The 72,089-nt window shown below is 38.6% G+C and overlaps 1 protein-coding gene across 4 annotated transcripts; it reads right to left on the minus strand.

The window, feature by feature from the left end:
• Window positions 1–19,755: 19,755 nt before the first annotated feature.
• Window positions 19,756–53,935, minus strand: BRPF3 (bromodomain and PHD finger containing 3). 4 transcript variants are annotated; one of them, XM_031964977.1, is made up of 14 exons: window positions 53,753–53,935; window positions 49,177–50,626; window positions 46,988–47,144; window positions 44,095–44,226; window positions 43,004–43,132; window positions 42,221–42,533; window positions 41,162–41,446; window positions 39,225–39,731; window positions 37,468–37,572; window positions 36,746–36,839; window positions 28,523–28,620; window positions 25,841–25,938; window positions 23,185–23,339; window positions 19,756–22,209 (listed from the first exon to the last, which is right to left on the minus strand). In XM_031964977.1, the coding sequence occupies exons 2-14, from the start codon at window positions 50,580–50,582 to the stop codon at window positions 22,026–22,028; spliced, it is 3,663 nt and encodes a 1,220-aa protein (XP_031820837.1). In that variant the 5' UTR covers window positions 50,583–50,626; window positions 53,753–53,935; the 3' UTR covers window positions 19,756–22,025. The 4 variants fall into 4 exon arrangements, with proteins under 4 accessions (XP_031820837.1, XP_031820840.1, XP_031820839.1 ...); XM_031964980.1 differs by lacking the exon at window positions 41,162–41,446 and having other exon boundaries at window positions 39,225–39,728; XM_031964979.1 differs by lacking the exon at window positions 37,468–37,572 and having other exon boundaries at window positions 39,225–39,728.
• Window positions 53,936–72,089: the final 18,154 nt, after the last annotated feature.

Genomic DNA, 72,089 nt, shown 5'->3' on the forward strand with positions numbered 1-72,089 from the left:
GAGCAGGGTGGCAGGTTAAGAATATGACACACCCAGAGAGTCAGGTCAGGGGTGTGTAGCAGGAGAGCTTGATATCTAATAAACCACCCACCACCAAGCCACTGATGCCCTTTGGCTTCTAAAATGCTCTGAACACAGAGCTGGGTGAAAACCTCCAATGACTGCCCTAGGGTGACTTTTGAGGCTTCTTCAATTAGAAAGGCTATAGCAGTCCCACTGCTCTAAGGCACAAGGGCCAGTCTAGGGAAACTGAGTCAAGTTCCTTTGAGAAGTAGGCCACCAGTCTGGGATTAAGTTAAGACCCCCAGGGCCTGGCCTTGCATTTCCTCTACAGACAGAGTGAAAGGCTTTTCTAAATTAGGTAGAGCCAGGGCAGGGGCAGAAGTCAGTTTAGCTTTCAGGGTCTTAAAATATAATGTTCTGGTTTGCTTTCTGGAGGGCCTTTGGACCAGCCTTGGTCTCAGCTGAATAATCCCCAAGAATAGCCAGGGATAAAGTCCAAATTCTTTATTATCTCTTTCACAGTCTGTCTCCTTGCCTGGAGCCTGGGCTAGCTTCCTGGAGGCCCTTCAGAAGGGCCTTGGTCTCAGTAGAGAAATGAAGGAGAGCCATCAGGAGCCTGATCAAAGATGGAATGTTTCTCATGCAGTCCTTGCTGGCTCTTATATAATCTATTATAATTGCATCATCGCAGGTCTCAATCTTGTAGAGCTATATTAAGTACATGTAAAACTAGAAAACCATTATCTTATCAATTCCACTGAAGTAATACCTTGTTGTAGGACTAAATCAATCATACTGAGCCTTTAGTATATCCTGCCCTTTACATTAAAAGCCTTGGCCTGACCAGTGCTTTGAATGGGGGTTAGATTATGGCTCAAATATTTGACAGACTGGCAGACAATGTGGGCTTTGGATAAGGAGACCCTATAGCCCCTCAAGAACAGAACATCAAGAGTTTTTTTGGCTGCTTCTAAAGAAGCTTGTCAGGTGGGGCTGCAGATCAAAATATCATCCATATACTGGATGAGACTGCTGTTAAGCAGCTCCAAATTCCTTAAATCTTTAGCCAATGCTAAAAGTTTGTGCTTAAGAAATTTCTCAATCAGGGGTTGCCATCCCTCCCTTGGATAGTGGTGTTTATGGGGGAATACACTAGGGTCCCGTAGCTTGACTAAGGCTGGGGTGGTGTGAGTGGCTCACCCAGGGATTCCTTGGTCCCAGAAAGAGGAATCTATTTTCTCCCACATTTCAAAGGGAATATGGGAGGGCTTTGAAAGAAGCACAAGAAGGGATAATGTTGTAAAAAATTACCCTGGCATGGGTTCTGTCAATAAAAAGTTATAATTATTTACAAAATAAATAAATTTGGTGAGCGATTAAAAAAAGAAAGAAAGAAAGAAGCACAAAAAAAAAATCACCTGGAGATCTGAGAAGAGAGATTTGGCCCAATTTCACCGTTAAGTCATGCCCGAATAAGGGAGCAGGACAGGAGAGAATAATAAGAAAGGAGTGTTTAAACAACAGGTCACCAAACTGGCAAGGCTAGGAAAAGTCTCAAAACAATTAAGTTTCCCTTCAATCTCCATTATTTTATGGGGGGAAGGGCAGCTGATACCAGAGTATTGAAGTGAGACAGAGAGGTCCCCATAGCAAAAAGAAACTCAATGGTTTTACCAGCCACATCCAAGGATATTCAAGGTTTGGCTGTCATAGTGAAGCAAGAGGGAGCTTGACCAAGCCCCAAACTCCTGCTGGAGCAGGGTATTGGGCTGCTGGGGGGGGGGGGGGGGGGGGGGGGTTGTTTGCAGCTTGTCCCCTGTGGGCAGTGTCTCCTTCAGTGCTCCTACTGGTTGCACTTGGGGCAAGGGGGGGAAGGGGAAGAGAGCAGGGCAGTTTCCTCTGAGGACAATTCCAGCCTGATGGCCCTGTCCATTACACCTGAAGTACAAACTCCTATGGTTCCCAGATATGGCAGCAGCTAAAATTTGGGATTGTTCTCCATTTCTCAATTTGACTCTGCAGTCTTCCTCCCCTGCTGTAGTTTGGTCCCTATTATTAAAGACTCCAAAAACTGTTTCTAACAGCCGAGTTGGAAAAGTTTGAGAGCCTAAAACTGGCTTCTGCAGCTTTCTCCGTATATCTGGGGCAGATTGTTTAATGTTAACATCTCTCCAAGAAAGATCAAATTGGAGGGCATTAAACCCCTCAATAAACTTGGCGGGGTCCTCAGAGTAATGACCAGGTTTTTTTTAATCTGGGAGAGATTTGACATTGAAAATGTCCTGAGTGTGCCTTCCTGAGAGTCAGTTGCTTTTCTCAGCGGGCAGAGGTTATAAGGCTGAATCAGGATCCTGAGGAGGAAAGAAAGGGGTCCCAATCCTTGTATCAGAGGGATTGAGAAGTGGGGGTAGGGAAGTCTTAGGATCTGGTTCAGAAGACAAGGGGGACAGAGTTGAGGAAATATTGTCGGACATAAACACCAGACTTTGATCAGGAGGTGATTCTGAAAGGGATTGACAGGCCTCCTGATAAGGACTGCATGGGGGTGCAGAGGAGAGATCCTGTGTCCCTGCAGGAGTGGAAAGGAGAGAGTTATTAAAAGAGTAGTATCTAATTTTGATTTCCCTCCAGTAAATTTTAGCAGCATCCTGCTAATTTAAATTTAAGTTTTTTGGTTTAGGAATAGAAATAGAGGTGGATTGTTCCATTTTTTGCCACAAATCTTAGATTTTCCAGATTCTATAACACCTCATCCTCTCAGGATTCCCTGAGAGGGAGAGAGGTGATAGAAGTTCCTCTGGTTAAGGGTACTTCTGCTAAAAGATACAGGGATTCCTAGTCTAGGTGTCCCTAGTCTGCTGAGCATAGAGCTCCTGACAGCCCAAAACTTCCCAGGTGTTTGGGTGTCCCAGATATAGAAGAGACAACAGAGGCAAGAGGAAACTTACTTCTGCCAAAATTTCGGAGATCCCTGTAGCGGGCCACCAAATATTGAGGAATGAGAGATAAGGAGTGAGAGATACCCTAACAGTGACGAAGGTTCCCCAAGCTGGTGTTGCAGGTTTTTGCAAAAGAATTTTCAGTCCCAATCTCCAAGCGAGGTTTTTGGTGGGAAAAAAAAGGGGGGAAGGGGGAAGGAGGGTTATTACACTGAGAAACAATTTCCCCAGTGGGTCAGTTCCTGATAAGAATTAGCAAAAGTTTGAGTACAGAATCTTGCCTTTTATTAGCGTTTTATGGTTTGGGGCTAGGGAGGAATTAGAAGCTAATTTTCAAATCAATAAAGGGTGGTGATTGTTTCCTAGACCAAAGTGATTCCCAGATTAATTGGAAGTAGGAGATTCCCATGGGAACCAGGTAGGAGGATAGGGGTCATTTTTAGGAATGTCCCCAGGCCAGGTGGCCCATCCTCCACAAAGATCAGGGAGACACAGTTCTATATATCAGAAGTATTGTCATTATTTTAAAAACTGGAACTAATCTAACATGTCCAGTAAATAAGGGAATAATTTAATTAATTATGTAATGGAGTAACATAATTGAATTAAGTATAATGAGTGTGAGTAATATAAAGAAATTTGGAAACATTTTCAGACTGCAAATCATGCAAAGTAAAACAAGCAAGCAGAAGAACCCAGAGTACATATTTACTCTTTTATGAAAAGAAATGGGAATAAATTGACAGAGTTCTGATGCAACAATATAACATCTTTTCAGTCCTCCCTCTGGGGAGGGAGGGATTAATTGAGAAGATGTTATGCTGTTGAATACTTTGAAATCTATGTATTTAAATAGAATAGTTGGAAAGCAAGTTTTGTTATTTTTGTTTATGCTTTAAATTATAATTTTTTTTAATTTTAAGAAGAAGATAGTTGGTCAAAAAGATTAGGTACAGTATATGTATAGACTGAGCAAACAGCAATTAAAAGGTCATTAGGGACTCTAGGGAAAGGTGTTTCAATAGAAAAATGGAGTAGGAAGCCAGATTGTAAATAGAAAGGAAGTGAAGACAGTTTGGTCTCTTTAGAAGTTTAGTATTTAAGGGAAATTGAGTTATAGGAGTTTGGAAATAATGAAGAGGGAAGTGAGCACAACCAAGAGAATATTGTATACAGTAACAGCAATATTATTTTAAGAACAACCTTGAGAGACAAAGTCATTTTGACTATTATAAATATACAAAGCAGAAATAAAGAACACATGAAAGATGCTATTTGCAATCAGCGATAAAACTGATAAATAGAAGTATGTATAAAATAATTTTACATCTATATACCTATTTGTATCTAATAGCAGGAGGAATTTAAAAAAAGAAAAAACTTTAATTTACATAATAAATTTGTTGTATGTTTGGAGGAAATAGCAAATTGTACGTGGTAGATTTGCAGTTTCATTGCAATCATCTATTTTATTGCATTGTGTAATGGAAATATTTGTTTTATTCCATGAATTGAAAATTTTTTTAAAAATTAAATTGTGAAGGGTCAGTGAGAACAAATAAAAGGGATTTATTTATAGAGGAATATGCTTGTTGGGGAAAAGGAAGTAACCAATAGAGAAGGAAAAATTAATAAAACAAAGAGAGAATGATAACTGAAACAAGGTGTTGGAAAGGAGGTCAAAGACCTCCAAAGAAACCTTAGCAAAGAAAAGAATAACTATCTGAGATGAGACAGGAGAGAAGAGATAAGGATTTATTTATGCTTAGACATGGAATTTCAGTGATGGTATAATTATTGTAGATAATAAGTACCATTTATATCATGCTTTAATTTAAAATTTCCAAAACATTTTAACTATAGCATTTCATTATACACAATTCATTCACACACACATTACATTCACAACAACCCTCCACACATCATATAAGTATTATAATATCTACAGGTGTGGAAATTGAGGATCAGAGAGGAGAAGCAGCTTCCTATATTGACATGACTAGTAATCAGTAGAAATGATCTTTAAACCCAGGTCTTCATGATTCTGCAGACAGCTCTCATTGTGTTCATAGAGAATCTGCTCAGTGACCTAGAAGACTGATTCTGGGTCTTTTAATATTTCATGGATACCAGTCTTGACTTGGGCTACATGACTGATTCACTTCCTTTTCTGTTAACACGTCTTGGATGATGACTTTTACACCACTTCTCACAGACAAATAATCATTGTTAATATTCTACAAACTGTGTATGTCCTCCATGGAACTCTCCATTGTCCTTTGGGTAGCTTGTAGATCAACTTAGATTCTTTGAGATATGTATTGTTCTGAGTTACAGCTATAGGTCATCACCAGGAAAATATATCGTTTTATAAAGATAGACTTTTGTTACAAGAAACATTTTAGGATCATTGAAAGTGCTGACACTTTCCCTCCCCCTTCAAATAAGTCAGTCCAGTATCCTCCTGTTCTGCCCCTCTGAAATGACTTATCTAAATTATATGGTCATGCTTTATGCACTCTGTTTCAACTAAGCTGGCCTATGACTAATGGTTCCTCAAACCCTGTACAATTCCTATCTTCCGACTGCCCACCTTTGCACAAACTTCCCCCTCAGCCTGAATGTACTCCCTACTCATCTTTGCTTCTTAAAATCCCTGGCTCAGGATTTGGCTCAGGGTTTTAACTCAGGAGCTGCCGCCTATAGATAGCCCTTCCCATAGAGCTCTATGAGTGTTCTTTATTTCCTAAAATTTTCTTGTATTTACTTAAATATTCATATCTTTTATGCTACACAGTTAAATATAACTTTGGGACTATTTTATTTTTTGTCTTTGTAACTTTAGCATTTAGCAGAAATGAAGATCAGAAAAGAGATATAAATATAAATATAGATACACACATATCATAAAGGATAACATTTATGTAAAAAAGATAATTTTAGATGTATATGTAATATGTATTTTATATATAGATACAGCTTATTACTAAAATATATGTATTCATACTATATATTTTACATTAGTTTTGTTTGTACAAAAACTTTTCAGTTTGGTATAATCGAAATTTTCTATTTTGTGATCAGTAATGATCTCTAGTTCTGCTTTGGTCATAAAGACCTTCCCCTTCCACAGGTCTGAGAGGTAAACTATCCTATGTTCCTCTAATTTATTAATAATTTCATTCTTTATGCCTAGGTCATGAACCCATTTTGACCTTATCTTGGTGTACGGCATTAAGTATGGATCAATGCCTAGTTTCTGCCATATTAGTTTCCAATTTTCCCAGCAATTTTTATCAAACAGTAAGTTCTTATCCCAAAAGCTGGGATCTTTGGGTTTGTCAAAGACTAGGTTGCTATATTTGTTGACTGTTTTATCCCTTGAACCTAATCTATTCCACTGATCAACTAATCTATTCCTTAGCCAATACCAAATAGTTTTGGTAACTGCTGCTCTATAATATAATTTTAGATCTGGTACAGCTAAGCCACCATCATTTGATTTTTTTTTCATTAATTCCCTTGAAATTCTTGACCTTTTGTTTTTCCATATGAACTTTGTTGTTATTTTTTCTAGGTCATTAAAATAGTTTTTTGGGAGTCTGATTGGTATAGCGCTAAATAAATAGATTAGTTTAGGTAATATTGTCATCTTTATTATATTTGCTCGCCCTATCCAACATACTATATATTTTAAATATATTTATGATACATATGGGGCAGTTGGTTAAATATGAGTCATATGGTCTCAGCAATGTCTATTAAGTTGTAGTTATATATATTGTATTTCATACAACATATATTTAAAATGAATATATATATATATATATATATAGAGAGAGAGAGAGAGAGAGAGAGAGAGAGAGAGAGAGAGAGAGAGAGAGAGATGAGACAGAGATGGAGAGAGGCATTTAGGTGATGCGGTGGATAGAGCATTAGTCTTGGAATCTGCTTCCTAAGCTCAAATAGAGCCTCAGACACTTAATAGCTATGTGACCCTGAACAAGTCATTTCACCCTGTTTGCCTCAGATTACTCATCTTTAAAATGGGCTGGAGAAGAAAATGACAAATCACTACAATATCTGTTAAAACAAATGGGGTCATAGAGTCAGAAACAACAATAACAAAAAACTACCAAACAGCAACAACAATATAAAAGATGTAAATTAAATGCCACAAGCATTTAATTCAGATAGTAAAAGCATGTTCTATATCTATACATAAGAGACACATAGAATGGATGAACTGAAGCCTAACTGAAGTTAACCTTGAGAATGAGGAAAGTTTTCCTCAGCTCATGGATGAGAAAACTATTAATATCTTTCTCTTAATCAGCATTGTGTACTAACATTAGGGGGAACTACTGAGAAGATGATCAAAACCTGGCTTTAAGTTTATCCAGATTCTGCCCAGGCTTCTTGTCCCTCAGCTCTAGCAACTAACTCCTCTTTTATTTCCACTTCTAAATTCACCTACCTATTCACTGCCCAGGGATCTTTGAGCAAGCAGGATTCCATAATGACTGAGCCCAGTGGTCTCTTCATTTCCCTACTATATAAGTTTTTTCTTTCTTTCCCATCATTCGTTAAACATGACTTTTTAAAGATCTACATCTTATTGAATACCCCTTTCCCAATACCAAAATTCTTATGTGGTGATACCACAACATTCTGCAATCAGATATACAACCTTTTAGACATTTAGTTCAGAGAACTTCCATCACATGATGTTCTCAAAGTCAATTGTGGGAGTGACAAATTGGCTCATTCATGCCCACTTTATTTTTTTTTTTAATTTTTAAAGGATTTTATTTTTCCAAAAACATGCAAAAATCATTTTCCACATTCACCTTTGCAAAACCTTGTATTACAATGTTTTCTCCCTCTCTCCCTTTCCTTCTACTCAAGACAATAACCAATCTGATATAGGTTAACCATGTGCAATTCTTCTAAACATATTTTCATATTCGTCAATTCATGCCCACTTTAACTCATATGTGAAATTAAAGTAGATAAAGCTTGTTTTCAGTGTCCCTGATCCTCCCTACTACCTTTCAGAAAAGGGAAGAGACTCAATGTTCACCAGGATCTCCCAAACCAAGAATAATTTTGTTTGTTCCTCTCACCTGTCCCATCAGAACTTTCCGACCTCCTGGATCTTACTAAGTAATTGGACTTGGTTAGGTAAGAAAATTTTACTCCAAAGTATTGATAGATGCTTGTGGGCTCAGTTAAGGGTTATCACACCAATGTTATCAATACCTATCCTTAATTATTACAACTTTTTAAAACTTAGGATGTTAGGATTTAGAAAGCAAAAGGATATTATCCCTTCAATGTAGGAAAGCTGAAACTGAGGCTCAGATTTGGAAGGTAATTGTCTTTCTTCCCTCCCCCCTCCCCCACTTAATAGAATTTTTTCCAATTACATGTAAAAATAGTTTTCAACATTTACTTTTATATTTTGATTTTTTTTCTCCCTCCCTCACTCCTTTTCCCCCATTGTCAAGACTGCAAGCATAAGATTACATTTGTACAATCATGTTAATTATAAGGAAATGTGATTTTCTTAGGGCCATAAAATGAGACTAAATTTTTATGAAGCTGCCTTTCTTGCTAGTTGGAGCGCCCTCATGTGTCACATACTGTAAGACTATTTTAGGTCTTGTAAAGGACATCCTATTACTTCTCATCATTGTATCAATATAGCTCATACTAGAATTTTTTTTTCTTTCCCTCTTACTTTCAAGGCCATGTTCTCCAGAACTGCATTTAGTCCTAAGAACACACTAGCTACTTGTAGAATGATGTTATATTTAACTTGATAATATATTTTTAACAGGTATATTAAATGCTTTCCCCTAAGGAATGACCCTAACAGTAGGACCTGCAGGAGCTATGGCAGATTGAGAAGATATTTTGAATTGGAAGGAGTCTTTCCTGGTATCCTTCAACCCATTCTATGTATAGCCAAAAACTGAAAACAAAGTGAGTGCCCATTAATTGGGAAATGATTAAATAAAAACCTGTTTTGTTTTGTTGCTTTTTTAAATCTAATGGGATGTTATGATACCATGAGAAATTATCAACAAAGAATTCACGAAAATATGGAAATCAAATATGGGAGACCAGGTGGAATAAGGAAAACTACAAGAACAAGATATCAGATTATGATAATATATGTGAGAATATGGAACTAAAAGGTAAGGGAACTCAGATTAATTGCAATTACAAATTTTGGTCCCAGAGAATAGATGAAAACTTTTCTCCTCTCCCTATAGGATGAAGGAGGCAAGGGGATTGCAAGTGTAAAATGTTGCATACAAAGTCAAATTTTGTTTTTATTGGTTAGTTTGCCTATTTTTTTCATGAAGGAAGGGCAAGGAATACATATGTAAAGAAATAATTGTGGAATAAAAAACTAGTAATACTTTTAAAATAACCATACCATGTTCATAGCTGCCATATTTATCTAAACAAAGTCAGTTGGTCAGGGATTTAAAAATGAAAATAAGAGAATGGAAAGGGGTGTTAGGGAATAGCTCTATAGAGAAAACTTGTCTAATCAATCAAAGCCATTTTGACCTATGAAATTGCTTTCAATTGCCTTTTGCCTCTTCCCAAACCCAGAACCAATGACTGAATATAAAGGTCACAATCTTGGAGTGAAGGATACAAGGTAAGAAATCAAGGCCTGAAAGCCTTTGACTGTTCATCCTTAGCAATAATAAGAGTGTGGTATTGGAAGTAGAAATGACACAAGGTTTACCATCACTATGACTTTAAGCTAATCATATTCCACTCCCCCCCTTCCCACCTTGTTTAACTCTATTTTTCTTGTTCAATAAATTATTTATTTAGCACTCCTTTTAAAAAATTGTTTTTTAAGTTCCAAATCCAACATCCATTGAGAAGGCCAACATTAAAGATATAAATTCATGCAAAACATATTTCCTGATTAGACATGTTACCAAAACAGCAACAATAAAAGGCAAAAAACATAGAGAAAGTAGAAAAAAAAAGTATGCTTCAATCTGCACTCAGCACTGATCAGTTCTCTCACTGGAAATAGCATTTGTCATTATGGATACTTTGATATTGTCTTGGATTATTGTATTGTCAAAGTAGCTAAGTTTTTCATAGTTGATCACTGTTGTAATATTGCTGCTATGATGCACAGTATTCTCCTGGTTTTGCTCCTTTTGATTTGCACCAGATAATATAAATTTTCCCAGGTTTTTCTGAAATCATCCTACTCATCATTTCTTATAGCACAATAATATTCCATCACAATGATATACCACAACTAGCTCAGTCATTTCCCCAAGTGATTTCCAATTTCCAATTTTTTGCCATTACAAAAAGAACATCCCATATTTTTCTCAATTCTTCATATTCATAATTTCTCATGACCCGATTAAAAACATTACATTAAAAAACAGGTTTTGGTTAACTGTCACACAGTGATGGGCACCTACTTTGTTTTCAGTTTGGAATTATAGATGGTTTGGATTAAGGAATACCAAGAAAGAATCCTTTCATCTCAAAATATCTTTTCTATCTGCCATAGCTCCTGAAATTCTCATTAGTAAGGCCATTTCTTTGGGATAAATATATTTGAACATATAATATAGGTTCTTTTCCCTTTTTAAAAAATTTCTTTGGGATACAGATCTAGTTAGTGGTATTGGGGCCATTAGTCTTTTGAACATAGCTCCAAACTGTTCCCAAGAGTGGTTGAATTTGTTTACAACTTTACCAACCAATTGTTTCCAATCCAACACCTTTTAACTCAAGAAATTTTTACACAACCCCAGGCATATAAAATAGGTATACAAATTAAATATTTACTGATGAAAAATCACAAATAAAATTTTAAAATAATTGTCATTCATGTTTAACATGTATAGGACTGCTTGCCATCTGGGGGAGAGGGTGGAGAGAGGGAGGGGAAAAGTTGGAACAGAAGTGAGTGCAAGGGATAATGTTGTAAAAAAAATTACCAGGCATGGGCTCTGTCAATAAAAAGTTATAATTATTAAAAATAATAATAAAAATAATTGTCATTATGGATACTTTGGTATTGTTTCAATACCACTATAAATATACTATATTTATAAATATATAAATATTTCTACTATAAATATAAATATAGAAATATATATAACAATAAATAAACTATAAATAAACAACACACAATCTCTAGGTGAAATTATTGTAGCCTGCAGACACTGGCAGTTCAATATAATCCCTCTGTAGGGGGTCAAAAGATAGGGCACCTACTTTCATCTATCTTTTATCAAATTTTTCTTCCAGAAGGGAGTTGAACTATTGACAAGAAAGGCAGCTAGAGGTCACATAAAGGGCCTTTATATAAACACTGCGGGCAAACCATGACCAGCAAACATTCACTGCAAGGAGCTCGGTTCCTTCATTGCTGTCAGTCCAAGCAGAAAAGATAAGTTGCTTACAGAATAGCTAACAAGTGTAAAATACATGTAGGACAAATATAACTAATAGAACGATTACATAATAACATTACAATAGATCAATAGTAGTAGTTTTAGAGGTGCCAGGTCTCAAACCTCAATATCTACCCTAGGGCACCAGTGCATTTTAGAAGCCAAAGGGCATCAGTGTCTTGGCTGTGGGTGGCTGGTTGTAATCAAGCTCTCCTGCTAGACATCCCTGGCCTGACTCTCCAGGTGTGTGACACCCTTAACCTGCCACCCTGCTCCCTGACAACACTCAGGTGACATCATTCCTAATGTGAGGAAGCTTTAGGTTCTGTCTACTTCAGGGAACCTGACTTGAGGGATATCCTCTTGACAACCCAAATGGTGAATGGTTATGGGTCAAGTTTTCTCAAAATGGGGAAAGGCTGGTGATTCTGTGGTGACCCTCAATGACATCCTAGAATCCCCGTGACTTCTGCCCAGAAATCTGAACTCACTGCCCTATCCAGAGCTTTGGAACTAGAGAAGGGAAATGAGAGTGAACATCTACACTAACTCCAAATGTGCTTTTCATATTTTGCCTGCTCATGGGGCCATATGGAGAGAAAGGGGACTTTTGACAGTGAAAAATTCTTTTATTAAATATGCAGGAGAAATTCTACAGCTACTACAAGCTGTCCAAAAACCCAGAGAGGCTTTGGTTGTATTTTGTAAAGGAAGCCAGAAGGGAGATTCACTTCCAGGCCAAGGGGAATGGTTTGCAGCTAAAGCTGCTGCTCATTCACCCCCGACTATGGCACTTTTAACTCCCTGATTCTTACAGGAACAACCCTTTCTCCTTCTGGCTGGTTTAAACCTCCCCTGTAAAAAGAAATGCTTGATTCTGGGCAGTCACTTCACTTGCGAACCCCTAGTGCCACTTGGCATTTCCATTGCCAGGCTCTCCTAATTCCCAGGCCCTCGGAGAATCCTCTGGCCATTGACCTTGGCAGTGTATAATCAACTCTACCCAGCACACCTCCTTCTGAGGTCTTCAGCGGTCTCTGGTCACTGTTTCATACTGTGGTTTATATGCGGTAGGACACTCAAGAACAGCCGTGTGCAAGCCAAAGTCTTTTATTCACATATTCCCATCCTGCCCTGACCTCCTGCTGAGCCCAGGTGAATACCAGGTCTGCAAGAGAGCACGTGCTCATAACCTGCCTCCAGCCTCTCAGCTACTCCCAGGCTAAAGAAACAGAGCTCCTCCTCCCCAGAGTCTACGAAGGGTCTCTGAGGTCACCGTACAGCCAGAGAGGGCAACGTCTCCCATTAGGAAGCTACCTCAATGGGGCTAAGAGTTTCCGCCCATGGTACGGAAGTTACTTCTGGGGCTCTCAAGTTCAACCTCCTGGTGGCACTGACCATGACCTTTGTCCTTGACCCTAACCCTCCCCTCTCCTGAAGCCTGTTCAGAGAAGGGCACATACCCAAGGGAGACTGGTTTCCAGTTGTTTTTGGTCTTAGTTGACCCCTTTACTAAGGGGGTAGAAGCTTTTCCCTGCAGGACTGAGGTATCCAGGCCCTTGCTAAAAGAGATCCTCCCTCTCCTCAGCTTGCCCTGCTCCTTGCAGATAGTCTGGCTTTTACTTCTCAGGCCCCAAGCTATGAACTTCTCCCTGCTCCTTCAGCCTGAAGATCATGGGACACTCCACATCTCCTAGATGGTGCTGCTGCTGCTGCCATTGCCTTCACTTCCCCTCCTGGCCTGAATCCCATTGAACCTAGGGGCAGCTCTCCCACCCTGGCCAGCTGGAAGCAGCTACAGAAAATGAGACCTCTGTCCCTTTGCCCCAAATGAATTCGGGGTGACTGCTTGGGGAGGAGAAATGATGTAAATGGTGCTCCCTTTAACCTTGGGGGGAGGGTCAGAAAGGAATCTTTGGGGGAAAGGTGATTGGGGGTCTCAAACCCTCTGGGAGGGGCACACCCTCCTGTACTTAAGGGAAACTCCCAAAATAAATAATCTCATTCAATTTTAAATTGAATTGAATTGAAAATCAGTCTCTCAGATTCATCTGCAGATTGGCCCTGGCTTGAGCCGAAGATCAAAGACTCCTTCAAACCTCAGAAGGCTAATAAAAGACAACTCTGAACCCCAATCTTTGCTAATGCGCTTCTGGACTTGGCCCACTGGGTTTTTCTCAGTGTAAACCTTTGCACAAGCCCCAATAGGATTTTGCCCACTAAGAAAGCTGTCTTCTCAGTGTGAATAAATTGCCTTTTGCCACAAACTTTGGGTTTTTGAATTCTTTCACAAAGAATCTGTGAGGGGATCTCTAAACCTTCAATTTTCACACCTCATCAAAAGCAGACATCAATGTATGAGTACTGGTCAGGATGGCCTGGGTCTCCAGGAACAATCTAATGAACAGCTTGTACAATTTCTCTATCATAAGTGCCTGCTAGTGGCCATCCCACCCCAAAAGAGAGCCATTCATCTTGACAGAATACTTTCAGCTCATTTTTCTTCTATCTATCTAGATAAAGATATAGATATGTCTATGGGACCTCCAAAAATGTTATGCCAAGATACATAGATGAGTTGAGAAATATTAATTTTTAATCGGAGAATTTATTTAAATCAACTGACCACATGGGATTAATATCTAGAACACATGGTGAGGGACAAAAAGGACATAGGGTTTTTTATAGGGTTGACAGAGACCAGAAAACAAGTTAGCCTGTTTTCTTATCTGACATCTTTGCAACTTGTTAAGGAAATACATCAAAGACAGGGACAGGGAGACAGCATTCTTGCATGAGATTCCTTATACCAAGGAGAGTTCTGATGGAACAAGAGGCAAGGGTCACACAAAGGTGTGCAAAAGGGAGTTTGAGATTGCTGGGTCATTTTTAAATTCTCAAACCCAGTTTTCCTGGGGGTTTGGGGATATGGTCTATAATCCAGGTTTTATCAAAACCAGCTCTGCCACCTAGTCATGGTGTATGATCTTTGTATTTATAGTTCTATAATCACTCTGCTATTGATATTTATTAAGAAATTGACCTGTTTTCTTTCTCTGTTTTTGCTTTGTCTGATTTGGGTATCAAAACTGTGTTTGTGTCATAAAAGGAATTTGGAAGGACTGTTTCTTTACCTATTTAAAAAAAAAAAAAACATTCACATAGCATTGGGATTCATTGTTCCTTAAATATTTGATAGAATACAAACATGAAAATTCATCTGGTCATGAGAATTTTTTCTTGGAGAGATCATTTGTGACTTGTTCAATTTCTTTTTCTAATAAAGGGTTATCTAAGTATTCCATTTCCTCTTATGTTAATCTGGGAGGTTTCTATTTTATAAATATTCATCCATTTCATTTAGTTTTACTTGCATATAACTAGGCAAAATAACTTCAGATTTCTTTCTTTTCTTTAATTTCATCTTCATTCACCATTTTCATTTTTATGTTGGTAATTTGGTTTTCTTTCTTTTTTTAAATTAACCAGTGGTTTGTTTCAGTTTTTTTTTTCCCTTCATAAAAATCAGCTTCTAGTTTTATATATTAGTTCAATAGTTTTCTTAATTTCCATTTTACTAATTTCACTGTTGGGCTGCAGTTGAACCCGAAAAATATATTGGGATTTGGGGCTGGTGTCATGAGGTTATCTCAAAAGAATTTATAGGCCTATCCAAGTCAAGAGGCAAAGATTTCATTATTATGCCATTTATTGGTGGATTAAGTTCTAAAAGGCAGTTAGCCAATAACAAGGGGAAAGACTCAGGCTAAGTCCCCTAGCAGAACTCACTATTAACATGAGGGAAGACACCATAAGATGGGTAGTTTCTAGTGAACCTGTTATGGTGATGCTTAATAAGCAGACCTTAATAAGTTCCCTGAAAGGAGTAAGGTAAGGAATAATAGCTTCTTTTATTGGAGAAAATAACCTCAGGGGCTGACATCTATAACTTAGCCTTTTGATTAGATACAGTAACTGTGAGGTCAGGATAATTTTGTCAATGCAAGGATTCTCTTGACAAGAAATTCAACATTCAACAACTGAAAGTAAGGTCCACTTAAGGACAAGATAATCCTGTCAGTGCTCTTGCTTTACTGGAAGAGATTTGGGAATTCCACTGCAACAAAGACCCACTTAAATTCAACAAAAGTTTTCTCCTATCAATTGCCCCTTCCTTATGATCCACCTACCTACAAAGGACCTGGGATCTTTGGCTTGGGTCTTATGCTCAATGATTGCCTTTGATTTTGGGGACTTTTGTTTTGGTATTTAATTGGGGATTTTAAATTTGCACTTTTTCTAGTTTTTTTTAGTTGTGCTCAATTCATTGATCTGCTCTTTTTTCTTTGATTAACATATGCATTTAGAGATATAAAATTTCCCCTTTAGAAAGCTTTAGAAGCTTCTCATAAATTTTGTCATTTCATTGTTGTCATCTTTAATGAAACTATTGTTTCTATGATGTTTGTTGATCCACTCATAAATTAGAATTAGTTTCAAAATAATTTTTAATCTGTATTTCCATGGCCCTTTATTGAATTTTTATGGTATTAACATTTGAAAAGGGTGTATGTAACATATTTGCTTTTGGAAGATTTTTATGTCCCAATGCAATCAATATTTGAGAAAGTTTAATGTCTACATGAGAAAAAGGTACATACTTTTCTATTCATTCAATTTTCTCCAGGGGTCTACATAGCTAACTTTATTAACAATTCTAGTCATCTCCTTTTTTTATGAGACTTACTTAGTTCTAAGAAAAAGTTGAGGTCCCTCACCAGTATAGTTTCATTTACTTTTCCTTTAGAATTTGAATGCTATGCCATTTTGATGCGGTGTAGTAGCAGAGAATTGAGGTGTGAGAATTGATGTGAGAACCCCCTCTGTTCTGAGTTCAGGTCCAACATGAAAGAATTCATGAACCCGAAATCTGAATGGCCAAAGGAAGTTTTGTTTTTCACTAAGAGGCTCTCTCTTAGCGAGCAAATCTCTTAATGAGGAAATTTGCAAAGAATGTGTTAACAGAAACCTATTTTATGAGCAAATCTGGGGCTCTGAGGGCAATTTGAGCTGATTATCAGACCAAGATCTCCCAAATGAATGAAATCACTTTGAAGGTTTTTTTCCCAGAGTCTCGAATTTCCCAAAAGAGGATCCAGCTACCCCCAAAAAACTAATGGGAGGTGATTTGTCCAAGATCTCCAATTGAATGATGCAACTTATCTTATAAAAGGTTGGTCTGGAAAGTATGCCCCCTCCCAGACTCTCTGGAGTCTGAGATCCTGAATCTTCTTTTACAGGTCTAAGGGGGTACAGTTTCATAGTAATTATTTTACAGATTAAAGGGGACACAGTTTCAGAGTTCACACCTGTCAATTTGGTGCATATACTTAGTCTTGATATTAGTTCATTGTGGTACTAAAAATGAAATATAGTTTTCCAATTTAATTCTTTATATTAGGGTTTTTTTGCTCTTTTGAGATCTTAATTGCTATTCTTGCTTTTTACTTTTTTACTTCAGCTGAAGTATAAGAAATTCTATTTCAGCCTCATTTTCAACTGTGTCTCTTTCAAGTTTTTTTTTTCCTTTTTTAAAAATTGTTTTAATCAGCCAAGATCAGCCTTCTCACTTCTCTCCCCCAACCCCTCCTCATCAATTGAGAACACAAGTAAAACAAAATCCAATTTAACAGATTTCCATATGGACTATCCCATTTATCCCTAATTGTTTTTTTTTTCCCTCCTGAGGCAATTGAGGTTAAACCACTTAGTGCCCAGGGTCACAAAGCTAGGGTTACATGTCAGAGACCAGATTTGAACTCAAGTCCTGACTTCAGGGCTGGTACTCTATCCTGTGCAACCTATCTGTCCCTCCTAATTGTTTTCTGTGTATTCTGAGTTCTTCACTTCTTTATCATTGAATGGGTAGCATGTTTCATCACATCTGGAATCCTAGTTGGTCATTATACTGATTAGAATTCAACACAATAGTATTCCATCACATTTATATACCATAACTTGTTTATCCATTCCCAATTTATAGGCACTCCCTTAGATTCCCATCCTTTGGCACCTCAAAAAGAGGAATATTTCTGTATATCTTTAGTTTGTTTTCCTTAAGACTAACCCTGCCCCCAACTTAGACTCTTCCTCTAATTTCCTCCTCCTTTCTTTCCTTTCCTTCCTTTGTCCGTCTGCATTTTCTTCACAGGCTAATGGTACACTACTTCAAAGTCCAATTCTTTTTGAACAGCAAAATAACTGTTCGGACATGTATACTAATATTGTATTTAATTTATTCTTTAACATATTTAACATGTATGGTCAAACCTTCCATCTGGGGGAGGGGGGGGGGAAGAGGGGAAAAATTGGAACAAAAGGAACAAAAGGTTTGGCAATTGTAGATGCTGTAAAATTACCCATGCATATAACTTGTAAATAAAAAGCTATAATAAATATTTTTTTAAAAATTTTTTTAAATCTAGAAGCTCTGAAATTTAGCTATGTTGTTCCTAGGAGTCTTCATTTGGGCATTTTTTCAGTTTTTGGCTTTGTTTTAAAATTTCTTATCGTGCTTCATGAAATCATTAGCTTCTATTTGGTCCATTCTAATTTTCAGGGAACTTGTTGCTTGGATAAGATTTTATATTTCTTTCACCAAGCTATTAATTCCCTTTTTAATTCTTTCTTCCATAGCTTTCATTTCTGTTATTTTTCCTCAAGCATTCCATTTATAAAAACATTTTAAAAATTCTTTTAAAAACTCTTACTTCAGCTCTTCAAAGAATTCTAATTGTTTTTCCTCAAGCTGGGTTTTTTTTTTTTCCCCTCAGAGGTATTGCTTGTAAATGTTTTGAAGTCATTCTCCTCTATCTGCATTTTTGTCTTGAGCATCCCTGCTACCACAATAGCTCATTACGATAGACTTTTTTTTGGTTTGCCCATTCTTCAAGAGCTCTAAAGTTCTTTTGGAGACAAGGTCTAGGCCAGGTTCTATTACTGCTTTTGAGGGATATTGAGTGTTAAGTATTCTAAAATTTCAGAAAAAGTTGGGGATTGGTAAGCTTTCAGTACTATCAAAGGAGAGCAATTCAGGAAGTCTTGCTGCCCCACTGAAATTAGCTATGTAAGTTTCTGACCTGGGTTTGCCAAGTTCTGCTAAACTCTGTCCCTAATTAACCAGATGGAAAGCTCTGTTAGTTTAACTTGGTAGAATTGTAGACTCATCTTTGATCTGGGATTCTTGGTTATTCCTCTGCAGGTGGGACTAGATAATGAGAGACCCTTCGCTGAGTTTGAAGTCTGAGCCACACCACTCCTGCTACTGGTTTCTGAACTTCCTCCTTTCTTGATATACCATCTAGGTCCTCCCCATTTTCTACTCTTCCATCTTAGCTTTCAGAATGGTGGGACCATTTAATTCATAATTCCAACATTGCTCCAGTGTACCTAATTTTCCCCACTCCCTCCAACATTTGTCATTTCCCTTTGGTCACCTTTGTCAATCTGATCTAGGTGTGAGGTGTAGAGTAGCCTTAATCTGTCTCTAAGACCTAGAGGTGGGATGTCAGAAAAGAAATATTTCCCGAGGAAAATCATAAACTACAAGAAACAAAAGAGTCACTAGAAGCAAATGAGGCTAGGCATCAGCAGATTGATCTTGACTGATATCTTGGGTCATGGAGTAAGGCACAAAGAACCTGTTTCCTGTAGGTTCCTAGGACCAAAGAGGGATGAAGAGCTCTATGGGAAAGAATTACAACTTTTATCAGTCTTTCCTTCTACCTTTTTCCAGAAGCAAGCAACAGGGCTCAATCTGGTTTTATTGTTGCCACCCGGGGAAAGGAACAATGGATAGAGGAACCAGTGATGGAGAAAGTTGTCTAGAAATCTGAATAGATGGAAAACATAGGATCCCTGGGGAGGTCTAAATTCTTTTTTTTTTACTCGGTGTACCTAAGCTTTCATGCTTTTTCCTGGTTGTGAGATCACGAGACAACTTGTCTTTTCCACTGTTAATTGTTTAAAAACCTCTTTCCTTGCTAACTATATGCTCTCCCAACTCTATTTTATATTTTTCACTCCTAGTGTCTATTGTATTTTTGTCATTTTATTTATTGTCACTTTGTCTGCAATCTCTTCTCCTAAATAAACCTACCTTTTGCCAAAGAATGGCCATTGTGAATTTTTCACATGACTGAACTCCAACCTTTGGTGACTACAATCTCATCATTTGGTATTAAATCCCAAACACATCATTTGGAACGGGTAGTTATTCTCCTAAATCACATCATTTGGGTCCATAAATCACATCAGGGTAATGCATCAAATGCAACAAAGCACCACACAGCTATTGCTGTCCATTGAACATTTATTTCTCAGGGAGAAAAAAAGTTTCAGACAGTCATATTATAGTAGGTAAAATTAACTTTTGTCTTCTTTACAAGCATAGATTTTTCTCTTTTTTTAATTACCTCTCTTATACCATCTGATATAAACAATTCTAGAAAGCAAATAAAGTCACTTTCTACAATAAATAGAGCATCGTGTGCTTCTTCACAGCAGACTCGACAGTGACGCACAGGCCCCAGTGCCACAGCAGGATCTGAGCCAATTCCCATTCTAAAATATCATTTTTAAAAAGAGATAGAGACAGAGAGACAGAGAAAGGGGGCAGGGGAGAAAATCCCAAGATCTTAAAACACAGGTTTAGACACAGGTCACAAAATCCACAGCAGATCCACTACCTGGGGGAATGCATTGGCTCCTTTCAATAAAATGGCACTCACTGTGTGAGTTTAAAAGACCCAGCCACACAATTGGGAATTAGGGAGGTGGATTGGGGCAAGGGTGGGGTGGGGGAGGACTTTCAAGAAGAGAAACAATAGGCCTGAATAATTTAGAACAATATCTTACAACTATGTACATCACGTCCTTCCCTATCCACACGGCTCTAAGCATTATATTATTATTTTACAAAAAACCCAACCCCAGCCATCCTTTCAATGGCACAGACCTGTTCCGTTGGTTTACCTTTAAACTCTGGCTCATGTCCCAAATATATAAGTAGTGGTGGGTGGGTATTTTGTTTGTTTATTTCCCTTTTAAAAAGTTGACTGAGTAGAAATGGCAGTGATCTCCCCCAGGATTTCATTTCATCCAAAATTCCCCTATGAAAAATTTAAAACAATTAAAAAGAACGACAGGTTAAAAAGCAACGCAGTGCTTGGTGATCTGAAACCAGGCCCTGTGACTTTGGTGCTAGAGTATAGGAGGGAAACGACTGAGGGTTGGGAATAGAGAACAGATATCAACACTTGTAGTTGACATTCCCAGTTCACAGTTTTTTAGGAGTTGGGGGAGGGGGGGGCGGGGAAGGAGGGAGGGAGACACTGAAAATGAAAGGGTTTTTTGTTTTGTTTTGTTTTGTTTTGTTTTTTTGTTTTTTTGCAGGATTTTATCCTCCCCTTCACTTGAGGATTCTGCTACAGGAATAACGGGGAGGAACAAGGCTGTGAAGATCAGAAGAGGGACAAAAGGTACTGCTGGCACAACTTGAGGGCCCAGCAAGCAGGGACCCTATCCACAATGGAGGATGAAGTTTGTGAAAAGAGAGGAAAGAGGTAATTGGGGAAAGAAGACTATTAGGACAGATACAGCCAGAGAGAAACAAGAAACTTTAAAATGCTAATGACATCCAGTGTCTACCAAGAGAACATTCTTCCCTATCATGCTGTTCTTCAGCCATAAAGTTAGAAAGTGGAGAAGTCTGTCACTGCAGTCTTGTATTAACATTGTGTAACCTTAGTTACCCCGAGAAAAATCCTCACAGGATGCTAAGACACCTGTACACCTAGGGGCCAAAATAATGAAGTCTAACCCAGAGACAATATATCTATTTCCTGATTCTAGGTTTTCCAGGAGATTGAGATTACAAATGTTTTGCTAGCTTCTATCCTGGTCTTCTTGATAGTCTCACCTAGCGACCCTGCTCTTTATAGCAGCCAGATCTATATGGAAACGGACTTTAAAAATAATTTAGTTGGTGAGAATTTCTAACAATTTGGCACAAGAGTAAGCAAAGGAGCAAAAATGTGTGCAAGTGACAGAAGAAAAAGGGAGAAGAGGAAATCTTACAGAACAAGTGATAGCGAGCAGCAAAGGGGATGCACAAGCGGGGCTCAGCAAGATTCTCCATGGGACCCTAGTGTATCTACAGCACCTCTGGGTTCAAGGTCAGTTCCTTGCCCAATCCGAGGTGTCAAATGGGGGTAGTGATGGTAGCAACCCCTTGGGAATTGAGTCCAGGAGCCATCCTCCATAGCAGGTTTATCTCCCCAGCAGGGCCCACATCCCAGCTTCTGTCCCTGCCTCTCACTGGCTCTTCAGTAAAATATTCTCTGAAGGAGCTCAGCTAGGAATTTTTGGCACATGATAGGGCCGACCATGGGAGTCATGCTGTTGTCCACAACAGGACTTTCCCCATGGACTCTTCAGGCTACAGCCCCCTATCCTCCACAGCACCAGGGAGAGGCTGTCTGCCATTCGTCCCATCACAGGGAGGGGAGGGTTCCTCACACCAGGATCAGAGGCAAAGGCAGGCAGGCCACATCCCATTCCTTTACAAGTAGCCAGAAGTGACAAAAGGATGGTGGCCCCGAACCCGGCTTAAGTGGATCATGGCACGGTCATAGGCCACTTGCACAGACTTGCGAATACTTGTCTTGCGGCCCTCCAGCATCTTCAATTTGTCCACGGTATCTTCTACTCCGAGGGGGAGGACTTTGTCCCGAGGAAGCCACTGCCTGCAACCCAAACACAAGACCAGCCCTGTTTATCAGGAAGCCCAGATCATAAATAGGTACCTTGATATATATTACATACATATATATATTTAGCCATTTTTAATTTGGAAGGGCATCACTCTGAATTACCTTTACCAGTGCTCCCATGGCCATCAAAGCTTACTCTTTGAGTCATGTCCCTTTATATTCCTCATATCATTTCTAACTAGAGCCCTAATTCCAGGAAAGCAGAACAGAGAAGTTAAGCTCCACAGAGCCAGTGGGAGAACAAAAGAGAATGAGGTATGGTAAGAGACAGAACTCTGACTAAGATGGAGAACCCTGAAGGCTATCTTAGAAGGTTTTCAAAACCAAATAAAACCAAAGAAAAAACAGCCAGAGTGATGAGCAATGTGTCCACTGGTATGAGGCTGGACACAATAGAACCCAGATTGTTCCCAGGGCCTTTAGTGGATTAGATCTGCGGAGACCCATCTAACTAGGCCTACCCGGCTGAAGAGGCCCATTTTCCCCTAGTTCTGACAAGCAGAGGCATCCCAAGGGCTCGGTCCCTGCAAGCGGGCTCCATAGCACTACAGGAATCAAGTAACTAAAGCAACAAAGGAACTCCAAGAGTCAAAAGATCAGGAAGATGGCACTTCCAGCTAGCACCAAAAACAATCTAAGCTGCTCATACAGAGTCAGTTCATAGCCCCTCTCCTACTCTCCTAGTTACTAAAACAATGTGAATAGGACAGAGACTGACCGCCCAGCTCATTATTACTAGGCCAGTTTCCAAAAGCTAAGAGAAAAGGTCATCTAGGTCCATAAGCAATACCCCATGGGAAGCCTCCAGACTTAATTTCAAACTGTCTTAAGGCACTTAGTTAGCTGATTTAGCAATCTTATCTCTTTGGAAATCAAGTGTCAGGGGGAAAGATGTAGGGAAAATTTACTCGAGAAGAAAGAAACAGAAGGCTATGAATGGCCACTCACCAGGTACGTTTGTTGTCAAAGAAGAGAACAAGGAAGAGTTTCTCTCCAGCCTCCACTTGTTTCTGCTCCCCCAGCTTTAGCACATCTAGGGGCGGGACAGGAATAGGTACACCATTGTGCAGGAGGCCCTCACGGGGCATCTTGGGATCAATAATCTGAAGAAACAAAGAACAAATGCCATCCCAGTAAGAAGAGAAATGGAATCAGCAAGTCTTCTCATATGGATGAGGCTCTTAACTGTTCAACTCCAAAGCTGCCCTTCAAAGAGTCTCAACCTCTGTCTACATACCCACATTTACAGAGGCTTTAAGACTTTATTTGCCCTGTTCCTCATTACCCTAGAGAGGAATTCGGAACAAATTTCCTTTTAGAATGTTCATTAATCTCCCTTGATCTTGGGCACAAGCCTGCTCCCTGAGATGTACATACAGTACAATTTAGGAAATTTGGGAATCTGGGGAAATTTCTTAATGTGGGGGCTCATAACTGAATGAAACTGCTTTTGATGATATGAGGTAAACAAATTGTCCTATTCATTTTTTATATTCATTTGGAAAAAGAGTCAGGAGCAGTCTCTTCTTCTGTCCTTTTTTCCTCTTAAGCTATCACAATTCATTTCAGATGCATTCTGTGAATTGAGACATCTCAGACACATAAAGGTGTTGCAAAGGTGGGTGGCCATGTGGCAGGAGATAAAGGGTTAATGCCACAATAGAGGTTATACTACCATGAGAAATGTATCTCATATAGTTACAACATAATTGCCTACATCTGTGTGTCCCAATTTTTCCTGTTAAGGGTCTCAATTGCTTTGACCTCAACAACCTCAATAATCTTGGCCAGAATAATGTTATGGACAGAAGAAGACATTTGGGGCTCCAAAAATGGATTTTATTTTGCTCAGACAGAAGACCCAGTTTACAAGGCTGAGGATCAGAAGGCTAACAGAAAAAAGGTTATTAATAACAGAGTTAATGCATAAAAATGAGTCTCTGGAAATCCCACCAACATAATATAATGCAAGATCCTCCTGAAGAATAGAGACTTTTTATTTTTGTTTTCATATCCCAAAGAGCCCTGAACATAAGAGATTTCCTTTCCACCTCCCCATCAATCACACTCTTAAAAGCGCTTCACTATAATGATCCTAATCCTAATTCTAGTATCTTCATAGTAATAATCCTTTAGATTTGTTTGGTGTCTTTCCACTTCAAGGCTCTCTCACATGTATTGTGTTTTTTAAATTTACTTTAAAACAGCTCCCCCTCCCCATTTAACAGATGAGCAAGTGGAGACTCAGACAGCTAATGTGAGGCAATGGGTTTGTCATACAGCTAGTTAGTGACAGAACCAGACCTTCCAATCTCTTCCTTTCAAGCTGTTCTCACTCCACTGCTGCCGCCACTTCCTCCTCACTCACTGTTTGGCTTTCACAGACTGAGAACAGCTGCCTATTATTCTCTATACAATAAGCCGATAGGGACTTGAATAACCTGACTGAGAAAAGCTCCAAGAGACTAATATTTTCTTATAAATTGCTCCTCACTCAACTCTGGACTTTTCCCGCTTTCTCTATATTCTTCTTAAGATAAAGACCTGAAAACCGGTAAAGCCTCCCATAAGAGGAAAAGGGCAATAATTACTCAAGAGTTCATTTGGGTGTTCATTCCAAGCCATGCTTTCCAGGCTACAGAGCAATCAACTGAGCCCAACATATGCAGACCCCAAATGACAGGACATAATTAAGATTATTGGTTTATATCAGAAGTCCTCACATATTTTGTCCTCATTCAATATCAGATGAGGTGTGTTCTGCACTCTTTGGTTTGCACACAAAAACCAGCAAGTTATTCTGATGGGACTTAACAGAACTTGAAAATGGTAACTAAGTACATAAGTAAAGAGAAAATCTGCTATTCTTATGTTGTCTTTTCAAGCTTTTAAAGAAGTATTACATTAACTCTTTTTCATCTTCCATGAAGTCATTAGCCTTCAAGCCCATTTTTGAATGTCACAAGTTGTGGAAGCCTTATTTTAAAACCTTCCTTTGGCTCTGAGCTCTGTTCAGCCTTGGACATATCTCACCATCCTCTAACCCTGGATCCCCTAGGAGTCACAGTAGTAACAATAGATACAAAATAATGATTCTGTTACCTGGCACAAATATTCTAAATATTCTTATTCCAGGCTTAGCTCTGTAGTCAGAGGAGTCTGGATTAGAAGTCAATCAAACGATCAACTTTGGTTAAGTGCCTAATATGTACCAGACACTAAGCTAAGTGTTGGTATTAGAGGATTTGATCCTGCCTTGGCCACTCCTGCTTTGAAATATTCAAAGTAGATCTGAAAACACACTTGTTTCTTCATCAGCCCTATTTAATTCCCAGTATTGCTGGTACAGATCAACTCACAACAACTGTTGTGGAGTTTTGAATAGTGAAGAACATGGAAGAGGTTAGTATGTTGAGCAGAGTACAGACAGTGAAACACAAAGGCCTCCAAGTTCGTTTCGTAAGTGTCGCAAAATGGACACTTTAAGGGTATGAGGCTCTCCCGACTGAAGTATAAGCTTTCTTTGGTGATCATGTGACCAAGTCACAGTTGTTTTTATGAGATAAAAACTCAAGAGTAGAAAGAGCCTGGGTCAATGACTCACCAAGGCAGGGTAGGAAGGATAGCCTCGACACTTAGCCCACACCAGCTCCAGGGGCTCCAGGTCTGTGTTATCTTCCAAGGGCAACAGAAGGCTTCTACCTGGGGGGTGGGGTTAAAGAGAAGGGATAGAGACAACTGACTCAAATGACATGCTCAGATTCTGTACTTATTATCCCACTTCCATCCCCTAAAGTGGCCCATACAGCTTAGGAGTTTCCAAGTAAAATTTTTACCCTCCCCTGAAGTTCTTGACTAAAAGAAATTCCTTTAAAGTCTGAAACACAGCCCAATTTGGTAAACCATTCACAAAGGTGCCTCCATTGACCAGGGAGGATTTAGTTGTTTCACCACTGCAGGGAAAAAAAAAGGCTTGCTGGAAAAGTTAAAATAACCTCTCCATTCCCCCTATTCCATGATCCCAGTCTAGATCCCCATCAGCACATGGCTCAGCACTTCTTTATCTGCAAAGTATTCACAGCAGTGGCTGGGTGTTGCCAGGAGATAGCCTGTGTAGAAGGCACCAAAATGACTTGCAAAAAGACTCTTGGTTGGCAACACCCTGCCCATCTCCTGAGAGTAAAACCTATAGCTCATAAATGAAATGAGCAGAATCAGGAGATCATTATATACTTCAACCATGATACTGTATGAGGATTATTCTGATGGACGTGGATTTCTTGACAAAGAGAAGATCTAACTCAGTTTCAATTGATCAATGATGAACAGAAGCAGCTACACTCAAAGAAAGAACACTGGGAAATGAACGTAAACTGCTTGCATTTTGGTTCTTCTTCCTGGGTTATTTCTACCTTCTGAATCCAATTCTTCCTGTGCAACAAAAGAACTGTTCGGTTCTGCACACATATATTGTATCTAGGATATACTGTGACATATTTAACATGTATAGGACTGCTTGCCATCTGGGGGAAGGGTGGAGGGGTGGAGGGAGGGAGGGGAAAAATCGAAACAGAAGTGAGTGCAAGGAATAATGTAAAAAAATTACCCAGACATGGGCTCTGTCAATAAAAAGTTATTTCAAACAAACAAACAAACAAACAAAAAAAAAAAAAAAAAAAAAAACCTATACCTCAGGTGATGGCTGCAAGGTAGGGTCTGGCCAAGCAAGTCAGAGGTTAGTGTTTGTGGCTTTAGAGACAGCCCTAAAGAGCTTACTGCCAGGTCTTGCTGTACATTATTTGCACACACTGTCAATATAAACCGTCATCAGGCTGTTGGAATAGAAACCCCAAAGAAAGTAAATGACTGCTTTGATTAACTTACATTAGGCTAGCACAATACAGTATCACATGTGGAAAGAACAGTTCTTTCTCACCTCCCATTTCTATGAGCAGTGCACGTTCATACTCAACAGAGAAATGGAACAAAGCTCCAGAGGATCATTTTTTTTTTTTACCTTTGTGGCTTCTCTTCCTCACCTCTTGGGCTTTAGGGTAAGGGGGACATGCAAACCTAACCATTTTTATTCTTTTTGAAGGGACTGCTTAAAAAGTTCTGACAGAATTAAAAATCGATGGAGTAGGAAGGACCTTAGGAATCAATGAAAGCAACCTTTCCCTAAAGCAACAGCTCTTGTGATAGGAATTACATGCCAGGGCAATTCAGTCCTTTTAGGAACCTCTAATTCTTAATAGGTACTTTCTATGTCAAACTAAAACTGGTCTTTCCTGCAATATCCACTTATTGGTCCTACTTCTGTTCTTTGGGACCAAGTAGATTAACTTAAGTCTTCGATGTGACAAATCATCAAATATTTGAATACTACAATCTGTAATCCCCACCTAAGGCTTATCTTATCTTTTCTTTTATTATTATTATAGCTTTTTATTTACAAGATATATGCATAGGTAATTTTTCAGCACTGACAGTTGCAAATCCTTTTGTTCCAACTTTTTCCCTCCCTTCCCCCCATCTCTTCCCCCAGATGGCAGATTGACTAATACATGTTAAATATGTTAAAGTGTAAGTTAAATACAATATACATACACATGTACACATATACAGTTATTTTGCTGTACAAAAAGAATCGAACTTTGAAATAGTGTACAATTAGCCTGTGAAGGAAATCAAAAATGCAGGCAGACAAAAATAGAGGGATTGGGAATTCTATGTAGTGGTTCATAGTCACCTGCCAGAGTTCTTTCCCTGGTGTAGGCTTATCTTTTCCAAGTTAAACATCAGTTCATTCAACTTCCTATAGTTTTTAGAACCCTCAGCATTTTGGTTTTCCTTCTCTGAAGAGCTCTACCTTGTCAAATGTCCCTCTTAATGTGGTACCCAGAGATAGGTGGCACAGTGGATACAGCACCAGCTCTGAAGTCAGGAAGAGCTGAGTTCAAATCTGGCCTCAGATACTTAGCACGTCCTAGCTGTGTGACCCTAGGCAAGTCACTTAACCCCAACTGCTTCAGGGGGAAAAAAAATGTGGCAGTTAGGAGAGACCTAAGGATAAGGAAGGAGTTGAAAGCACTGTCTAAAATTTAATTTGGAGATAATGACATAAATCATGAAGAGCTGGAGAGTTGGTGTACTGCAGTGAGCTGGGACTAAAGATACTTCTCTCCAAAATGGACAAAGAATAAAGTTTAGGTGGCCGATTTTCTTCAAAAAAGCCCACTACCACAGCAGCTGATTCCTCAGAGCTAGTTCAAACCATTAGTCTCACCTGAGCTGCTGTAGTCTGAATCTCCATTCACACCTTCCAGAAAAGGGACTCGAGAAAGAGCTGGTTTCCCACGGCTTCTTTTTGGAGGAGTCAGACCACTGTGCAGATGAAAACAAAGAGAAACCAACAATTTAGGTGAAATTCCTTAATGTATTTCAATCTTCCATACTTCCATACACACTGAAATGCAAGAAAATTGCTGGATGGCTGATATGCCTAAAAGTCATGAAAATCCAAAACAAGAAGCTCTGTACCTGGAAGGAACTTCAAGAAATAATTGTGTTCACCCCTCAGTCTCTAGACAAGCCACACACAAAACCTTTCCCAGATAAATGAAAAGGTGATGATTCCATATCCTCCTCTAGTTTCCCATTCTAAACTCTTCATTGTTCTTGCAGACTAATTAGCATTGTTACTATTCAAATTATTTTCTGTTTAACAATGGATGAAAATAAAAGTATAGGTAAGTTTTCAGATCTCAAAAAAGAAATTAAAGAAACATTCTGCTTTAATAAACAAAGGAAAGACCGGCTCTTTAAAAGTTAAAAAAGCAAGTCAACAAAATACATAAAAGGGGGGCAGGTAGGTGGTACAATTGATAGAGCACCAGCCCTGAAGTCAGGAGGACCCGATTTCAAATTTGGCCTCAGACACTTAACACTTCCTAGCTGTGTGACCCTGGGCAAGTCATTTAATCCCAATTGCCTCAGCAAAAAAAAAAAAAAAAAAAAAAAGAAGATAAAAATAAGGGTTCTTGGGAAAATGCTAAATACCAATTTGCCCAGAATGGCTGAATAATACTTAAATAAAAGGCAATATAGAATAATGAAAAAAGCACTGGATTTTGAGTCAAGAGAAGATCTGAGGATTTAGCTATATGACAAGCAAATCATTTTCCATTTTTAGGCCAGTTGTCTGATCTGTAAAAATGAGAGCTTTGACATTCCTAACTTCTAAGATTCTTTTCAGCTATGATTTTAAGTAAGAAATTTAAACAATAACAAAGTAAATGGATTGTGAACAAATGGTGTAGCAGAGATATTGATAGATCTGGAGTATGAAAGCCCTGAGTTCAAGTTCTGTCTAAATTGTGTGATCCTAGGCAAGTCATTTAATCTGCCTACCTCAGTTTCTACCTCAGTCTGTCAAATGAGGATAATAATAGCATCTACCTTCCCAGGGTTATTGTGTGAATTAAAAGAGGTAATATTTGTAAAATGCTTTGCAAATCTTAAAATTCTATATAAATGCTCACTAACTATGTTATTTATTAAAATGAATCAGAATCCTTCAAGGACTAGGATTTGTTGTTTACATTAAAACTAAGGCCAATTAGCTTCATGTGCCAAAAAATCCATAATTAGACTGCATCCTTATAATTACCTTGCAAATAGAACCAAATAAAATAATAGTTCACTAAAAACCCTCCCAGAAAGACACATAAAACATCCATTCTAAACACCAAAACCCTCTACTATCACTTTCAAATGTTTCATTTATCAGAACAGGACAACTTAGATATTGTGAAAGATCTGTGATCTCCTTATATGGATATTCCCTCCATCTACAAAGACACAACTTATTCTTGCTAACCCATCCTATGTTATTTTAAATATTCTATTCCAAGTCATCCAGAGAGTCCATTCAACAAACCTGGCATCTTGCCCTACATCTCTGACATCATGTGGATACCAACTAAGCATATAAGTTATTGATCAATTACCCCTCAATGTTATCTTTTATGACACTTCTCTTGCACATTTCTTCACTGGTAATGGAGTGTGTACCCCAAAGTCACACATACAGTGATGATTACACTGTGCTTCAACTTGGATTCTTCAATTTGTGGTGTAATCTGACCCATAGACATACCTTATCATTGAAAGAATACTGGGATTAAAAAGACGGGCCTTGGCTTCAGGAAGAGCCTTGAGCCATTAAAAAAAACTTTGCAATTCCCCAAAGGCACTCTTCTTCAACTCTGGACCCAACTCATTTTCCAAGTACAGTGTCTATCCAACACATACATACATATGCTCACACACACAGGAAATTTTGCATATATACATAATATTATATATTAAACATATACATTTTTATATGTATATAAAATGTGCACAGAATTGTTTCTTAGATTTTTGGTTAAGATTTCAAACAATTTTCACACACACAAAAAAGCTATTCTTATAAGTTTCACATTTGTTATGTCCTCTAAACAAGGAAAACATATTAAATAGATTTTCAGAATGAAGAAATAGAATATGAGCTGGTTCCAAACATTTCACACAGCAACCCATTATTACAGAACTTCTGTGAATAGTGTATCTTCCCTAGGAATCTATATTTTATATGGAAAAAAAGATCCTTTTCTTTCTTTAATTTATTCTAGATTCCTAAATGGAGTTTTTTTTTTTTTTTTTTTTGCATAACCTATATTTATGACTTTCCTTATGGCATAGAAGAGTATTATAGCAGCACTTGCAAGAATCAAGCTACTACTAACATAAATGGGAAAAAAATCATTCTCTAAGTGGAAAGGTGAAAATAATCAACTTGGGAATAAGACTTAAGGATGGGAAAAATGCAATTTAAGAGAGATACATAAGAGCACACAAGGCAAGAACCTGTAGGCAGCAGAATATGAATGGCAAGATAAGAGAAAGCTTAATGACCAACAAGGTAAAGGTAGTCACTTCACCCACAACTGCTGACTATCCCATCAGCAAAAGGGATACAAAGCAAAGAAACTTGGGAGTACCCAGCATCTCCACAAATTCTACTGGGAAGGCAACTCTGTGAAGAAGGCACCAGCCATCTCTATCCAGGGTCAACCAACTGCCACACAAAATGTAGGCATGTGAACGTAGCTAAAATAACAAGGCAACTGAAAGACATACAGGAGGCAGATGGGCCAGGCAGGTCAATTCACCTTCTCCCCTCAAACCCTAATGGAGTTGATCCAGAACCCTGATCTCAAGAACTTTGGAAATGTCAATGCTATTTGGGCACTAATGGCTCAATGCTCAAAGTCATGCTAGGAAAGATACTCCTTTGGAGATGCAACCTAGCAACTGCTCTTGGAAGATCCAAAAAGAAAGTTCTGTCACTAAAGTCTTTAGCTCCACCTTCAACAGCAACACTTCATGACTTTATAACAAAATCACATTAAAGAAAAGGCAACATCATCTGCTTTGCTGCTGCATCCTCAAGTATGGAACTTTTGCAACTGACTTGCATCTGAAACTTCCATGAGTCTTTTCCCCATTAGAATGTGAGCTCCTATAAATTTTATATTTGTATCCCCCATGCTAAACAGTGTTTTGCATATAGTAATAAGTGTTTAATTCATTCGTTAGAATGTTATTATCATTGAGAGGTTCCTGACAAAAGAGGCTTAAGACCAAAACCATAAAGTGAGGTCTTTTAGAACAAATGCTGAAGAAAGTAAACACATGTGCCAGAACTTCTGGGAGGTCTTTGATAGGAAGATGAGTTGCATGATCTTCATCATGGACTGAGAACAGTTGTGATCTAGGTTCTCAGTATTTAGTTTTGCTAATCCATTTGTTACAAAACAGGAAGAGGAAGTACAATATGTCTACATGTTTTATTTTTTTTAAAGAGGCTTAAAAACTGTTGTGTTTTCAAACCAGATATAATGCTCATTAATTTCTATCCAGAATAGAAAATTGTTTTTCACGTGTCTTATGGACAGAAAATATCTGAGGAATAAAGAACTAGGTCTACCTCACAGTTTATGAAATTAGTACAGGGACATTTAAGTGTTTCTTAAGGGCTATCACAACCATAGAAACAAAAAGAATTTTCTAATCCAATTATTTATATTCTAAGAAATTTGTTATTTCATTTTCCTAAATGAAACTGAGATTAGCATTCCTAATCCTATTTAACAAATATGGAGGTGATTTCTGATTGAACTAGTCCAGTAGGTATCTATACATATAAAACATAATTAAAATTTTTGTGAAATATATATACATAAAGCCCTCCCACACTAACAAAACAGCTCTATGAGTTTTCCATCCAAGTATAACCTAAGCTGGATGATAGATATTCTTCAGCAACTTGACTTGATTGTTTCAGCATGGATAATGATTGTGGAACTCATTTAGCACACGCTAAAAGGTTCTAGGACTTGATACAATCTGTAGCACATCATCCACAAAAAGAGTATCTAGAAGACCTCTCCACCTTTAAGGAATTACTTTTCTACTTGAATTCTTCAGTGGACATTCTCCATTAGCAGACATATTTGTTAAATAGACACTTCCCTGTTTTATGTGCCTCTTTTTTAATGTGCCTATGATTATTGATATAATCACATCACCAAAGATGATATTTCAACTTCAACGTTGAAAGATATTTCAAAGAATGCTGTTGAATTTCCAGATATGCTTGTTAGAGCAGAGTCTTTTAAGTAACATTTTGCTGTATCAAATTAAATGTTTTATTGTAAAAGATTCCAACTGTACACAATAAAGATGTGATCTGCTATAGAATATCATTTGTGAAAGTCTCCTTATTCCTGTCTCAAAAATGACGTGTGTGTGTGTGTGTATAGACTTTTCATTAAAATGTTTACAAAAGAAAATAAAGAGTTAAGATTGGTTTTTTTGGTCAAACCATGATTCCAGAGCACTTACAACGAAATATGTTATCTACCTTTTAACAAAGAGATAATGGACTTATGGTACAGCATAAGAAATATATTTCTGGATATTGGCAATACAGAAATTTGTTTTGCTGAATTATAGGATAGTACTTTCATTTATTTTTTTCCCCAATAAAGAGATGTGGAGAAAAGATTTTTGTTAATTGAAAAAATTAAAATTAAACTTCAAAAATATTTTCCTGGTCACCTTACTTTGACAATAAGGTCCGATTTCTTCCCCCAAAATTTTTGGAACCCTCCCCTCTTTCAGTGGCTGAAAATTCACTTCCTCAAAATTGTGCCACCTTAAGAAAAAACCTTTCCTGAATATACTTACTCTAGTACAACTGTATTTTCTACCTTTGTTTTCTTTAGTGCTATTTCTATTTCATGTATCACATGAAGATTGCACTGTTGAGGCCAAATATGGTATTTCTACTGCTACTAATGGAGAAAAGTTTAAAATCTTTCAAGAGCTTTCCCATTTTTCATCTGTTTGTTGCCCTTTCAGTTTCATCCTCGTATGTTCTTTAAGTGACTGAAACTAATTTGGTCTCTTTGTTTCAACTTTTTGAAAAGTTGTTTACTCCTCTAATTCTTCCTTTTTATAAGCTGATATTTTTAATAATTTAAGTTTTAATCACTGTCCTTTCCTCTATTAAATTTTACAAATGAGTTTATAAATTGGTGATATCCTTGACAACCATCTCTTTCCATTTAGCAAGGAGGCAAAATTAATTAAATAATTAAAGTAAGGCTGATGTAATTTATAAGGCTCTTTTGGGTATCAATGTCTGTTCTTTTATGCATTTCCCATTTCTTGATGTCAGTTTAAGTAGATCATGTTAGATTTGAATCAGTGGCATACCATATCTTATTTTTATTCCTTTTTTTAGTTTGGTACTAGTTTTAAACTTAACTCTTAACAAGTTGCTGGTCTAATTATAGAGATAACAGATTTGAAACATGAAGATTCCAAATCAGCAACCAGGTGCTTAACTGATCTTCTCATTTTTAGTAAGGTTATTTTGTATATACACCATGTCCAGCGTCTCCCATTTCTCTCTTCATACACACGAGGTTTCTGTCAACAAAATCTTTGGACTCTTGTTTTATTCCTTGAACTAATTTTTTCCCCCAATTATTTTTCACCATGCTCTTCCTGATTGCACTGAAATCACAAAATATTCATAATTTTATCTCTAAAGTTTCAATGAAATTTTAAGCTACTAAAGATTAAAAAACTTTGGGAATAACCTGGATATGTTTATTTAATTGGCTGGTTTACCTAAGGTACAATTAGTTATATGCTAATGCTTTTGCATTATGCTTTTCATGGACAATGCAATGAGATGAGGAAATTTTCTAAAAAAATTACAATTTTTGTAGCCCTTAGGCACACAATAAACCAATTTTCCCATAATTGCCTTAACAATTTATTTGCCTCTCCAAGAAGAGCTTATGAATCAGCCTAGTAGATAAATTCCTTTATGGACTATCTACTTGTTTCCTTAGTACCTAGTCCAATGCCTAGTACATAGAAGATACCTGAAAAAATACTTGCTAATTAAGCCTTCCATTTAGCTGTTGACTTCTTTTTTGCCTTTGGGTTTCATTATAACTGGAATGGCAAGCTTGATAATTCAATTCTTCCAGGAGTTATGGTCTATTTTGTGATCCTCAAACAAGTTTCACACTTAAAATACAAACAGTTAACATTTCCAGATAAGGTAAAATTTATGATATTTAGGATCTTCTGCCTCTTTTAATGGCACACTGTCAGTATCCCATAGAAAGTAGAATAATGAACCACATGGATGAGAGTCATTTTGTGTTCTTTAGGTCTTTTTGTTTGCTGTGGTCAATGAATTCATCATTAAGTGGTTGCACCACTGGTGATAATTTTCTTGATACTTAGTCTAGTAAGAGGACTATGGGACCATAGTTTTAAAACTAGTCAAAGCCTCTCATTTTAAAGAAAACTGAGGCCCAGGGAGGGGAAGTAGCTTTTCAAGGTCACACAGGCAATAAATGACAGAACTGGGATTGTAAAAATCACTCATCCCAAAAAACTTCCATGGGGATTAACAAACATCTGTCCAGTGTAGTTTAAAATTTTGCCTGACAATTCATTTGGTTACACCAGAAGAATAAGTTTCTTTGCAAAATCTAGGTTTATGTTATTTTAAAGTACATTCTAAGGCTTTCTTTTTATGTAGGGTTGTTCATTTTTTATTCATATCTGACTATTCATGATCCCATTTGGGGTTTTCTTGGCAGAGATACTAGAGTGGTTTGTCATTTTCTTCGTCAGCTCAGTTTATAGATGAGGAAACTGAAGCAAAATGAAGTGACTTGCCAGGATCACACTGCTCATATAAGTGTTTCAGGCCAGATATGAACTCATAGAGTAAGTGTTCCTGACTCCAGGCCCAGCACTCAACTCACTCCACCACCTAACTGCCCTTTAATGAGCTTCAGATAACTTAAAAAAAAAATCACTAAAGTTCTTCAGTCTCTCTGAACTCAGAAATTCTGTGGAAGAAAGCCCAATAGTCGGTGCAGTTCTTAGTATCAAAAGGAATCCAGGCTGAAAACAAGGAAAGTGGACTCTGCCTTAGTATCTCAAACACAGGATTTTGTTATCTATATACCACTCTGTAGCCAAAGGCAGAAATGACGAGATTCCTTCCTGATCTTATTATTCTTCCCTTTCTCCAGTGCTTTGTTCAGCACCGGTTATACAGTAGATATTCAATAAAGACCTAGAGAAACCCAGAGTTAGAAAACACTTTGAAACCTTAATGACTAGTTTTAAGAGTTTTTTCCATCATGAAAAATATCCCTCATTTCTACTTATACATTTGAGCATTGGATTTAGAATTAGAAGGTCTGGGTCTAATTGGATTATTTATCGATTATTCTCATGTTGGTTATTACCTATGTAAACCTGGAAAAAAATGACTTCATTTCTCGGAGTCCAAGAACTACGTAATATCTAATAAGGTTCCTTCAAGTTTAGCTAAAAACAAACCAAAACAAAAAACAGAGAAGCTTGAGACCTTTGAAAGATAGTTCAAAAGTCCTTATAAGCATCCTTTCTGACTAACATCTTTCATCCTTCAAAGACCATCACCTTTCTGCCAGAAGGTGGGAAAACTGTTTGAAGTGTAAAGAAGAAAGAAGCCACCTTCCAGGCAATCCAACTTCTGTTTTGAATGTGTGCCCTTCATTTGGACCTTTGACTGAAATGTTATTTTCTCCACTTTGCTCTTGGTCAGTTATTATTACCATACTTTTCTACTTTCCCTTGCCAGAAAAGTGGCCTGAAGCCACAGGGACCAAGGTCTTTAAGACCATGGATACCCCCATGAAGTTACAATCTTCTTGGCCCTAAAAATAAGAGCCAAGCAGAAAAGAAACCAAAACCAAACAAACAAATAAAACAAATGAAAACCACAATGGAAAAATCAATCTGTTATTGTACAGAAGCTAAAGGGAAGGGGCAAGAATAGATAAAAAGATGAGGATTTAGGAATTGAAGTCCTTACCTGCAAGTTTCAAATGCCAGGCCACCACCAAGACCAGAACTACATTCTGAATCAGACCCACTTTCTGTGTGCTTCCCAAAGCCGTTGGTGACTCCTGCCAAGGACGGACACACACACACATACACACACAAACACACAGTGAGCTATGGTGCATAAATTAAAATTCCCAACACACACCACTAGTTTAGGGCAGAGTGGAGGGAGTTGGTAGCAGCTATTCAAGTGAGCTTATTGGTCAGGGCTATACTATGTCAGTGACTGAACTTGGCAAGGTGAGGAATTTTTTTTAAAGGCTAATGGGTTTTGACTAATAAAAAAGAATTCTCATTTCTTCCCCCGAAATATTTACCTACAAACATTTCACTTTAAAGAGATGAACACACTCTATATAGGCCAACATTTGAATGCAAAGGCAAAAAACTGAAGCCTTCCCACCCTCATAATTTTCACATGAGTCCAAGTTTTGCTTCTCATTTGAAGACTAAATGGTCATCAGAGAACTTTCTCTGTCCTTCTGGGATCCCACCTTCCTTGTTCTAGATGAACATTCACACCCCTACACAACATACTGCTTGAAATAGGCTGGTATCCTTCTTTTGGAAGAGGGGCAATCAGGAATTAGAAACTAAAAAAAGAACAGCCCTAAAATATGCAGCAAAGTTAGAAAGACATAGAAAGGTGTCAACAAAAACTAAATCTCTCATACTATACTTAAAATGCACCTGTGCTGGAATGAAAGCCAGAATTTCCGAGTTCTAATCCCAGTTCTGGCAACTCATATGATGGTTGAGTCCCTTCCCCTCTTCTCTCAATCTTGGCTCCCCCATCTGTGAAACAGAAAGAATACCTTATCTTGTAGGAATCTGATTAAGTATAAATGAGAAGAGATCTATTTATAGCAGGGAGCTCTTTAGGAAGAATTAAAAACTTTCTCAGGCCATACCAGATCAGGAAAGTGATCACCTCAGTGGCTCAATTGTCTGATAACAGAGCCCCAAAGTAAATTCAGGGACTATGCAATGAACAGCCATCCCCACTTAAGTTCTTGTACACATACATCATCCATACTTCAATTTGTGGGCAAAACAGATGGCCAAAGAGTTACTGTTATTTTGTGTCGGGCAATAACTGTGTCACCTTAGTGAGGTTCCTTAATAACTGCGATTCTGTGTCTAGTCTATTAAATGGGACTATTGTACACACTGGTAGTACCCATTTCACAAAATTGCAGTGACAATCAAGTAGCTCTAATTCAAATATAAAGCATTATTATTCTAATTACACACTACGTGAGGCTAGGAAATGAGCAGATTCTAAATATATTACACTGCTTATCATCCATATGCACCCCAGTGTCTCTCAGAATAGACATTAAATTTAATAGCTAATCCCCTAAAGCAAGACTACGTCAAGGGGAAGTGAGGAAAATGCTTGAACCTGAAGGTCCATTACATCAAAGCATCTTAAACTGTAAGTTGCAACCCTATAGGATTATGTAACTGAATGTGGGGTTTGCAAAATTTTGATTTATTATCAGTAAATGTTTGATAGGCACATCTATTTTATATACCTGAAGACTCAGGAGAAAAAGGGTTGTAAGTGCAAATAGTTTAAGAAGCCTGGCATTTTATGCCCCTAAGTTAAAAGGGGAGCTAGATATTGTGACAGTGTGGCTGATTAAATCTGCAGAGAAAAAGTCTTTCCCCACCCGATAGCAAAGAAAGAGATAAGATAAGAAAGGGACAGAAAAGAGTAAGAACCTGCCAATCAACTCTACACTACAAGCAACCCCACCCCACACACAAATACAAGTTAACATCACTTCTCAGGATTCATTCCTATTCATTCACTCTTGCTGGAACTATTCCCCAGCAGCCTATATTCAAGTTGGCCCAATTTCATCACTACCTTCAGCACACAATCATGCTCATTCTCACCCAGAGAAAACTAAAACATTCTACCCAGACAAATGCTACTCATTCTTGGAGGCCCAGTTCAAGTCTCACCTCCTCAACTAAGTGTTCTCTAACTATTCAATGCGATTTGTCTCTTTTCATCAAATGTAGCTGGCACTCATCTGGCAACAAATACACTGCTCTATGGCACCAACATCTTAATGTCCATACATCTTGGCTACCAACAAGCTATTAGATTCAACCGCCTAGATTGTAAAGGCGTACTTCTCTGAAGTCCCTATTCTGTCTAAGTCAGCACTAAACAAACATTAGGAAATGAAGATGAAACTGCTGGTTGACTGAATCTCTTGATTACTTGTACCATGTAAAACCAGTTTGGGTTACCTGACCCTCAAACAACTAGCTTCCATAGGGTTTATTAAGGAGTAAGTGTCTACTAAAGTATTCTGAGTCTGCCCCCAAAGATAGTACAACTGGCCAGCTGGCAAGCAGAAGCAAACATTAAGCCACTCCTTATTCCCTGAAGCACAAGCAGCAGCAAGCAGAGCCACAGGTTAGGTCACCTGTCTCTTCCACCTGCTGAGGAGACTTCTCCCCATCACTCTCGCTGCAACTCCTGCTTTGTGGTCGTTTCCGAGCTTGCCTCTCATCTTCGGTACTGGCCGGGGAGGCGGGCAGGTCCATCAGACTGTGGTCCTCTCCATTTTCAAGGGCCCCATCAGGGCTTCTTTGAAATGTGACCCCATTCTTGGCCTTTTTGAAGAGGACAGAGGTACGCCGGCCCACACCATTAAGGGAGGACATAGTGGACATCTCAAGGACTGGAAGGGAGAGTCTGTTAAAGCCATTGTCACTCAGTAGGTGTTGGAAGGGCTGGCTCCCTCGCTGTAATGGCACCATGTCCAAAAATTCATCCTCCATCTTCCCATATTTTGAAAGCCGAATTGGGATTTTGCTCTCACTAATTGGTTTCAAGGTTGGAGGGTCCTGGAGGGAATCCAGATCAGACAGAGAAGGTGCTGGCCCCGTGGGTTCCAGAGTTGGGGGATGAGGAGGCTTGGTATCATCTGCTAGAAAGAAAAAGAATCTGCTTGAACATTATAGATAGAGTCATGTCCCCCCGCCCCCCACAAAAACAAACAAACAAAAAAAACCCAAAAAACCCATGATTTATTAACCCAAAGGAATGAAAGCACATGATTTCCTAGGACTTATCAAGCCTCAGAAATCATCCTAAGATGCAGATTTAGGGGGAGTGAGGAAGCTTTTAAGTTTATCAGCTAAACTGGTTGTAGTTCTGATAGTACATAGAAAATTTCCTTTGACTTGACCAAGTGCTTTCTTTTTTGTGATTCCATTTTGTTTCAGACCACCCATGTGAATGAAGGAGGAGGAGCATTAAAGATCCCTGGTTTACAGATGCTGAAACACATTTAAGTGACTAATCGAGACTCGCAAAGAAAGTCAGTGAAATCAAAATTGAAGTCTCTTGACTCCCAAGTCCAAAGCTTTATCTATCTATCTATCTATCTATCTACCTATCATATGTCTCAGTAAGCTTCAGGCTATCTGCCCCTATCATTCTCTCTGCCATACCTCAGACTTAATGGGACCTTCTTCATAAGTTTGAACCCTGCTCATGTGAGACAGCACCAGACCCCAAAGAAACTAATATTCATCTTACCAATTCATCCAATTTCCATAGTCTCAAAACCCAATTTCAGACCAAATCCCCAGTTGTGCCACCAAGATACCTCTCCCCACTGGGGAAAAGAAATGAAAAGCAATTCTCTTCACTAAATACCTAAAGTCTCTAAGTGCATTCTTCCTGGAAGCAACTTGCAAATTAAGACTTCTGGATAGGGCCCATAGGGTATTACATTTCAAAGGGAACTTGGAGACAATATAGTGCAGCTTCCTCACTGTACAGAGGAAGCAGCAGAAACCAAGACAAGGGACATGACTTGTCCAGATCCCAGAGCAGGTCAGTGGCACAGCCAGGACTAGAATTCGGGTGTCCCATCTTAGAAATCGGAGGATTACAGGTTTGAAACTTAAAAGGATCATCTAGTTCAACCTTTTCATTTTTACAGATGAGAAAACTGAGGCCAAAAGAGAGACTTATCCAAGATCACACCAAGTTCTAAAGCAGCAGAGGTGAGATTGGAGTGTGTTCCTCTGACACTGAATCTAGTAAGTTTCCTGACCCAGGCTCTCTGCACTGTGCTGAACTTCCTCAAGTCTCTCATCTCCACATCAAAACCTGTTCTCAGATACTCCATGCACACAGAGGTACAAGTAACTGTTAACAGCTTCAGGTATTACTGTACCAGGGATTCTGGCAATTCAACTGGTGCTAGAGCCTTAAGATATAAAAATGAAGCTCTAGTGGTGGGCTCACAGGCATCCACCCACCAGCTGGGAATCAGCAGGGAGTTGTCTGGGCCTTCTCTATCAGAAAATTTAACAACACTTGGCCCTTCCTGTGCACACCTCTCACCTTTCTCCCCATCCTCCTCTTCCTCTCCATGCAGGGCCTTTTCCACCACGTCCACCTCCTCCCGGGGCCCTGGTGGCAACTCCCCATTGGGCACCATCTTGTTTGGCTGTTGCTGTGCCAGCTTTTGCCGGAGGGTGTTGATCTCCCGCCGCAGCAGGCGAACACGGCGGGTCCGAGCCCCACTGGATCGCATCGTGCTCACCAGGTCCAGCTTCTCCAGAAGCTCCTTCAGCTGCACCTCCAGGGATAGGTGAGCCCGGTTCTCTGGGAGGAGGATGTTGTCCACTGCCAGGGAGAAGGGAGGACAGAGGGGGCTGAAGGACCAGCACGGCCGAGGGCAAGGGGAAGGAGCTGAGTCCTCTGGATGAAATACACTCTCCTGAAATGCCTGGGACCGGAGCTTCTAGCAGAGTCACTGTAGAGCCTCAGCCCTGGCAATACCACTGCACAGAGGGGAGCCAATTGGGCAAGATCAGAATGTGGGAAGAATCTGCAGGAAGCAGCTCACAATCAAGATTGGGCTTCTTGGACGGGGTCAGAGGCAGAAATTTCCTTGCCTGGTTGACTGTCTGGCTTCTACAGCAGAGCTGAAAGCCCTGAGGATCAATGCTCTGAGCTCAAGTGATTCAGTCTTTCTGTTACCAACCTATTTACCCCCCAAAGAGACTGACAGACACCAGCATGCAAGCCCCATAATACCAACCACACAAGGAAGGGGAAGCCCAAGAGGAGAAGCCTTATGAGAGGCTCCAGCTCCCTAAGCCAGTTTTCCAAAGTGCTCCTGCTGTCCCTGTACCTTTTGAAATGAGCTAAGTGCACTGAGCTTTCGGTCTTGAAAAAGTTCCTGTTCTGCAAAGGGCAAGCCTAGCCAGGGCCCTCCCCACCCCGAAACCAAGACACATAGTGTATATAACCAGTCCTGTTTCCCATATATGTCCCATTACCTACCAGCTTTTACTGTCCAAACGAATTTTCTCTGGCCCTCTAACTCTGCCAGTGGTAGCCCAGCCCAGCCCAGCTGCTTATCCACTAGTTTCCCCACCACCCCAAGCTTCTCACCGTCCTCCCAGGAGAAGCGATAAAAGTCCTCCATTTTGGGTGACTCAGGTAGGTGGGTTCCCACCTCATGGTCATAGCCGATGTTCTCTGCTTGTCGCCGGGCATGCCGCAGGACAGCCCCTCCCAGGTCCCTCAAGCGGACAGCTGCTCGGTGGAAAATTGTATCTTTAGCATTGTACTTCATACAGTTGGTAACCATAAGGTTAAAGTCCTCCTCAAATTCCTCCAGGGTGCGGTATAGATGGGACTCCAACTTCAGCCTCATGGTGGAAAAATCCATTGGCTCGGATATGAATTCCAGGTAATCTGGAACCTAAACATATAAAACCTGTACAATTACAAAAACCATTTACTAGCCAAACAGAGTGCACCCTTCAACGGCACTCTTAGTTGCCCCTTCCAACTGGTCCTGCTAAGCTTACTGGCAATTCCTTGCCCCTATTCTTCTAAAATTTGCCCTTTCCCCCACCATCACCTCAGGGCCCCCATCATTCAACCCATCCCACACTTTCAGCTATTTAATTTGTGGGGCCATTTTCCAGGGTACCAACTCTTTATCCTCTTGGAAGGATAAAGTCCTAGTTCCAATTTAAAAAAAAAAAAAGAGTCCTGGTTCCCTAAACTTATTCCTTTTCCACTTAATCATATACCTAAGACCCCTTTTAAAACTATATCTGGTCTGGAAGCTCTCTTAAATATTATATTTCTGTCCCAGCAGTGCCAATACCATAGACAAGTTGACAGGGGCAGTTTGGTGGCAATGATGGTGAGGAAAAAACTTGCCTCACTCAGGTTGACAGGTTCAGCAAAGATTTGGGCAGAATCTTTCTCCTGTAGAAGATTCAGAGTAGTACGCAACAAGACATTAAAAGGAGTCAGCTTCAATTCCATTGCAGCCTGCTGCACTTTGACCTAAAGAGTCCAGAAGAAGGGGGAAAAGTGATGATTGAGAATTTGCATGTTTTCTCCCATCCCCCCCACCCCCACCATTACAACACTTATTCTTGTTAGATGGCTAGCTACACCACCCATGTAAAACTGCTAAGTGGTGACAAGAGTCTGCAGCAGGGATGGCGAAATTGCCAGCCCTCAACACACAACAGTGAAAGGACAGGCAGAGCATAGGACAGCTTAGAAATGAAAGCTTCTTACCCTGCTACCCATGCCAAAGGAAGACTGCTTTCTGCTCATTACTTAAAGCAGTAATGACAGATGGCTGAGTATGCACCAGGAATTTCATGAAGGGTTAGCACAGCTGGCTCAGACCCAGTGATCAAAGTCAGGTTATTTCTCCTGGCTCCAGAAATTGAGCATAGGCTGTGCTGCCCAGTCTACAAGGTATAAACTTGGTACTACAGCTTTCAGTCATGGGCCAGAGGCAACCCTAAGAGAGTTCTAACTGCTCTTCTGGGCCCTCCTGAGCCCCTGTGATTATGAAGCTGGTCTAACATGACTTCACAGAAAGAAATTAAAATATACCCACTCTGCCTTTGTGGCTCAACAAAACTACTTGCCTTGCTTCTATAATCAAAGAGACCAGATCTGGATCATGGTGTTTTATCCAGATGTTAACAAAACATCTAAACACCTAGGGATTATAGAATAGAATAAAACAGTTCATACCATTAGGATATGAATCTCACTGGGCAATGAAGATATGCACAGGGAGCATTAAGTAACAAACAATGAATTGCCAAGCGAATAACATAAGACAGTGCTACAGAAATCTAGATAGACCCCAGAATGGGGCCAAGGCTAGGTAGTCACCTGTTAAATAGTCACAGAACAGATTTTGATAGCACTCAATGACATCTGGGAATTCAGTGATTGGCTTTTCTCTTAATTTAGTCAAGAGTTTTAGAGGAAGTTCTTACCTGTTCCCTCTTGAGCTTCTCTCTCTTTCGGATCAGCTCAATCAGCAGTCGTGCCCTTTCCAGGTCATGGCGCAGTTTCTGCCAGTATTTAAGCTCTTCCTTTACAGCACTGGTTTTCTCGTCCTGTTCCTTCTAGGAAGCAAAGGGAGGAGCTGGGGGGGATGTGGGAAACACGCACCTTCTGTAGATGTCAGCCACCTCCCTAAGCCTTGGCAAAAAAAAAAAAAAAAAAAAAAAAAATCCCCTTTTCCCTTCCTTTCCATTCGCTAAGTGTGGTTATGAATTTTTTACTGCTACATAATTGCCAACTACGAAAAGGCATACAGGAGTTGAGACCACCAAAGGAAAACTGTATCCCTAATGTGAGCAGGGGGAAAAGGGAGATTTATTTCCCCAAATAAGGATCAAATTAGGCCTTTTTCCTACAAGCAGCTATTAAGCACATTGGAATTTTTCTAGAGGGGAAGGGGAAGGAGTGCAGGATGCTATAAAAGAATCATCAGAGAAGGTTGGGATTCCTCAAGATTTCCTAGACCCAATGAGTTAACTCTTGCAGAGTGACAATAGACATGAAATTGCAAAAGAAAAAAATGGAAGGAAGGAAGGAAGGAAGGAAGGAAGGAAGGAAGGAAGGAAGGAAAGAAGGAAAGAAGGAAAGAAGGAAAGAAGGAAAGAAGGAAAGAAGGAAAGAAGGAAAGAAGGAAAGAAGGAAAGAAGGAAAGAAGGAAAGAAGGAAAGAAGGAAAGAAGGAAAGAAGGAAAGAAGGAAAGAAGGAAAGAAGGAAAGAAAGAAAGAAAGAAAGAAAGAAAGAAAGAAAGAAAGAAAGAAAGAAAGAAAGAAAGAAAGAAAAACAGAAAAAATGGCTAGATGAGATGTTTGCGATTAGGAAAAAGAATGAGATTGAAAAGGGACAGGAAGCAGCTGATGGAAGACTATGAATGTCAGACTGAGGTATTAGTGTAGAGTAGAAGAAAAAGTACTGAACTTGAGTCAAAAGTTCTGATCATAGAATTCATTATAAACTTGATCAAATCATTTCCCTTCTCTGAATCTTATGAGATGGTCTTGAAGATCCCCTCCAGCTCTGATATTCCAGAATATTCTGACATGCAACTAGCTTCGCTAGATTCTGAGCAGGAATGGATAAAAATGACTTCTAAATAAATACATAGGGGTTTTGTTTAAGACTCCCCTGAAGTCGCAAAGAACTTGAAATAAAGAGACTAGTAAGAAACCACCATAGTAATGATAATAAGACCTTAGAATAGAATGGAGACTGAAAGAATGGAAATGGACAAATGTCCGTTAGATTCAGAGATTGACTGGTATAGAGAAATCATGCAAAAAAATTAATAATGGGAGGGGGAAAAAAGCCAAGTGGAAAGGCATTGATTGGTATAGGGGGAATGACAGGCACTGGTCAGGAGTTCAGATTTCAATTCTGATTCTTGCAGCCTGTGTGATCTTAAGAATCTGAGTTTCCTGATCTGTAAAATGAGATATCCCTAGGTGATCTTAAGGGCACTTCCAATTCCAGATGTATCATCTGATGCTCTATTATGAGATTTCAATATAGTGAATGGGGTCTTGATGGGGACAGAAGAGTTGGGAGAAGGTGCTGAATCACTGGAGAAAGAGGACAATAGTGAGGATTTCAATTTTCAAAAACTCTATAGGAATCTAATAATAGAAATATCCTATAGTAAACTGGCAATAATGGGACAAGAAAATGAACAGAAGGTCGGGATTGGGAATGTGGCAGAATTTGGAGTCCAAAATATATGATGTAAATGGCTGTTAAGCCATAAGGGATTAAAAGGAATAATGAACCAGTGAATATAGTTAAAAAGAAGAATCATCACTAAAGGGAGTTATCAAGGAGGTGGGAAAATCAGAAGCTGAGGGAAGACATGGCAAATGCATCAAATATAGTTCAATCAAATAATATCAAATAAAGTTCAAAAAGAATGAGAACAGGACTATCAAAAGGGATCACTGTGACCTATAGAAAGCAGTATCATCAGTTTCAGTAAAGTGGAGATAAGTAAGATTAGACTGAAAGGTCCTCAAGGAAAACTTAAAGGCAGAGAAGTGTGGTTACAAATGAAAACAAATAAATGAGCCAGCAATTGGAGGGGGTAGCAGAGTCAATGAAAGCTTTTTTCATCTTGGGAGATAAATATGAATATATAAAGGCTTAAAGAAGGAATTCTCAAATTCTTTGAGAGCCCATACTTCTGTAGCTTTTCAGTAAACATTCCTCTACTCATCCCCCATGTAATATAAATGCAAAAAAAGTCTAGTTTTCTATGCACGTCCACATGAAAACATAAATTTTAAATGATTACTCTTTCCTTTCCTGTGGCGTATCAAAAATTGTTTAACTTCATTCATTGGCAATCATTTGGAGTTTTTAAAACGTTGCAATAGAATAATAGTTGTTTGCCAAAAACTTTTTCCCTTGCCTGAGAGCATACATATCAGTTAGGTCTAGGAGAAGGAATAAGTAAAAAGGGAAAAATTATGACATTGAGAAGGAATGACCACAAGATTACATTCAAATCTGTTTTATTTCTTCCCTCCTCCCAAAGTTTCCAAGCTCAATATCCCACTTTTCTATGTTTCTGCTGCCTGTTACTAGCCTACTGAACTAAGTCTTGACACTGTTCTTGAAGTTTTATTTCCCAAACCTGCCACGGCCCTGGAAGTGATTGTCTTAAAGAGTCACAATGCAAACTGATGAGCCTCATAATTAATGGCCATAAGTGCCTCAGGCAAGAACAATCCAACCTGTAAGCTGCCACATTTCAGCAGTGTGGGGCCAGCCACATATGCCACCCCCTCATCATGTCTCTGAGTATGTTTCCATTCTTCCCCATAGCCGTTCACCCACCTGCTCAGCATTTCTTTGGGACTGAAGGTGTGAGTGTAGGCGCCGGATGAGTGGAACACCATTCCTCGCTTGTCGTTTCAGCAGCCAGTAGTTATGAAGCCGCTGCATGAATTGGTTCTTCCTCTGCAGAGAGAGGCCACTACAGATCTTGTTCAACCTTGGGAAGATTAGGGACGGGGAGCAGGGAGCAAGACAGGTATGTATTCAGAGTCAAAGGAAGTCTGGGTCATGGAGCCCACACCCCTATCCTGATTTTAGTCTTCTACTAGATCTGGTGAAGTAGGGACAAAAAAAGAGCTGTAGAGTTTCCAAACACTTCAAGTCCAGAGAAAGATTTAAATGATAATAGTAAAGTCAGGTATCCAAAATTCAGCATCTTGGATTTTTACTACCAACCTTCAACCTAACCTCTTCCAATGTCACATACTGGAAACACAATGGAAGCATTCCTATTGTCAGTTTTTCAATGCTTTAAGGAAAACAGGGCAAAAGGGAAGCTTTGTACACATAATGCCTAACAATTATGAGATGCTTCATAAACACTTGCTGAGTACCTAAAATATGTGCACATCCCTACATCCTTGAAGAATGTAGACAAAGGAAATAAGAGGTAGAGTAAGCTATAAGAAAATATTAATTACTGTTAATGGCACAAAAAGAAAGAACTCCTCACATCTGTATAACAATCGATGGCTTAAGAAAGAACCACATGAGGTCCCCAAGACAATAGATTAAAGAGGTCATATGATTTACACATGTATCTAAATGGATTTGAACCCACATCTCCCGATTCCAAATTCAGCAATCTTTTTCCAAAACTATGATGTCTCATAAGAAGGGGAAACTGGAAATTATGTACCAGGAGTACTATCATTTGGGTCACATATAGCTCCCTTAGAGATATCCTAATATTTGGGACTCTTACTGAAAACACTGAAGTCACAAGAATTTTGCCCAACTTTTGATCCAATGAAAATATCTGAGGTCTAAAAGCATATTTGTATGACTCTAGAAAGCTCATTAAGGTCCTTTATTCTTATACAAAAAGAAAAGCTAATAAAGCTCAGGAGAAGTATACTGACCAGGTGGCAACTGGGGTGAGGGGAGAAGAGCAGCTCTTAAAAAAAGTACAAAGAGCTCTCTCTTTCATCCAGCCTTTTTCTCTACTCTTTAAGTAAAACCTAACATGGTACTCCCCTTCTCCCCCCCCCCAACAAAAAAAAAATTGATATTTAACAGGTACTAATTCATATTCAGATCACTCCAACCCTACAAATTGCAGCAAGTTTCATTCTTATTCCCAGTTTCTGAACCAGTTTGCCCACAAGGAACCCAAAAGAATTCAGGGATTGGGTGGTGAAAACTGTGCTCAAAGAAAAGATTTAATATAACAACTCTACAAATATGGACTAAATTCTGTGCCTGCTCACCCAGTATTGATTCCAACCCGAAGCAGATGTGAGCCAAAACGGAATAAAACAGGAAAGAAGCAAAATTCTGTTAGAATATATTATAAACCTTGAGTGAGTCCCTTCTCTCCAGTTATACTCCCCTAGGTATATGCTCTACTCCAGCATAAGTTATTAGCAAACTCCTTAAATGACTTAATTCTTTCTTCTTCCCATCTTCATATTCTCCCTATACTTTTCTATGAAAAATAGGATGTACTAAATAGATCAGAGGACAAGAATTAGAAGACCTAGATCTCTGAGTGTCAGTAACTGCCATTAAATGAGTGTTGGTCTTGAGCAAACCACTCCCTACCTTTAGGGTATGTAACTCAGCTCTAAGGGATGAGCCTAAAGGATTTCTAAAGATCTTCTTGGTTGTGAAATTCTAGAAGTCTATGAAAATATTCTTTCTTAAGACTGATCTTCTCTAGAAAAACTTCCTTAACTCATCACCCTCTCTCCAAAACTACATTTCTCTCATCAGTCCAAGAACATTTCTCATTACCAATGGCAGTTCTTTTCTGCCTGATTACTTAGTGCAGATTAGATTATGTCTGACTTAATAGAACTGGAGGTTCCAGATAATTGCACATCCAGAGACCTTTCCTTTTCTCAAGGTCAAGTCCAAGGAAGGGTGTGTCTCACTTTTTCTCTAACTCTCCAAAGTGACTGAATAAGAGTTCCCAGAGACCTCATACTTGGTCAATGTTCCTGCCTGGCTTGGTGGCTAGAGCTCACCTGCAGGATGGGATCTGTGTTATAGTCACAAGGGGTGCTGTTGCAGGTGAATCCTTTGATGAATCCTCTGATTCCTTCTTGATCTTCTGCTTTACTTTCATTTTGTTCTTCTTTACAGTAGTCTTCAGGGCACTACTTACTAGAACCTTGCTTTCTTCTTCTCCTCCTCCATCCTTTACCTCATCTTCTTCCTCACCTTCAATGGAGATCACAGGGAGGACATCCTTCTTCACAGTGCCTGGGGGAGAGTGGGCTTCACAATAGGCTGTTTTGCGCACTGTGAAAGTGGTACCATTTAGGCTGGTTTCTCTCATGGGCTCTATCTTCATAAACAACCCAGCCCGCTGGGCACATGTCACATGAAAGGCTGTGTAGCAATTCACCTTATGGCATTGAATAGCAGCACCTAGACCCTTCTGCTTACAAATATAGCAGGTCAGTTTCCATCTAGCTGGTGGGATATTGTCAATACCCTCAATAGGCTCCAGAAACACAGTATTAGCAAAACAGACCTCAGGGATCCAGATGGCACACACCACATGAGCCCAGTGCCCATCACTGGTCTGCTTGAAGGCCCCACCCTTGTTGGGGCAAAGAACACAGTCCACAGGACGGGAAGGGGACTGTAAGCAGCATCGGCAAAGCCACTGTCCCTCTGGAATATAGGGGACCCCATAGCACTCCTGGTGTACAGCCAGGTTGCAAATATCACAGAAGAGGATGACATTGCTATTGTGACACTCATCATCCATGCAGACACAGCAGAAAGCATCTTCATCGATAAGTGTCTGCTGAGCTCCACTACTTCGGCTCTCTAAATAGGATTCCTTCTCCAGTCTATCCACTAACAATTCAAATGTGTCAGCGGAGATGGTCCCATGGCCATCCACTAGTCTCTTTTCATTTACCATGTCTAACCAGGCCAGATCTTCCTCATCCATGTCATATTCAACATCTGCATCCAAGTCCTCTGGTGGCTTCTCAATGTACCTGTAATAAGCAGCAGGGAGGGGTGGTGCATCCGGCTGGCTGCAGGACTCAACCACTCGGAAGCTAGGCTGAGGCAAATGGAAGGAAGTACCTGGGGCATGCTTGGAACAGGACTCCTTTTTCTTGCCTTTTGAAGAAGGTTTCTTGGACTTGCCAGGAAATAGAGGCTGCTCACTGTTTTCTTTGTTGCTATTACATTCAGTGATGTCCTGAGCTGTCAGCTCATCCTCAGTAATGATTTTCAGAGGGTCATAGATGCTGATTCGGTGCAGTCTTCCATCAATGTCCACCTCCACAATTCGTTGTGCCTGGGCATAAGTTAGTGTCTCTCGAGTTGGGGAGCACTTGAGGCTATAGGGGGATGGAGAACGCCTGCCTTCAGCATTCTGCCGTGATCTCCTTCGAGGCTTCCTCATATTACTTGCAGTCCAAATAAGTGGAGTCTGGGAGGGAAAAAAGTCTAAGAGAAAAAATTAAGAGAAAAATATAAGCTGGTAGACAGGGAACACAAATAGCACATAGTGGCTAATACAAACACATAATAAGAATATTCCTTTAAGAGACCAAAAAGAACATGTTGGTTTCATGGATCCCCATTTAGCATTAAAATATTTAACATTAAAATTGTGGATTTACATTCTTATTGTTTTATTTTGGATCGAATCTGTGATTTAATTGCCATAGGGAACTCTCAGTGATAAAAAAAAAAAAAAAATTCCATACTAATGCAAATCAGTACCCTCTGTGAAATTTACAATCTTAGAGTTAGTAGCCAGAAACATTAAGTCAAGTCACTTGTTCATTGAGGTCAATTTAGGGGCAGGACTTAACCTGAACCCTTCCTTACTCCTAAGGCCAGCTCTCTATCCACTACACCAGGTACTTTTAATAGTTCTACAAACATTTTGAGGTTTACAGAATATTTTTCTCACAATAGCTCCTACAAGGCAGGTAGTACAAGAATTATTATCTTATTTTACAGAAGAGGAAGCAGATCTAGAGTTCAATCAAAATTCATCCACTCTTAAGTTCAACACAGTAATCTCTTACAGATACCTAAACCATAGTTACCCCCAGAATCATGAAGACCAAAAATAGCATCACACTTCTAATTAAATATATATTCCTTCTTGGTTCAGACTTCAAACTGCACACACACAGTATTTGAGCTTTGTAAAAGTTTTTGAAGAGAAACGCTGAAAACTATAGTACTGTCCTTAGTAAAAGAATCAGGAAAATAATTTAGTGTAATCTGTAGAATGCTTTAAATCAGACATGTCTGAAAGCCTTGGAAATTCATCAAAGAAATTCCTATTCTGAATCACAAAGTATTAAAATGCCCTTACTACATGTTATAACCTCAAAAGATGATCCCTTACAAAACACACTGTTCTATATCCATACAGTGTTGAGAACTATTGTATACAATGGTTCTGAAGTTTTCCATTAGAAGTTTTGGAGGAAGGGAGCCACAATTGCTGACAAGGAAATTCTTGGCTCTCCCACGGGTATAAGTAACTTTTCTGGAAAATGGAACCTAGAAGACAAGTTGACTTGAGCTGACAGTAGACAGACAGTGGGGTAACAGGTGCTTCTACCTGAAAGGGGGAGGAGGGAATAAGATGATGCATACAAAGTACTTTGCATATTTTAATGCACTATATAAATAACAAGTCATTAGTCTCCCCAAGACTTAAATACTATATAAGCATCTATTATAATTCCACAAAGGTAGATAGATTATCCACATCTGTAAAGTGGGGATGCCACTATCAAATTACAAGTAGACTGAAAAAGCATCCTTCAGAAGCCATTATTCTGGAAAAGGAATGGGACAAGAAGTTAAAAAGCCTTAACTTTTTTGACACTCTGCTTCTATTAATTTATCATATGAACACGAACAAGTGACTTTTCCTCTTTGTGCCTCAGTTTCTTCTTCTATGAGATATAATATCTCCCTCTCTCATGCTATTATAAAGAACAAAAGAGATAATGCATATAAAATTGCCTTGAAAAGTATAAAATGCTAATGTTTATTATCCTTAATAAGGTGTAATTAGTATCATGCTTACTAATAGCACCTATCCCAATAGTAGCCCAAGATTGACACAAGTAACAACCTCATCATTCTGGCAAAAATGTATCCAGGTTATTATACAAAGGAAAGGGAAGATGAAGAAAGTCATCATGGAGGATTGACCTGTATTGGGAGGGCTCCGAGTCAGACATGGAATTGTCTGACACCAGCTGGAGGTCTTAGAAATGCCTTTGGGGCACCCTGTGGCACATGAAGCTGCTGTCAGCCTGCCTGCACCCATTGCCAAATGCTTTGAAGTCCTGCTTCTTTTATTCACCTCCCAAAGAAACCACCTGCTTTCTCATCTACTTGAGGAAAGGGGTGGGAGGTGTGTGTGTAGGGGGGGAGGATCACTGTATAATTCCCTCCCTGACTTTTCCCATCAAATACCCCACCCGTTAACTAGCCTGGCGAGGCTCAAAGGAAATCGGGAGAAGTAAATCCACCAAATCTGAAGATGTGGATTCCAAATACAACTTGTGTCAATTAAGGGACAAATCACTTAAGTTCCAATGGCCTCAGCTTCCTCTTCTGTAAAATGAGGCCAGAACTAGATGGTCCCTTAAATTCCTTCCAGGGTGGAAGGATCCTCCTAGGAATGGTTCTGTGCTAAGTGGGAACAGGGACTATAGGAACCATCTCCCTACCCTCAAGAAGCTTACATTTTAGTTGCAATTTAGACAGAGGTCGGTCAGTGCGTGCCCGCAAAGAAAAACATCACCAGCCTAGCCCAGAGTTCTTCCATCCTCCTTCCCCTCACAACCGCTAAGATAACTGGGGAGTTGGGGTGGGGGAGGGGGTGGTGTCCCCACCAGGAGGCCTCCCCTTCCACCTGCCCCTACGAGGCTTTGCACACACTAGGTGCAGAACGGAGCTGCTGAGACCTGGCACTTTCATCAAGTACGTGAAGTCTCTAGCGGAGCCCTGCCGCGTTACTTCTTTGATCCTTTTGGGGAGGCGGAGAAAAGTCGAAAGGGAAACACTATCAACCCCCTGAAAAACTGGGGGAGGAGAGAGATGTAAAGACAGACAGACAGAAGAAACACTGATAAAGCGAGGGAGAGGAGTCGCAGCTCTATTGGCCATTTGGCCTGCCAATCCCGGAAGCCCGGGGCCAAGAGCCGCGGAGAGGCGAGGCCATACTACACAACTTCCAATCGGTGAGCACGGAGTGGGCGGGGCTAGCGCAGCGGGGGCAGGGCTCTCCCGCTCAGCCGCCAGGGCCAGGGGAGACAAGATGGCGGCGGCGGCGGGAGGGGGGTCCCGCTCCTCAGCTTTGCCTGCCTCCCTCTCGGCCCACTCGGGCCTCCGCCGCCTCCGCCCCTAGGGAGGAGTCGCGCGGTTCTGCTGCTGCTGCTGCCGCTGCCGCCGCCGCCACCAACGCTGCAGCCCGGAGCGGGAAGCCTCCTCCCTCTCTGGAGCCCCTCCCCTCTCTTTCCCCTCCTCCGGTCTCCCGGGCCCCGCAGGCCCCATGCCCCCGCCCCCGCCCGGGCCCGTGGCCCCCGTTACCTCAGCCCGGCCTGGCCGCTCGGGGGCCCCTTGGCAGGAGAGAGGGGCCTCCTGCTCCCCCACCTCTGCGTCCTTCGCGCTGGCCCCGCGGCGGCAGCTTGTCCCCGGGGGAGGGGAGGGGAAAGGGAAGGGAAGGGGAGGAAGGGACGGGAGTCTGAGCCACCGCCGCCGCCGCCGCTGCTGCCGCCACGGAGCCCGGCCAGGGGAGGCAGCGCGGGGGGAGGGATCAGCCCCCAGGCAGGACCCGCCCCTCCGGCCTCCCCCCGCCGCTGCCGCCGCCGCCCCTGCTCCCGCTCCCTCCCTCCTTTGCTCCCCGCCCGCGCCTCCGCCGAAAAAGCGGAAAAAAAACCCACTCGCCCTCCTGGGAGAGAGGGAGCCGGGCCGCTGGAGCGGAGCCGGGCCGCTGGAGCGGAGCCGGAGCAGCCCCGTCGCTGTCGCCGCCGCCGCCGCCACGGGGGCACGGTCCTCCCCTCAGCCTCACGGTGGCGGTACGGACACCATAGCGGGGAAGGGAGGGGGCGGCCTGCGCGCCTCCGGGCCTCCCTCGCCCGCCCCTCCCTCCGCGCTGCGGGGAGCCCAGGGCGGCTGCTGGGGGGGTGGGGGGGGGCGGTGTGGAGGCTGGCGAGCGGCCCAGCTCCGCCTCCCGCGCCTCCAGCAGGTGGAGGTGGTCGCCAGGATGGAGCCTAGTCCTGGGTGACCTTGAGCATGTCGCTTACCCCTCCATGGGGCCTCAGTTTCTTCATCTGTGAAACGAGTGGATAGGACTAGATAACCTGTAGATCCCTTCCAGCTCTCTGGGAAGTTGTAAAACGATCAAGCAATACCGAGGAGAAGGGAGGATGAGGATAAATGTAGTAGAAAGACTGCAGGATTTTCTAGTCTGGACACCTGAGGTCAGATTCCAGCATGACCTGTGTCAAAGTGTTTTGACCCCTCTGGGCCTCAGATTCTTAATATAAAATAGAAGGGTTGGACTGCGCACATGATCAGCTCTATAGCCAGGATCCTGAGTTAGTTAATTTATGTAGCCTACAAAGAAACATGACCTCCCACCAAAAAAAAAAAAAAAAAAATTTAGCACCTTCTCAAAGATCTGATTATTCTCCGATTACTTCCTCTTCCTTTTGAAAACAACAGTGAACACTTCTACCTATGTTTTGTACAAATGAAACCAACTGGTTAGTTATCCTAATTAAACTAGTCATTGGACTCGATAGGATTTTTAAAATGAAGTGCTAGGGGATGTTGGGGTAAAAAAAAAGTTCCTGTTCCTAAATTACATTTCAGTTGTTAGCTTGTTTTACATATTTAAATACAGTAGTTCAAGTGTCAGTCTTAAATAACCGCTAAAAATATCTTGTTAATTTTTTGTAAATAGGAAAGTTCTTTTTTCCCTTTAAGAATAAGTTTTGCAATTTGTTACAGGGATTTTTTTTTTCTTTTGAAGCTGGTGAGATGGAGGTGAAAGCTCCATAATAGATTGCCAGAAGAAAAAAATCTAGGGTCATTGAAGCCTTTAAAGAAAAATAAGTGCAAGTTAATAGAAGAGCAGGATAGCTTTGAAAGTTACATGTTGAAATTATTACATAAAAGGAAAAGCAGGATGTACCTCGAGAGATTTTAAGGTTTCAGGTATAGTTCTTTCTCTGTTCTACTTTGTTCATATAAACAGTTTGGGGGGGGGGGGGGGATAAGTAGCAACCTCAAATTTATTTGTAAGCAAATTGTACTGCACTTGATCAAAGTACATTTTAAGAGAGGAAAAGGTCAAATTATTTACATTATACCTACTCTTTCTTGAATGGATTTTGTCCTTGCAATTAAAATTGAAATTGCATCTGTGTGATATCAAGTACCAGTAGACAATTGCAACAAAAATGTTCTGGTGGTACCTTGGTTCATGAAGGATAACATAGTTTAAGTTTTTCAATTGTAACTGAATGATCCACAACATTCATTTGTAGAACAATCTTAGAATTGTTTTTCTTTACATAAATCTAAACTCTGGTAGCATATACCAACTAAGAGCCCAGTTAACTGCCTCGCAAAATACTGCAATATCCTATTCTAAGTTAATAAAATAAATTTAAATGTATATAATAAAGTATTAAACACAAGGAATTTTCATGTTACAATATAGTATGCTAGTCATATTAGCAATATTGAAATACACACAAAAAAGTGGGAAACAAATTCAGGAAGTTGTGAAGGTTGAGTTTGAATCATAGGTTAAATTATTCCTTGGGATGAAAGGTGAAAAAAAATTTAGAAGCCAGAGTCTAGAAAAATAAACTGTTGAGTAGGAACTAAATATCAAACCAGACTCAAAAAGTGTTACAGTATACAATCTACTCTGATACTTAACTTGGACCTCACATTCCTCTTCATAGAATTTAGGATTGATGGCAGAAAAGAAAAATCAATTTAGAAGTCAATGAGAAAGAATTTGACTTGGTCATTACCAAAATGTAAAATACTTTGGGTGGAGGGGGAGACTGCTTAAGAATGGTAGTATCTAATTTCATTTTTCTTTGAAAAATTCAAAATATAGTTGGAAATCCATACCAATTTTTTTTTCTCTTGACAGTTATTATCTAGGTGATACTTATTCCAATGGGAATTTTCAAAATGGGTGAATGTATACCTAAAACAGTGCATTCTGTCTTGTAACAATAAGTGAAAAATATATTTGTTCAATGAGGATATGTTGCAAAATAACAATTTGTGTTTTGTAAGTTTTCCTCATTAAAACTATTCACATTAGAAGTTTATTCAGCCTGAGATTTTTCAGCTTCCATTTTTAGTTAATACTTTAAGACCTTTACTCACATAAATTTTGACCTTTGACATTGGTTTCTTATTACAAAGTAATCACATAACAGGTTCTTCATGATGTAACCTTACAGTGTAACCAATGGAACAATTAGGCCATTAAAAAACAAATTTGGAACATGTATCAAATCCAAGAAGCCCTAAATTTAATTCTCTTTACTCCCAAGCTATTTTAATGAGTTTTAAGTTCAGCAATTCACCAGCCCTTCCATTAAGACAGTCAGCAATTAGTCAACAAATGTGAATTTTTTTTTAATAGTTTAAATAAAATAGGGTTTTTTGTTGTAGTCTTTATGACTAGGAACAATATATCTGAAATGAAAACTGCATTAATTTTTCTATAGCTGGAATGAAAGTGAATAAAAACTTATTTTATACCAGTAGGCATGGTCTTGAACAGAGGAGTCAAACAGGCTGTGCTGGCCCAAACCAGATTATAATTGGGAAAATGTAATAAAACATAGGTAACATTACATTTTGAGTTTGATACTATTGGACTAGAATAGTCTCTTTAGTAGTTCTTGTGGGTATATCTAAGAAAATGATATACTGTTTGTATTATAAAAAAGAATGAAAGTTTTGTGGTTCTGGCATTGTTATTCTCATGCTACTTTCATGGAAAAATTCATTTATGTTCCCAAAGTACCCACCTAAACAATATAGTGTCCTATGAAATTAAAATCTCAAGAGAAAAAAGAGTAAAGGTAAAAGTGTGTATATCTTTTCTCTTTGTCATTACAATGTTCAGTGTAAATTTTCAATAAATTCACTTTAGAAATGCTGCAGAAGAGCCTTTGGTTTAGAATGAAGTGAAAACACTGGCACAGGATTCTGAGTCAAAGCTTTATTTCAACAAAACTGATGAGCCAAATAGCATAGGTAATAACTAATTGGCAATTAGGATTAGGGGGAAGAAAGTTTATATACCATAATTTTGGCTCTTTAGACATGTTAAGAATCCTAAGGCTGCTAAAAGTCTTTCAAGGAACAGTTTACCGGGCAAGTGTTTCTTCTCTGGGCCCAGCAAGTCTAAACATATTTATGTTAGTGATTTTAGAAAATGTTTGTTAGCAATTTTCATAATCCAGTCTCAGGCCCAGGATTAGGGTCAGCATGTCTTCTACAGAAAGGCTGGATATTATGTCAATTTAATCTTTAGCTCTTAGAAATTGGGAGTATAATTTCTAGTACTGTGCTCATTATGTAAAATCATAAAGCAATTTCGGTTTCTTAAATGGAGTTCATTGTTGCCTGTGTTGGGAACAAGACTAAACCAACTAAGCTGGTTGTATTTTTTCAAACTTTTATGTGTTAAATTATGAACAATATAATTGGACCTAAAATCAGGGTGGGTTGAATCATTAGATTGCTTCAATCTTTGGCAAAGAGGATGTTCTTTTTTAAAATAGCTTTTTATTTTCAAAACATAAAGATTTCATCATTTACCCTTGCAAAACCTTGTGTTCCAAATTTTTTTCCCTTTTGCCAACCCCTCCCCTAGACAAGTAATTCAATATGCTAAACATGTTAAATTCTACTATATATATGTTCATGTTTATCATGCTGCACAAGAGAAATCAGATCAAAAAGGAAAAAGCAAGCAAACAAAAACAGTGGAAATACTCTGTTGTGATTCACATTCAGTCCCAACAGTCCTCTTTCTGGATACAGATGGTTTTTTTCATTGCAAGTCTATTGGAATTGGCCTGAATCACCTTCTGGATACAGATGGCTCTTTCCATCGCAAGTCTATTGGAACTGGCCTGAATTACCTCATTAGTGAAAAAAGCCATGTCCATTTGATCATCACGTAATCTTGTTGCTGTGTACAATGGTCTCTTAGTTCTACTCACTTCATTTAGCATCAGTTTATGTAGGTCTTTCCAGGCCTTTCTGAAATCATCCTGCTGATTCTTATAGAATAATATTTCATAACATTCATATATCATCATAACTTATTCAACCATTTCCCTACTGATGGGCATCCACTAAATGGCCAGTTCCTTGCCACCACAAAAAGGACTATCAGATATTTTTGCACATGTAGATCTTTTTCACTTTTTTGTTTTATGATCTCTTTGGGATATAGACCGAGTAGACACTCTGCTAGATCAAAGGGTAATGCAGAGTTTGATAGCCCTTTGGGTATAGTTCCATATTCTCCAGAATAGTTGGATCAGTTCACAACTCTACCAACAATACATGTGACCCAGTTTTCCCATATCCTCTCCAACATTTATCATCTTTTCCTGTTATCTTAGCCAATCTGAGAAGCGTATAGTAGTACCTCAGAATTGTCTTAATTTACATTTCTCTAATCAATAGTGATTTAGAACATTTTTTCATATGACTAAAAATGGTTTTAATTTTCATCTGAAAACTGTCTTCTCATATCCTTTAATGATTTATCAATTGGAGAATGATTTACATTCTTATTCATTTGAATCAATTATGTATTTTAGAAATAAGCCCTTTATCAACCCTTGGATGTAAAAAATTTTCCCACTTTTTCCCTCCTAATCTTGACTGCATCGATTTTGTTTGTACAAAAACTTTATAATATAGTCAAAATTATCCATTTTTCATTTCATAATCTCTAGTTTTTTGGACATAAATTATTTTTCCACAGAGCTGAGAGGTGGACTATCCCTTGTTCTCCTAATTTGCTCACACTTTATGTCTTAAGTCATGAACCCATTTCAATCTTATCTTGGTATAGGGTGTTAGGTGTTGATCAATGCCCAGTTTCTGCCATGCTATATTCCAGTTTTTGTCAAATAGTTCTTAACCCAGAAGCTGGAGTCTTTTGATTTATCCAACAGTAGATTATTATAATCATTGATAATTATTGTGTCTTATGAGCCAAATCTGTTCCATTGATCAATTACTCTTATTTTTTAGCCAATACCAAATGGTTTTGATGACCACTGCTTTATAATATAGTTTACATCTGGTACAGCTAGTCCACCTTCCTTTATATAATTTTTTCCCATTAATTGAGAGAATTTTATATCTTAATGTCACAAGAAGTCATTTTATTGCCTCAAAGCCATGCAGACTGGGACCACTACAAATTTATGTTACTTAATCTCAACTGAGTCTTTACCACAGAAAGGTAATCATTTCAAGCCTCCCTAATGGATTCATTGCCACACATTAACTTTTCAAAATCTTTTCAATCCTCCAATGGTACTTCTGCCTTTACCCTCTCATGTATGAATCCTCAATTGTAATTAAATGAAAAAGTTCTAAGAGCTTTTTTCGCCTTACTTAAATCACGCAGATGCTGTACATTATTATCTTCATCCTGACACATGAAAAAGTGATCCTTCTTGCCCATGTAAACCCCTCTATATGCACAAATGATTCCATAATAGCTTCATCAAGAAATTGCCATTTCTATTTCCATTCTTACTAATATATTGTCTCTCCCTGTCTAGTGGCAGCTTCCATACTGTCCTGAAACATGCCTATGTCTCCTGTATCCTTAACCTTCATTATACCCTCTTCTTCTACAACCACCACCACCAATGCCTTTAGCATTTCATGGCTAAACTTCTTGAGAAAAGAGCCTCCAAATGATATCTCAATTAACAAGTGTTTAAGTGCTTATATTTAAAAGGGAGAGTACAGTTTATCATTGAACTGGTTCACCAAGGGGTCAAGATAAAGAAGGGAAAAGAAAGTAAATTACAGGGATAATGGTCTGGGAAAGAACTAAGGGATAGAGAGATTAGAGATTATTTCCTCTTTTCCAGCTTGTTTCTAAATCCTCTGACAACTAATTTATATCCTCTTCATTCAATTGGAGTTGCTCTTTCCAAAGTTTCTAGTATTCTAATTGCCAAGTATATTTTTTTCTCTCATATTTATTGTCCTCTCCTCAACTGACTATATTGTGTCCCTGAAAACTCTTCTTGGGATTTTAATTGCATTGCCTTTTGGCATTGCTCTCTCAGTCTTTAGTCTTAGTTGTTTGGTCTCCATGTCTTGTTAACTTATCATGGTTATCCCCCAAGACTCTGTCCTTGGTACTTTTCTTACCAGAAGTGTCAAACTCACTATTTCTGGCTGTTTTCACGGATCCCTTTCTATTTACGTTTGACACCACTATACTATGCTCTTCACTTTCTTTCTTGGGGATCTCATCAGCTTCTTTGGCTTAAATTAATATCTCTGGGCAAATGATTCTCATCTATCCAGCTAAGCTCTCTTGCCCTTCAATCTCATAATCACCAACTGAGTATTAGGAATCTCAAACTCATCATTTCCAAAATAAGTTATCTTTCCCCAGCAAATCCTTCTTTTATTCCTGTTTCCCTATTTCTATCAAAAGCATCACTATACTCCTAGTCATCCAGACATCAGTGTCAGCAATTCACTTGCACTTATCTCACAATACTCTTATCTGTCACTAAATCTTGCCTCTACCTTCACATCTCTCAAATATACCCACTTTTCTACTCACACAGCTGACACCTCAGTACAGGTCCTTATCATTTTTACATTTAGATTGTGGATATAATCTCCCTGGATAGCATCTGTCTCAAGTCTCTCAACACTCGCATCCTTTTTCCACTAAGCTGCAAAAGTGCCTAACCATATAACATGCTTAGTCAGGAAACTCCAGTTGTTCCTTATCTCCAGGATCAAATACAACATTCCATTTGTCTCTAAAAATACTTCATAACCTAGCATTTGCATTTCCTCAGTCTTCTTACCTTATAATCCCCTCACCTTGTGACTATGGTCTTCTTGCTATTCCTCATGCATAACACTCCATTTTCCCACTCTATGTGTTTTCACTAGCTGATTCCCATTGCCTGGAATGCCCTTTCTCCTTGTCTTTGACTTGGTTTCCCTTGGCTAGAGGACTCAGCTAAAATCCCATTTTTTGCAAGATGCCTTACAAGCAAGATGCCTCTAACTCCTAGTGTTTTACCTCAGATTATACATAGTTATTTTCAATGTTTCTCCCCCATCAGAATGTGAACTCCTTAAGGGTAGGGACTAGAAGTGTGTTTATCTTGATGTCTCTGGCACTTAGGGTTGTACCTTGCAAATAGCAAATAATAGCCAATAAGCTTCTCCAGAGCACTAATGGTCTTTCCCCACTCAATTTCCTATAATCCTTAGCACTTAAATGCTAAATTTTTTTTAAATGAAATAGTCTTAATATCAATAATTCTGGTCACTTAAAAATTGTGATGCATGACAAGATAATTCTTTGTTATTGGGATTGTTTTCCTAGATACAAAGCTAGGGGAAAATCTGGGTGATGGAAAAACAATATCAAAAAAAAAATTTTAAGATGCTGGGAAATACCTATTAATAAACTTGGTGTAGTTTTTCTTACCCTTGGAGATCTGTTAAGGGATTTAAGATTATTAAACCAGATTGAAATGTGATCAAAATGGCATTTGAGAAAGATTATCTTGGCAACTGAGCAACAGAATGACTGGAATGGGTTAAGGGTGCAGTCCATAAGACAGATAAGCAAAGATAATTGTAGTAAATTAGACCTGAGATAATGAGAACCTGAATTAAAGAAGTGGTATGGAAGAAAGTCAATTCATACTTTGTAGAGGAAGACTGGCTATTGACTAATTGAATATGGGAAGGAAAAGAGAAAGGAGTGAAAATTAGTTCCAGGTTTTCAAGCTTGAATAACCTATTGAAAAATAGTGTAGTTCATAATGATAATCTCATTTATTTATTATTTATTTGCTCAATAAACATTTATTAAGTTTATTCTTCCTTCATGGAGCTTATAGTTTAGAGGTGGTACTGAAGTTAAACATGAGTTCAATTTCAGACATTTTGAGCTGTTTGAAACCAGCCTTGAAAACATTTATTATCATGACTTTGAAGTCCATAAATCCATGACATGAATAGTTATGAATAGTCTTTTTGTTTGCTAGCCTGGAAGTGCTAAACCATGAGTATGAAAGGAATTAGTATGTGACAAGTATAAATTCAATGGCATACAGTCTATTTTCATTTCATCTTTTAATATTTTCACTAAATTGCATCTCTTGATGAAGTAGTCAAATAGTCTAAAATATACTTTTCAGGTTCTTAGTAATAAAGTGTGCTTTGTAAAGTGTGTGTGTGTGTGTATGTGTTGAATGATTTCCTTCCTTTAGCATTTTTTATAACTAAGTTTAGACTTTTGATAATACTTTTTTTATGGGTATTCTCCTAATTAAGAGACAGAGCTTTTAATGGAAAGATCAACTGAAGAGTCAGAATTGCTAGGTTCTAAACTCAGTTTTATTACTATCTGAACTTAGGTCATTTAATCCTTCTGGACTTCAATATTTCAATGATCTATGTGTACTCCCTTTCATAGTATTAAAGAAAAAAAAAATTCTATGCCTTTTTACCTTGTGATTCTTGTCTCTGCCTTAAAGTAGAAAACCGACCTAATAACTATTGACATGGTAGTTTTGATATTTAATTGCTATCAATAGAACACATAAGCTATCTGTTATTCCTTACTCTAGTTTCTTGGCTGGCCCACATTTTCTATTCATATGTGTCTCTAATGTCGTTTAAACTCTTTACATAGAAGGCATCATTAGTAATATGCAACAGCTTGCTTGTATCCCAAATATGATCCTGCCTATTTTCTTCTTCCAGATTAATTCTAAACCCAGTTTACTATTTGTCTGCAGTATCTGTTTCTTACATGTATATCAATAGACTAATCAATAGGTTGCCCATCCATTGGTTAATATTCATCCTTTCTTTTACTTATTAGATTGATGTCTTATGAATGACCATGGATTTCAATAAGGAGATCTCTGTCATTGACAGTAATGAATCAGAGAATGCATTGAGTATATCTTGCAGGGGGAGAGGGAGTCAATGCATCAACAAAATGTTACCCACCAACAGGATATCTGAAGAACCTCACCACCTAGAGATGATTCATTTGTACTTTGTTTAATCCCTGGCAATGGCAAATTTGTATCTTCCTGTTTTGTACCTTACTTGATTTAGATAATCGGACGCTTGTTGAACAAAGTTCTCATTGGCTGCATCTACCAAGGAATCTGGAATGATATATCTGAATGAGAGCCATACTATTAGAAGAGGGCTTTTAAGGCTGTTGGATTCTATCAAAAAGTGTTTTACTGGATATTAATAAAGATTAAACATAGCAATAGTTTATCTTCTATATATTTGAGTCAATTTTGTGAGGCAAGGTGGCATAGTGGATAAAGAGCCTTGGAGTCAGGAAAACTTGGGTTCATGTCCTGCTTTGAGTATGTCTATATGTATATGTATGGTTTGCAATCCTCAACAAGTCATTTAACCTCTTGGTGATTCAGGCAACTCACTTAAGACTTGCGAAGGTGATGATCTATATTCAAAAAAAAAAAAAGTTCCTTAACTGAACCCCCTATACTAATAAAATCACAGTTCCAGTTCATGTCCTGGTATATTATAGAAAATCACTTAGAAAAGATTTGCCTATTCCAATCTGGAATCTCTTTGCTATTCCCATAGACTCAAATTATATTTATTTTGCAATAATGTTATTCAGGATATTTTTCTTTCTTTTGAAATTTAGGTACTGAGTCTAAATAGGGTTCTACTGTCATCAATGATGACACTACAAATATTGATAGATATGTTCCATTTGACATCTATTTGTCTTTCCAGTTTCACCCACAGTTCTGGCTGTAAACCTTTCTATATGCTTTTTCCTGGACTGCTTTTCCCTGTTTTATGAGTCACTACTATTCATAATCTTTCATCTTCTTCCTAATGTTTTGCAAATAATAATGAATTAAAAACTGGTTTACGTTTTTACTTCCATGTCTCTCTGGCAAAACATCAAATGTTTAATGGCTAGTGTGATTTATAGACTATTTTAACCATCTCTTTGTGGCAATTGTTTTACATCAGTTAAACTTCTCCAAGAAATAATAATCAAAGGCAGTGTCTTTTATCCAGTTCCCATTTTTCAGAATCAATATCTGATTTGAGTGGGTTGAGTTGGAGTTGTAATTGCACACAGTGGAGAAATTTCAGTAGGAATGAAAATAAAATTTAAAAATCTTAGTTTTCCTTTTTTCAAGTAGAAAGTAATTATCAAATGAATTTTTAAAAAACACCTCTCATAGCAATTTGTATTTATATGGTCATAAAAAGTGGCAAACTTTTTTTTAAGGACATTTCTTAATCCTTATGTGGCTCAGGGACCCACAAACTAGGTTTAATAATTTTCTTATTTAGTTCATTAACTCTACCTGGATGGAATCACATTAAGAAAATCTAGTATCACATGTTTAGTCAATATGCATTTCTTAAGCCCCTAATATGGATGTGCTAGATACCATGCTAAGTGCTGGGAGTATAAAGAAAGGGAAAAATAATTTCTGCCATTAAGTTCAAAATCTAATAAGATACTATATTAAAAAGTTGTATACAAATAAGCCATATACCAGATAAATAGGAAATAATCAATAAAAGGAAGGCAGTAGAATCAAAAAATATTGGAAAAGGCTTCCTATAGAAAGTGAAATTTTAGTTAGGGCTTAAAAGTCAAGTAGAAGAGGTGAGAATGAGAATTACAGTCATAGGGTATAGTTGGTGAAAATGCACAGAGTTCTGGGAAAGAATGTTTTGTTCAAGGTACAGAAAAGAGTCTGGTATCACTGGTTCCCATAGTGCATGATAGTGTACAGGGTGAGATGACTAGAAATGTAGGGTGGACATAAAGATCCTTTTAAAAGGAACTTTTGTTAGGTAGTAATAAGAAGAGCTTGAAGAAAATCGAGATAGTGGAAATGAAAGAAGGGGCAATCTGCTGAAGAATGTGAGATGAAATATGATGAATTATGCATATAAAAAGATTAACCTCAGCAAGGAGGAAGACTGTCTCTTCACAATGAGATATAGGTAAAAGCTGAAAGATTGGCTGAAAGCATCTGAGACAAATGAAAAAGAAAAAGAGGGAGCTCCTAGAGAATGCCCAGATTTGTTCAGTAAAATGTGAGAGAAGTTTCTCATCTGAGAGGATAAGAAGATGGAAAAAGAAAACAACTCCCAGAGAGGATAAGAAGGGAGCTTTGGGGAATTTAAGAAGAAATAAAAGTTTGAAAAGTCTTTTATAGCGAGTCAGGGAGGTTCTCCTTGAAACAGTTGAAATTATATAATATAAATTTGCCATGGATACAGTCAGTAAATTTTATAATTTTCTCCAGTTTCAGCAACAGGTGAACAAGAGGGAAAGCACCAGATGGTGGGATTAATTCAGGGCTAAGGTTGGGCAAAGCAAAATCAGCGATAAGTTAAGTGGTGAGGAACTCAAGAGGACAATATAGAGTTGAGCTGGTTCACTAAGGGATCAAGATGGAGAAGGGAGGAGAATGTACTGATGGCCTGAAAGAGAACCAAGGGGTCAAAATATTGGCAATCATGGTGAGAATGAAGAATATTCTTCTTCAGGGTTGCAATGTAAATGAAGAGGTGGAATAATTGTGATCAGGTAAGAGAATTCAGAATTTATGAAAATGGAAGAATATTTGTAGATAATAGCAAGATGAAGAGTATGGTCATCTCTGTATCATCTCTGTATTAACCGAGATCAAGTGGAGGAGTAGACCTAAGTTCCCAAAAATGGAGGTGAAAGGGTTCCTATATCCTATGCAACTAGTCATGGCAATAATATGAATATTGAATATGAAGCAGTCTTTATTTTTCCTACAGGAAATTTAAAAATGTAATAGCTAATATTTATATGGTACTTTAAGGTTTGCAAAGCACTTTACATATATTCTTATTTGATCCTCACAATAATTCTATGAGAAAGATACCATTCCTATTTTGTAGGTTAGTGCATTGTATTTTGGGCAGGATTTGAAATCAAATCTCTTTGGCTTCAAGCCTGGCTTTATATTTATGGTACAACAGATGCACAGGACTCCCAAGATCCCTTAAGTATAGGGAGGGTGCAGGGGGAAGTATTCTTCCCAATATTTTCCTTCAGAAGGAAACTGAATTTATAGTGTTTACCCAGAGCAACCACAGAATAGTACTAGTTTGAGTGGATAGGGATGGGAACTATTTAGACTCCCCTGGAAAACAATCATATTTTGAAAACCACTAAGCAATCAATTACCTGCCCTTCAGAAGTTTACTGCTCAAACAATTCACTGGCTTTGTTCACCAAATGCCACTCAAAAACACTGTTCAGTATTCATCCTTCTCCAAAGAGTATGCTGCATCAGGAAATCCTCTTCTCTCTCTTAAACAGTACTTCTTAACTATCTTTTGTGACATGACAGTCTGCTGAAATCTATGTTCCCTTTTCAGAATGTTTTGTTTTAATTCATAATTGAAGGAAATTTCAGTTAGAGATCAGTGAAAAGATGTAATTTCCCCTCCATCCAGGTTGTCGGACTTTCCCCCTAAGAAAAGGTCCATGGCAAGTTAAGAATTTCTGTTTTAAAGCTGGGGAATTTTACAACTAGTGTTTCTGATAAAGGCCTCATTTCTAAAATATATTTAAAAACTGAGTCAAATTTATAAAAATACAAGTCATTCTCCAATTGATAAATGATCAAAGGCTATGAACAATTTTCAGATGAAGAAATGAAAGCATAGATAATCCTGTGAAAACATGCTCTCAATCACTACTGATTAGAGAAATACAAAAACTACTCTTGAGATATCGCCTCATACCACTCAGATTGACTGAGATGACAGGAAAAGATAACGATAAATGTTGGAGAGGATGTGGTAAAACTGGAATACTAATACATTGCTGGGAATTGTGAAATGACCCAAACCATTTTGGAGAACAATTTGGAACTATGCCCAAAGGGCTATGTGCATACTCTTTGATCCATAAGTGCCACTTATGGGTCTGTATCTCAAAGAAATCATAAAAGAAGAAAAAAGACCCACATGTGCAAAAATGTTTGTACCAGCTCTTTTTGTGGTGGCAAAGAATTGGAAAAGGAGTAGATGCCCATCAACTGGGAAATGGCTGAATAAGTTATAGTATATGAAAGTAATAGAATATTATTGTTCTATAAAAAATGTGAACAGGCTGATTTTAGAAAGGCCTGGAGAGATTTACAGGAATTGATTCCGAGTGAAACAAAGGGAAACAGGAACACATTATACACAGCAATAGGTAGACTGTGTGATGATCAACTATGACAGACTTGAATCTTCTCAGTGGTTCAGTGATCCAAGACAATCCTAACAGATTTGGATAGAAAACACCATCTATATCCAGGGAGAGAACTATGGAGACTGAATAAATAAATAAATGCTATGTTTACTTTTTTTCTCTTTTCTGGTATTTTTTTTTTCCTCTCATGCTTTTTCTCTTTTGTCTTGATTCTTTCCCAACATTGTTCACAAGACAATATATAAGAAAAAATGAATGTACATGTATAACCCTCCCAAAAAAATTCTGCTTTAAAAGGTACTATTCTAGAATTTGAAAAGCCTCATCTAGGATTTTAGCTGCAGGAGGCATGTTGTTGTTTTTCTTCTTTCTCCTTCTCAAAGTTTCAGACTGTTAATAGATATTTCCTCTTCATAAGGCTGGATGAAAATATATGCACTCAATCATGTGCTTTTGAAGGAACTTTAGCAAAGCCCAGCTCTGCACTTGGTTACTGCCATCTCTTAGACTGTGAAGGAATTCTTCACCAACACATCTATTTTAATCCCTGGGTGAAAGAGAAAAACTTCACTTCTTCATTCATCAAGGATTGGGCTATATGCTGATCTTTCCTGAAGATGAAAAGTCCAAGAGAAAGATCAATGTGGTCTGTTATGCCCTATGTCATCTGAGAAGTGACATCCTCAGAATTCATTACTCAGAATTCTTTATGTCCTTGAGCAAGAAATCACTGGACATGCCTGTACTACATGGAGATATCCCTGGGATAGCTTCAACATCCTATCTCCTATAGCTTCTTCTGTTTGATTGCAAGGTTTTAAAAAATGATCACTACAAAGCTGACTCCTGTTAAGAATTTAGGAAGAACCATAGTATTAGTGATTAAATCTATAACAATCTAAACCATCTGCCATAACATAGGAAGGAATCAGCTCCACTGAATGTTCAGAAAAAGTTGGCCTTCTTTGCCTGAAATAGTCCTTCTAAAGTAAAATTCTTATCCTCCAATCTTTTCAAAGGTACTAGTAGTTGAAAAAGGGGAGAGTGAGAGAGAGGGGCAAGAGGAAGAAGATACCAACAATAGACTTCCAGCTGCTCTGAGCCTTCTGAATTCCTTCAGAATACAAGAAATATTTATATGACAATATAGGGGTGTAGTGGTAAATGTTTAACAACAAAAAACTCCAGGGCGAAAAGTATGCTCACTTTTTTTCTGAAAATGAGTATTTTTAAAAATTTATTTTATTTAAAAAAAACAGAATTAGAAAAAAGAAAAATAGAAAAGGAATACAAAACAAAACAAAAGAGCATTGTCATGTGCCCAACAGAATATTAGGAAGGATTCAAAATATATAACAAATTACCAGTTCAAGAAAACATATACATATATGTATATTATATATATTCTACATATATATGAAGAAAAAATTATATTCATGAGTATTCTTCTTTTCTTTACTTCCTTGTGGAGGGATGTAGAAGATCCTTACCCAAAATGACTACTCAGAGATCATTCAGTAGAAGGCAGAAAAGTTGTTTATTGAAAACCTCCAGAGGATGAGGGGTCCCATCGCGAGATAAGAGAAAGCTCACGGTAGGAGGACTAAAGAAGTAGTAAAGATACATAGCTTTTATAAAAGAAATTACATCACAAGTAAGAGAGCATTGAGAAGGGAAGAGGAGATATCTAATTGGTTGTTGCTATTTGGAGAGATTGGAATGGAAGGTTTCTGTTTCCCTGAAATCTCCCAATTTCTAGGAAACAAAGTCAGGCCTTCAGACTTAATCAAGCAGACAGTGGTCCATTAATAGATTAAATATCGATAAATGTCAAATAGCAATAAATGTCATCAGCTCAGGTTAAGTAAATATGTTTCCAACTAGCCAAGGCTCAAGTAAATATGAACCAGCACATATTATACAGGTCATAGGGGAAACACAGAAATAATGAAAATAAAATACAGAAAATACATACATTCCTGTAAGTTCTTCACCTTATCTCTCTCTATTCCATACACTTGTAAATTGTTCTTTTGTTCTCTGCTGCACATCTTTTATACTTTTATTTTTTTCCCCTCCTTTTATCCTCCCCCATCCCTAAGCATGCTATAAAGAATATATTTATGAATACACACACACACACACATATACACACATACCATGCCCTTCACATACATATACACATATCTATGTGTATATGCTTGTTGACCTTTGCTTTAATTCTGCTCCTTCATTTCCCCCCACCCATGGATCTCTCCTTTATCTTGTTCCATCACTCCTCATCCACTTATCCCTTTTCCCTTATTTCTTTATGGATTTTAGAGAGTGCTATACTCTTCATGGTATATATGTAGTGTTACCTATTTAATCCATTTTCTATGCGAGTAGGTTTTCAAAACTTATAGGCTCTCCCCTCCCCATGCCTCTATGTCTCCCCATGCCTCTATGTCTATTCTTCCTCTGCATCTCATTTGTATAACATAATTACTATTTTTATCTTAACTCTACCCCAATCTTTCTTTTGAGCTATCCTATTATTAAGTTCAATCTTAAACATATGTCTTACATTTCCCATGTAAAAAAGAAAAAAACAATTTGTCCATTTTGAGTTCCTTGAAACTGATCCTTGGTATTGGCTCTCATATGTTAAATTTTCTATTAAGTTTGGGTTTGGTTAATGGAAAGTTCTGAAAATCTGCAAGTGCATTGAATTTTCATTTTTTCTCATTCAATATTAGAGTTTTGCTGGATATGATATTTTCAGCTACAGGCCTAGTTCTTTTGAGTGTTGCTGGATATAATTAATTCCAGGACCTGCAGTTTTATATTATGGCTGCTGATAAGTCCTATACAATTCTAATTGTAGCTTCAATGTATTTGATTTTTTTTTTCTTGTTCCTTGAAAAAATTTCCTCTTTTCTCTTTTATCTAGTTTTTTGTTTTATTTTGGATTTTTTTTTGGAGGCAATTGGGGTTAAGTGACTTGCCCAAGGTCACAGCTAGGAAGTGTTAAGTGTCTGAGGCTGAATTTGAACTTTGATCCTCCTGAATTCACGGCCAGTTCTCTATTCACTGTGCCATATAGCTGCCCCTTTTTCTTTAATCTGGGGGTTTTGAAATTTGGCAATAATATTCCTATGTATTTTCCATAAAGGATCTAGTTGAGTGGTGATCAATGGATTTTTTCTATTTCTAAATAGAAATTTCCCCTCCAGGACAATTTTCTTCGATTATTTCTTGCATTATCATGTCAAGGTTCTTCTTTTGGTCACAATTTTCAGGCAGTCCAATTATTCTTATATTTTATCTTCTTGAACTATTTTCCAGATCTGTCATTCTTCTTATAAAGTGTTTCACATTTTATTCTATTTTTTCATTCTTTATAATCTATTTTGTTATTTTTTGGTTTCTCATAGCTTCACTGGTTTCCCCTTGCCCAATTCTAATTTTCAAAGTTATTTTCATCTTCAAACTCTCCTTTTCTATTTCATTAACTTTTTTTTTTCATAATCTTCTTGTTTTTATTAGATGGTTTTTGTTTTTTTGTTTTTAATTCTTTTAGTTTTTCTTCATTGTCTCATTTGATTTTTAAATTCTTTTTTGAGTTTGATAAATTCTCTCTGGGCAGGGAGCGATTTCATGTTACTTTTTACTCACATTTTTAAAGTTTAATTTACTTAAATATTTTCACAAATCTAGATATGCAACAAAATAAATCATATTTGTATCAAGCCTTTGACAATGAGAATTAAACAATTCACTCCAAAACAAGGTCTTTCCTTCTGAAACAGGTCTGAGTGTCTGAATTCTTCTTTGCCTTTAAGTTGAAGATTCTCTCTTCTGGGTTCCTTTTTTTTTTTTTTTCTTAAATATTGGGAGCTTTGCAGATTACTGTCTCAACTGATTTCAATTAGATTTTTGAGTTGAAACTGAATAAATTACTTATCAAGTCTTACAGAGGCAAATTTATTCTGAAATGCAGTCAACAGTAGCATTCAGATCCATCTAACTTAGAATGAAAATAGCTATGAATATGAGACTCTATAATGCCATGCTTAACATTTCCATTTTATCCAAATAGGATCCAAATAGGATAATGATTCTTTGCAATGTTCTTCTTTTCTCAAATATATTGTTCTCTGGGTACAAGTTTCTCCAGGGCTGCCTGGAGGCAGCCTTAGTTTCAGTTCAAATCAATAATCACCTCAAATGCAGCCAGGTGTTAAAAGTTCAAATCCTTTATTGCCTCTTCCAAAATAGCCCAGTTAGTTTTCTTAGAGGCCTCTCTTCCTCCTTGGTTCCAAGAGCTCTTGCAGCTTGTCCTTTGCCTCTGCCAGCTTCAGCTTCAGC

Source organism: Sarcophilus harrisii, chromosome 4 (assembly GCF_902635505.1).
Source record: "Sarcophilus harrisii chromosome 4, mSarHar1.11, whole genome shotgun sequence".
In the NCBI taxonomy this organism is placed as follows: domain Eukaryota; kingdom Metazoa; phylum Chordata; class Mammalia; order Dasyuromorphia; family Dasyuridae; genus Sarcophilus; species Sarcophilus harrisii.

What these genes read in the sequence shown, in the direction of transcription:
- BRPF3 (XM_031964977.1), bottom strand. Translation starts at nt 50,582, where the DNA reads ATGAGGAAGCCTCGAAGGAGATCACGGCAGAATGCTGAAGGCAGGCGT. An exon ending in TCGCTTCTCCTGGGAGGACG is followed by an intron (nt 41,447 to 42,220) that starts GTGAGAAGCTTG and finishes TCTCCCTGGCAG; the next exon opens with TGGACAACATCCTCCTCCCA. An exon ending in CTGGCATTTGAAACTTGCAG is followed by an intron (nt 28,621 to 36,745) that starts GTAAGGACTTCA and finishes TCATCTGCACAG; the next exon opens with TGGTCTGACTCCTCCAAAAA.